The sequence below is a fragment of the Triticum aestivum genome, chromosome 6B (assembly GCF_018294505.1).
Source record: "Triticum aestivum cultivar Chinese Spring chromosome 6B, IWGSC CS RefSeq v2.1, whole genome shotgun sequence".
In the NCBI taxonomy this organism is placed as follows: domain Eukaryota; kingdom Viridiplantae; phylum Streptophyta; class Magnoliopsida; order Poales; family Poaceae; genus Triticum; species Triticum aestivum.
In genome coordinates this window covers 659,058,201-659,130,289 of record NC_057810.1, presented here as the reverse complement: position 1 = coordinate 659,130,289, position 72,089 = coordinate 659,058,201, and the positions used below count along the sequence as shown (strand labels likewise).

Here is a 72,089-nt window from a genome sequence, read left to right as displayed (position 1 = left end):
GATGAGATCGGGGACATGACGAGGAGTCTCGAAATGGTCGAAACGTAAAGATCGATATATTGGACGACTATATTCGGAGTTCGGAAAGGTTCCGAGTGATTCGGGTATTTTTCGGAGTACGGGAGAGTTACGGGAATTCGCCGGGGAGTATATGGGCCTTATTGGGCCATACGGGAATTGAGGAGAGAGGCCGAAAGGAAGGAGGCGCGCAGCCCCCCCTCTGGTCCGAATTGGACAAGGGGTGCAGCCCCTCTTTCCTTCCTCCTCTCCCCCTCTTTCCCCCTTCTCCTACTCCAACAAGGAAGGAGGGAGTCCTACTCCCGGTGGGAGTAGGACTCCCCTTCGCGCGCCTGTCCCTGGCCGGCCGCCTCCTCCCCTTGCTCCTTTATATACGGGGGCAGGGGGGCACCCCATGGAACACAAGTTGATCTACGGATCGTTCCTTAGCCGTGTGCGGTGCCCCCCTCCACCATATTCCACCTCGGTCATATCGTCGTGGAGTTTAGGCGAAGCCCTGCGCCGGTAGAGCATCATTATCGTCACCATGCCGTCGTGCTGACAGAACTCATCCCCGAAGCTTTGCTGGATCGGAGCCCGGGGATCGTCATCGAGCTGAACGTGTGCTGAACTCGGAGGTGCCGTACGTTCGGTGCTTGGATCAGTCGGATCGTGAAGACGTACGACTACATCAACCGCGTTGTGCTAATGCTTCCGCTTACGGTCTACGACGGTACGTGGACAATACTCTCCCCTCTCGTTGCTATGCCATCACCATGATCTTGCGTGTACGTAGGATTTTTTTTTGAAATTACTATGTTCCCCAACAGTGGTATCAGAGCCTAGGTTTTATGCGTTGATGTTATATGCACGAGTAGAACACAAGTGAGTTGTGGGCGATACAAGTCATACTGCTTACCAGCATGTCATACTTTGGTTCGGCGGTATTGTGAGATGAAGCGGCCCGGACCGACATTACGCGTACGCTTACGCGAGACTGATTTCGCCGTTACGAGCACTCGTGCTTAAAGGTGGCTGGCGGGTGTCTGACTCTCTCACTTTAGCTGAATCGAGTGTGGCTACGCCCGGTCCTTGCGAAGGTTAAAACAGCACTAACTTAACGAACTATCGTTGTGGTTTTGATGCGTAGGTAAGAACGGTTCTTGCTAAAGCCCGTAGCAGCCACGTAAAATTTGCAACAACAAAGTAGAGGACGTCTAACTTGTTTTTGTAGGGCATGTTGTGATGTGATATGGTCAAAGACGTGATGCTATATTTTATTGTATGAGATGATCATGTTTTGTAACCGAAGTTATCGGCAACTGGCAGGAGCCATATGGTTGTCGCTTTATTGTATGAAATGCAAACGCCCTGTAATTGCTTTACTTTATCACTAAGCGGTAGCGATAGTCGTAGAAGCAATAGATGGCGTAACGACAACGATGCTACGATGGAGATCAAGGTGTCGCGCCGGTGACGATGGTGATCACGACGGTGCTTCAAAGATGGAGATCACAAGCACAAGATGAAGATGGCCATATCATATCACTTATATTGATTGCATCTGATGTTTATCCTTTATGCATCTTATCTTGCTTTGATTGACGGTAGCATTTTAAGATGATCTCTCACTAATTATCAAGAAGTGTTCTCCCTGAGTATGCACCATTGCGAAAGTTCTTCGTGCTGAGACACCACGTGATGATCGGGTGTGATAGGCTCTACGTTCAAATACAACGGGTGCAAAACAGTTGCACACGCGGAATACTCGGGTTAAACTTGACGAGTCTAGCATATACAGATATGGCCTCGGAACACGGAGACCGAAAGGTCGAACGTGAATCATATAGTAGATATGATCAACATAGTGATGTTCACCATTGAAACTACTCCATCTCACGTGATGATCGGACATGGTTTAGTTGATTTGGATCACGTAATCACTTAGATGACTAGAGAGATGGCTGTCTAAGTGGGAGTTCTTAAGTAATATGATTAATTGAACTTAAATTTATCATTAACTTAGTCCTAGTAGTATTTTGCAAATTATGTTGTAGATCAATAGCTTGCGTTGTTGCTTTTCATATGTTTATTTTGATATGTTCCTAGAGAAAAATTGTGTTGAAAGATGTTAGTAGCAATGATGCGGATTGGATCCGTGATCTGAGGTTTATCCTCATTGCTGCACATAAGAATTATGTCCTTAATGCACCGCTAGGTGACAGACCTATTGAGGAGCAGATGCAGACGTTATGAATGTTTGGCTAGCTCAGTATGATGACTACTTGATAGTTTATTGCACCATGCTTAACGGCTTAGAATCGGGACTTCAAAGATGTTTTGAACGTCATGGACCATATGAGATGTTCCAGGAGTTGAAGTTAATATTTCAAGCAAATACCCAAGTTGAGAGATATGAAGTCTCCAACAAGTTCTATGGCTAAAAGATGGAGGAGAATCGCTCAACTAGTGAGCATGTGCTCAAATTGTCTGGGTACTACAATTGCTTGAATCAAGTGGGAGTTAATCTTCCAGATAAGATAGTGATTGACAGAGTTCTCTAGTCACCATAACCAAGTTAGTAGAACTTTGTGATGAACTACAGTATGCAAGGGATGACGAAAACAATTCCCGAGCTCTTCGTGATGTTGAAATCGACGAAGGTAGAAATCAAGAAAGAGCATCAAGTGTTGATGATTGACAAGACCACTAGTTTCAAGAAAAGGGCAAAGGGAAAGAAAGGGAACTTCAAGCAGAATGGCAAGCAAGTTGTCACTCCCGCGAAGAAGCCCAAAGCTGGACCAAAGCCTGAAACTGAGTGATTATACTGCAAAGGAAATGGTCACTAGAAGCGGAAATGCCTTGAATATTTGGTGGATAAGAAGGATGGCAAAATGAACAAGGGTATATTTGATATACATGTTATTGATGTGTACCTTACTAGTGTTTATAGTAACCCCTGAGTATTTGATACTTGTTCGGTTGCTAAGATTAGTAACTCAAAACAGGAGTTACAGAATAAACAGAAACTAGTTGAGGGTGAAGTGATGATGTGTGTTGGAAGTGGTTCCAAGATTGATATGATCATCATCGCACACTTCCTATACTTTCGAGATTAGTGTTGAACCTAAATAAATGTTATTTGGTGTTTGCGTTGAGCATGAATATGATTTGATCATGTTTATTGCAATACGGTTATTCATTTAAAATCAGAGAATAATTGTTGTTCTGTTTAAATGAATAAAACCTTTGGTGGTCATACACCCAATGAAAATAGTTTGTTGGATCTCGATCGTAGTGATACACATATTCATAATATTGATGCCAAAAGATGCAAAGTTAATAATGATAGTGCAACTTATTTGTGGCACTGTCGTTTGGGTCATATCGGTGTAAAGCGCATGAAGAAACTCCATAAAGATGGATTTTCGGAATCACTTAGTTATGAATCATTTGATGCTTGCGAACCGTGCCTTTTAGGCAAGATGACTAAAACTCCATTCTCCGGAACAATGGAACAAGCTACTGACTTATTGGAAATAATACATACCGATGTATGCGATCCAATGAGTGTTGATGCTCGTGGCAAGTATCGTTATTTTCTAACCTTCACAAGATGATTTGAGCAGATATGAGTATATCTACTTGATGAAACATAAGTCTGAAATAATTGAAAAGTTCAAAGAATTTCAGAGTGAAGTGGAAAAATCATCGTAACAAGAAAATAAAGTTTCTACGATCTGATCGCGGAGACGAATATTTGAGTTACGAGTTTGGTCTTCAATTAAAACAATATGGAATAGTTTCACAGCTCACGCCACCTGGAACACCACAACGTTATGGTGTGTTCGAACATCGTAACCGCACTTTATTGGATATGGAGCGATCTATGATGTCTCTTATCGGTTTTACCACTATCGTTCTGGGGTTGTGCATTAGAGACAGCTGCATTCACGTTTAAAAAGGGCACCATCTAAATCCGTTGAGATGACACCGTATGAACTATGGTTTAGCAGTAAACCTAAGCTGTCGTTTCTTAAAGTTTGGAGTTGCGATGCTTATATGAAAAAGGTTTTCAACCTGATAAGCTCGAACCCAAATCGGAGAAGTGTGTCTTCATAGAATACCCAAAGGAAACTGTTGGGTACACCTTCTATCACAGATCCGAAGGCAAAACATTCGTTGCTAAGAATGGATCCTTTCTATAGAAGGAGTTTCTCTTGAAAGAAGTGAGTGGGAGGAAAGTAGAACTTGATGAGGTAATTGTACATGCTCCCTCATTTGAAAGTAGTTCATCACAGAAATCTGTTCCTGTGACTACTACACCAATTAGTGAGGAAGTTAATGATGATGATCATGAAACTTCAGATTAAGTTACTACAGAATCTCGTAGGTCTTACAGAGTAAGATCCGCACCAGAGTGGTATGGTAATCCTGTTCTGGAAGTTATGTTACTAGACCATGACGAACCTACGAACTATGAAGAAGCGATGGTGAGCCCAGATTCCGCAACATGGCTTGAGGCCATGAGATCTGAGATAAGATCCATGTATGAAAACAAAGTATGGACTTTGATTGACTTGCCCAATGATCGGCGAGACATTGAGATTAAATGGATCTTCAAGAGGAAGACGGACGCTGATAGTGTTACTATCTACAAAGCTAGAATTGTCGCAAAAGGTTTTCGACAAGTTCAAGGTGTTGACTACGATGAGAGTTTTTCACTCGTATCTATGCTTAAGTCTATCTGAATCATGTTAGCAATTGCCGCATTTTATGAAATCTGGCAAATGGATAAACAAAACTGCATTCCTTAATGGTTTTCTTAAAGAAGAGTTGTATATGATGCAACCAGAAGGTTTTGTCAATCCTAAAGGTGCTAACAAATTGTGCAAGCTCCAGCGATCCATCTATGGACTGGTGCAAGCATCTCGGAGTTGGAATATATGCTTTGATGAGTTGATCAAAGCATATGGTTTTATACAGACTTTTGAAGAAGCCTGTATTTACAAGAAAGTGAGTGGGAGCTCTGTAGCATTTCTAATATTATATGTGGATGACATATTGTTAATTGGAAATGATATGGAAATTCTGGATAGCATGAAAGGATACTTGAATAAGAGTTTTTCAAAGCAAGACCTCGATGAAGCTGCTTACACATTGAGCATCAAGATCTATATAGATAGATCAAGACGCTTGATAAGATTTTTCAATGAGTACATACCTTGATAAATTTTTGAAATAGTTCAAAATGGAACAGTCAAAGAAGGAGTTCTTGCCTGTGTTACAGGGTGTGAAGTTGAGTAAGACTTAAGACCTGACCATTGCAGAAAATAGAAAGAGAATGAAAAGTCATTCCCTATGCCTCAGTCATAGGTTCTATAAAGTATGCTATGCTGTGAACCAGACCTATTGTATACCTTGCTCTGTGTTTGGCAAAGGAATAAAATTTTGATCTAATAAGTAGATCACTGGACATGGGTCAAGAATATCCTTAGTGAGGACTAAGGAGATGTTTCTCGATTATGGAGGTGATAAAAGAGCCCGTCGTTAAAGTTACAACGATGCAAGGTTTTACACCAATCCAGATGACTCTAAGTCTCAATCTGGATACATATTAAAAGTGGGAGCAATTAGCTAGAGTAGCTCCATGCAGAGCATTGTGGACATAGAATATTTGCGAAACACATACGGCTCTGAATATGACAGACCCGTTGACTAAGCTTCTCTCATGAGCAAAACATGATCATACCTTAGTACTCTTTTGGGTGTTAATCACATAGCGATGTGAACTAGATTATTGACTCTAGTAAACCCTTTGGGTGTTGATCACATGATGATGTGAACTATGGGTATTAATCACATGTAGATGTGAATATTGGTGTTAAATCACATAGCAATGTGAACTAGATTATTGACTCTAGTGCAAGTGGGAGACTGAAGGAAATATGCCCTAGAGGCAATAATAAAGTTATTATTTATTTCCTTATTCCATGATAAATGTTTATTATTCATGCTAGAATTGTATTAACCGGAAACATAATACATGTGTCAATACATATACAAACATAGTGTCACTAGTATGCCTCTACTTGACTAGCTCGTGAATCAAAGATGGTTAAGTTTCCTAGCCATGGACAAAAGAGTTGTCATTTGATTAACGGGATCACATCATTAGGAGAATGATGTGATTGACATGACCCATTCCGTTAGCCTAGCACTTGATCATTTAGTATGTTGCTATTGCTTTCTTCATGACTTATACATGTTCCTGTAACTATGAGATTATGCAACTCCCGTTTACCGGAGGAACACTTTGGGTGCTACCAAACGTCACAACGTAACCCGAAGGTACATGTTGGGTTGGCGTATTTCGAGATTAGGTTTTGTCACTCCGATTGTCGGAGAGGTATCTCTGGGCCCTCTCGGTAATGCACATCACTATAAGCCTTGCAAGCAATGTAGATAATGAGTTAGTTACAGAATGATGCATTACGTAACGAGTAAAGAGACTTGCCGGTAACGAGATTGAACTAGGTAATGGATACCGACGATCGAATCTCGGGCAAGTAACATACCGATGACAAAGGGAACAAAGTATGTTGTTATGCGGTTTGACCGATAAAGATCTTCATAGAATACGTAGGAGCCAATATGGGCATCCAGGTTCCGCTATTGGTTATTGACCAAGAATAGTTCTAGGTCATGTCTACATAGTTCTCGAACCCGTAGGGTCCGCACGCTTAAGGTTTCGATGACAGTTATATTATGAGTTTATGAGTTTTGATGTACCGAAGGAGTTCGGAGTCCCGGATGAGATCGGGGACATGACGAGGAGTCTCAAAATGGTCAAGACGTAAAGATCGATATATTGGACGACTATATTCGGAGTTCGGAAAGGTTCCGAGTGATTCGGGTATTTTTTGGAGTACCGGAGAGTTACGGGAATTTGCCGGGAGTATATGGGCCTTATTGGGCCATATGGGAATTGAGGAGAGAGGCCGAAAGGAAGGAGGCGCGCAGCCCCCCTCTGGTCCGAATTGGACAAGGGGTGCAGCCCCTCTTTCCTTCCTCCTCTCCCCCTCTTTTCCCCTTCTCCTACTCCAACAAGGAAGGAGGGAGTCCTACTCCCGGTGGGAGTAGGACTCCCCTTGGCACGCCTCTCCCTGGCCGGCCGCCTCGTCCCCTTGCTCCTTTATATACGGGGGCAGGGGGGCACCCCATGGAACACAAGTTGATCTACGGATCGTTCCTTAGCCGTGTGCGGTGCCCCCTCCACCATATTCCACCTCGGTCATATCGTCGCGGAGTTTAGGCGAAGCCCTGCGCCAGTAGAGCATCATCATCATCACCACGCCGTCGTGCTGACAGAACTCATCCCCGAAGCTTTGCTGGATCAGAGCCCGGGGATCGTCATTGAGCTGAACGTGTGCTGAACTCGGAGGTGCCGTACGTTCGGTGCTTGGATCGGTCGGATCGTGAAGACGTACGACTACATCAACCGCGTTGTGCTAACGCTTCCGCTTACGGTCTACGAGGGTACGTGGACAACACTCTCCCCTCTCGTTGCTATGCCATCACCATGATCTTGCGTGTATGTAGGAATTTTTTTTTTGAAATTACTACGTTCCCCAACAGGCACCACAAGATAAAAAAAATCTTGATTTCCACAATGCTCAAGCAGCAGCTAGGAAAGATGTGGAGATAGCTTTTGGGATTTTGCAAGCCTAGTTTACTATTGTGAGAGGACCGGCTAGATTTTGGGATCAAAAGATCCTTTGGTACATCATGAACGCTTGTGTGATCATGCATAACATGATCATCGAGAATGAGCGTGGGCAAGATTTAGAATATTCTCAGTATGAGTTGATGGGACATCTCGTGCGAGTGCGATTGAGGATTGTGGGGATGACCCGCTTTGTTGCCTCCTATCATGCCATTCGACGTGCCGAAATGCATGATGAGCTTCAAAAGGATCAATTCGAGGAGTGGTGGTCATGAAATGGGCAACAAACTAGTTTGATGTCGTATGTTTGTCGTATTGTTCATGAACTATTTGTTGTATTAAAGATAAACTATTTGTTTGAGCTGTAATAATAATTGAACTATTTATTGTTGATTTATTTTATGTGTGTTTGATCTTCTTGGTTCTATGTTTGAGTGGGAAATGTTATTTGTGTTGGACGCGCGTGTTAGAATTTAGTGCGCATGTTGGAGCGCTACCTGTGGCACGCAATATTATAGCGCTTGTGGTAAAGCAAAACACCAACCCAACACGCTAAAACGTTATTTCAGCGCTGCGAATTTTTGTAACACCTCACACTACCGCGTCTCTGTTGGTGATGCTCTAATAAGGAATTGTTGCAGCAAGTACCCCTGCCTTGCTACGGAGCAACACCACCAAGGAGCCTGCATGCACCTTGCAACACGCAAGTGTCACTATGAAAACCTACATAGTTTTCCATCCCTAACCAATAAATCCCCCCTCCCCCTATTTCAACAGGTGGGCTCCCTTCCCTAATTTCATCCAATCAAACAATGCACATATGCCCGTGCGTTGCAATGGAAGAAATATTTCTTTGCGAGAAGCAATGAAAGAGATAATCGATGTGTCCACAAAAAATGATCTTCATAGCGATGCGATAGAGAGAGGAATTGTGGTCTTCTCACGGGTCATGTTTGTCCCGTGAGATCTTGATAGTGGTGGGTTAGTCGGCGTGGCGGCAACCATCCAACTCGTGCCTTTTTTTCCTCCGGGCCCGCCTCTGTCTCGGGGTTTTGTCTGCCTCCCTATTTGATAGCTATGCGGCGATCTTCGGGGCACGGTTGTTTCGACCACTCTCTCTTACGATGGCGTAACCGTCTGGATTACTAATTGTAGCACATAAATCCCGTTTCATTAGCATATTTAGTGCATAATCAGACATCAATGTCCCTTCTTTATTAGGGTTTTATTCTCTTTGATTATTTCAGCGCTCACGTGCCCGTAATTTTTTTATTCAAGCCAAACCAACATATTCTCTTTTATTTGCCCAAGAAAATTTTTGTTGCCTCGGACGACCTAGTAGGGGAGTGCGGCTGAGGCCCAATACTGCCTGTGCGACGGAGCAATTTTTTTCTTGGACCAATTGCGTGGGGGCTACTATATGATGCTAGTTACGTAAAATAGTGCGTGCGACACACATCAGTTCGTGTATGGACCAACACACTAGTAGGCTACAGGGCGACCTGTGTTTCTAAACCCCGAAAAAAAATCCGAAAAAATGATGAGTTGAAGGATTAAAATTATGCCCTCGAAGACCTGACTACGTGTTGCTAGCCACTCGATGAAAAGAGTCCTACCAACCAATGGCTCAAACCTTTAAGATCATACTCCAATGTCAGATTGGAAACAATATTTTTTTATTTTAAAAAAATTGCTGAATATACTTGAAACATGATTTATTTATTTTTGAAAATCCCAAACATGTTTTTGAAATTCTTTACATTTTTACAAATAAACAACAAAATTTGTAACAGTTGAAATTCACAATTTTGTTTGAAAACATGAACCTCCTATAATAACATGAATATTTTTTGAATTTGTGATTTTTTTAAATGGAAACATATTTTGAACTTTCAGAATAAATTTTCAAAATGTGTTTCCTTAAACTCGTACATTATTATGAATTTGTGACATTTCACTAAAAAGGAATATTTTTTGTATTTGGAACATTTTTAAATTGCAATTTTTTTTTGTAAAATTTGGAACAACTTTGGAAAGCACAAAGAAAAAAATGGAAAATAATAACAAAGATTTAATGTTCTGGACATTTTTCAAAACGGAATATATTTTAAAATTACAAACCTTTTTAAAACATTCAATTTTTCTGATAATATGAACTTTTTTGAAAATTTTGAATTTACAAAAAAAAGGGAGAAAGAAAAATAAGCTTGAAAGGGAAAAAGACAAAATAAACAAGAAAGAAAAAGAGGAAGAAATGAAAAAATAGAAAATAGAAATACAATACAGAACAAAAAAAGGAAAACGGTCCAGCCCCGTTTTGGCTCCCTGTGCGAATTTGCAACTATTTAACGCTGTGTGCAATAAATATTGTTTTTTCCCACCTGCATGTACATGAAAATAATTAGGTGGCTTTGCTGGGCCACACTTCGGGTGGCCCATGTACGAAATTCTGGCTTTTTTTCTTTTCTAATAGACGAAGGGACAAATATTCAGTACCACCTCGAATAGAAAAAATCATGTAGATGGTGAACGGATGAAAAAGTTTGAAGAAACGCATTTTGTTTTATTGGTAGGTAGGTATAGATATATGTATAGGTAATAGAGATATAGATATAGATATAGATACAATGATATAGATATAGATATAGATATATAGACACAGAGGTATAGATATAGATCTGCTACGTAGGTGTAGCAGGTATAGATATAGATCTGCTACGTAAGCTATGTAGGTGTAGCATTCCTCCTATAAAAACCCATGCTCATGCTTTGTACGCTGCCCATGCACCTATCGACCCAACGCTTTACTGCTGGCGACAATGGGAATGCACGGCGGGACAAGCTGGCGCCGACGGACGCAAGAAGCCGTCGCCGTGGTGCTGGCTCTGGCAACACTAGGAGCTATTGCTGCCGCCGTAGAGCAACACCAACATGAGACGACCTCCAAGGTTGCCGGCGGCAATGCCGCGGACGTCTCATGGACGGAGGCGTCGGGCGTGAACGTCACCGCCATCTGCTCGTCCACGCCATACCCGGGCGCGTGCAGGACGGCGCTGTCCTCGTCGGCGTCACGGGCGGCCAAGGACCCGTTCGCGGCCTCCGTGCAGTTCGCCATGGCCCGGGCCGCGTCGGCGCGCGTGCTGGCGCGCAACCTCTCGTCCGCGCACCGGAGCAGGGCCGTGCTGCCGCCCTCGGGCATGGACGACTGCGCCGAGCTGCTGGACATCAGCCACGGCCAGCTCGGCGACGCGCTCGCCGCCGGCTCCGCGCACGATGCGACCACGTGGCTCAGCGCCGCGCTCACGAACCAGGGTACCTGCGCCGACAGCCTCGACGCCGTGCCGGCCTCCTCCGGGCGCGAGGGCGTGCGCCGGAGGGTCGGCGCACTCGCAGAGTTCATCGGCACGGCGCTCGCGCTGCACGCCATTCTCAAGGGCGGGAGCGCGACGCCGCCACCATCTGCCACGCCCACTCAGTCGTCGACGCCGTCGAACCGGGCATTCCCGTCCTGGGTCTCCGACCACGACAGGAAGCTCCTGGAGTCCGCGGCTGGCGGCATGACGCCGGACGCCGTGGTGGCACTGGACGGCAGCGGGACGCACCGTAGCATCGGCGAGGCGATCGCCGCGGTCACGGCAGCGGCAATGGCGCCGGTGGGCTCCTCCAAGGCGGGCGTCGGAGCAGCCAGGAAGGTGATCTACGTGAAGGCCGGGCGGTACAAGGAGACCGTGCGGATCTCGAGAAGGCAGAGGAACGTGATGCTGATGGGCAACGGCAAGGGGAAGACAGTCATCGTCGGCAACAGGAGCGCCGCCGACGGCTACACCACCTACGCCTCCGCCACCGTCGGTACGTAGCACGAAATGAAAGCCCATGCATGCACGCCGCATCGTGATATCAAGGACAACTGCTACAAAAGCGACATGTATTACTCCATCTTTTTCCCATCTTCAATTGGTAACAACTTTCTTCTTGTCCTAGTTATGTTCTTGAAGAAGAAATTATTACTTACCCTACAATCATGGCAGCATTCATGCAAAAGCTAAAGCCCCAAAATGGAGCAGCTGGCCACTACAGTTGCCTGTACCCGGTACCCCTCCAAATATAAAGGCACAAGCAACCCAAAAATGCCCATGCCAATGCTTGGATTTAGTCACTAGATCCATACACTTTTCATCACTTTATATCACCCATCTCATCGCAATATGTATATTTCACATGCCAATGTCACTCACATGCATCTTTTCCAGTACTCGCTAACGCGTTTAATGTGGTCGTCTGTGCATGGCAGCTGCCATGGGCTCGGGCTTCATAGCCAAGGGCCTGACCATCATCAACGACGCCGGGCCGCGCAAGGGCCAGGCGGTGGCGCTGCGGGTCGGCGGCGACCTCTCCGTCGTGTACCAGTGCGACATCGAGGCATACCAGGACACCCTCCACACGCACTCCAATCGCCAGTTCTACACCGAGGACAGCATCTCCGGCACGGTGGACTTCATCTTCGCAACTCTGCGGTGGTCATCCAAAACTGTGACATCCGTCCCAGGAAGCACCCGTTCGGCCAGAAGGACATGATCACCGCCCAGGGCCGGACCGACCGGAACCAGAACACCGGCATCTCCATCCACAAGTGTCGGATCGCCGCCGCCTCGGACCTAGGCGACACAAAGGTGTACCTGGGTCGTCCATGGAAGAAGTACTCGCGGACCGTCGTGATGGAGAGCTCTCTCGACCGTTCGATCGCCGCAGCCGGGTGGCTGGAGTGGTCGGGCCAGTTCGCGCTCAACACGTTGTACTACGGGGAGTATGGGAACGCTGGGCCTGGCGCGGGGACAAGCGGGCGGGTGAAGTGGGCCGGAGTGCACACGTCTCTGTCCACGGTGGACGCCACACGGTTCACGGTGAGGGATTTTATCTTGGGAGACTCGTGGTTGGGTGACACTGGAGTGAGCTACACTTCCGGGCTATGAATAAGATGGTGTCATGTTGTTTGTGCTCTGCCTGATTAACTTGGAACATGGAACCAGATCACATGATGTAAGGATTGGTAACAATAAGGTGTAAGCTGGTGAGCTGCTATGCTGCCATAGCTACCTGCTAATCTATGAGCTGCCAAGCTATTGTTGTGCATGTCCCATACTGAAATCTTATCGAGGCTTGTTATTCACTAAAAGAGTACGTTTAGAATCTTTTGCTCACTGCATAAACAATGATGAATGTAACCAACAATCAAGCTACAACTATGATAGAAAGAAGCGAGCAAGAAGGGCGCGTTCAGCTTAATTACGCTTGTATAATTACCCTCACTGCCCCAACTCCTAACAAACAGCTGCTCTTGCACGATCAGTTCATCAGTTTGGAACTGACTCTCCCGAGAACGAACATTCTTGGGCTAGAAAATAGCAATAAAATACACCTTCAGGAGCCGTTGTAAAAAAACTACATTTTCAGAGGATTTTAAAACATAGCCAGAGGATTTTAAAACATAGCCCGAACTGTAGGGATAATGCGTAACAGAAGACATGCAATAGCAATGTGTAGGAGTTGTTTTAGCAGAACCCCATATGCTACCCCCGTCCCCCGCGTCCCTCTCGGAGGCGACACGGGGAACCCTAGCCGCCCCCACCGCCGGCCCTCCTCCACCCTACCCTCCCCCTCGCCGCTGCCGGGGGCCACTACCGGGCAAAGCCCGGGCAGTGCCGGCGGCGGCAGGGCTTTTCCCATGGCATGGCTCTTCCTTCTTCGTCGTGGCGGCGCATTCGCTCCCGATGGGCTTGGTGGAGCGACGCTTCAAAGTTCCGGCAGCGGCTCACTCAGCGGCGGGATGGAGGGCCTGTCCCCGTCCGGTGGTGTCGCCTACACAGCGGCTGTGGCCTGGGGCTCTTGACCCTAGATTGGATCTGGGTGGTGCTCTGGCATGGCTCTGGCTGCCTGTCAGGCGTGGTGGCGGCGAGTCTCATGGCCTTTGGACACTGTGGAGGTGCCGGCGGCGGCGTGTGCTCGGCCCTGTGGTGCTGGTGGTGGCGGCGGCCCGTGCACGAGAGTTGGATTTCTTCGAACAGATCTGGGTGATTGTCTGCATCATTCTTTTCTTGAAGGCATCGCCGTAGAGAAGTTCAAGGTCACTCTCTGCTACCTACGAGGGAAACCCTAGATCGGATGATCGGATGACGGCGGCGCTTTGGTGTCGTTTCCCCCTTGGGGGCGTCATTCTTGGAGGTACACACGTGATCGAGGGACCAGAGAACGGATTCTTTGGTGGAGCGGTGCTTTATCTCACACATTGATGGCGGCGGATCTCGGCGGCATGACATTGTGGAGACTCGGCGTCCGATCCGCGGAGATGGACTCGCGCAGGAGGAGGGTGCTATCTGGCGTCATGGTGGCATCGATGGCAGAGATGAAGAAAATATGTCCTAGAGGCAATAATAAAGTTATTGTTTATATTTCCTTATATCATGATAAATGTTTATTATTCATGCATGCTAGAATTGTATTAACCGGAAACTTGATACATGTGTCGATACATAGATAATACACAATATCCCTAGTAAGCCTCTACTAGACTAGCTCATTAATCAAAGATGATTAAGTTTCCTAACCATAGACATGTGTTGTCATTTGATGAACGGGATCACATCATTAGGAGAATGATGTGATGGATAAGACCCATCCGTTAGCTTAGCATAATGATCGTTAAGTTTTATTGTTATTGCTTTCTTCATGACATATACATATTCCTTTGACTATGAGATTATGCAGCTCCCGGATACCGGAGGAATACCTTGTGTGCTATCAAACGTCACAACGCAACTGGGTGATTATAAAGATGCTCTACAGGTATCTCCGAAGGTGTTTGTTGGGTTTGCATAGATCAAGATTAGGATTTGTAACTCCGAGTATCGGAGAGGTATCTCTGGACCCTCTCGGTAATGCACATCATAATAAGCCTTGCAAGCAATGTTACTAATGAGTTAGTTGCGGAATGATGCATTACGGATGAGTAAAGTGATTAACGAGATTGAACTAGGTATGGACATACCGACGATCGAATCTCGCGCAAGTAACATACCAATGACAAAGGGAATAACGTATGTTGTCATTACGGTATGACCGATAAAGATCTTCATAGAATATGTAGGAACCAATATGAGCATCCAGGTTCCGCTATTGGTTATTGACCGGAGATGTGTCTCGGTCATGTCTACATAGTTCTCGAACCCGTAGGGTCCACACGCTTAACGTTCGATGACGATTTGTATTATATGAGTTATGTGATTTGGTGACCGAATGTTGTTCGGAGTCTCGGATGAGATCACGGACATGACGAGGAGTCTCGAAATGGTCGAGAGGTAAAGATTGATATATTAGATGATAGTATTCGGACACCAGAAGTGTTTCGGAATGTATCAGGTACATATCAGAGTACCGGGCGGGGGGGGGGGGGGGGAGGGGTTACCGGAACCCCCCGGGGGAAGATATGGGCCATAGGAGGGAGGCAAGCCAGCCCACAAGAGGTGGCGCGCCCCCCACAAGGGAGGAGTCCGAATTGAACAAGGGGAGGGGGCGGCGCCCCCCCCCCCTTTTCCTTCTCCTTCTCTCTCTCCTTCCCCCTTTCCCCCTCCGGTAAAAGGAAGGGGGGGCGAATCCTACGAGGAGCCCAAGTAGGACTCCTCCTACTTGGGGCGCGCCTAGGGCCGGCCTCCTCCTCCTCCCTCCTTTATATACGTGGGGAGGGGGGGCGCCTAGAACACATATCAATTGTTCCAAGCCGTGTGCGGCGCCCCCTCCACAATTTACACCTCCGGTCATATTCACGTAGTGCTTAGGCGAAGCCCTGCGCGGATAACTTCACAATCACCGTCACCACGCCGTCGCGCTGACGGAACTCTCCCTCGACACTTTGCTCGATCAAGAGTTCGAGGGACATCATCGAGCTGAACGTGTGCAGAAATCGGAGGTGCCGTACGTTCGGTGCTTGATCGGTTGGATCGAGAAGACGTTTGACTACATCAACCGCGTTAAGCTAACGCTTCCGCTTTTGGCCTACGAGGGTATGTGGACACACTCTCCCCCTCTCGTTGCTATGCATCTCCTACGTAGATCTTGCGTGAGCGTAGGAAATTTTCTTGAAATTGCATGCTACGTTTCCCATCAAGAGAGGCCTGGCAAAGTCGGTGCATTACTTTCTGCTCTGAAGATGGCGGCGACGACACAGAGAGTGCGTCGGACCAGCTTATGCCCCAAACCCAGTATGTGGCTTGGTTGGGGCCTCTGGCTTTAGATGTTAGGCATTTGTGCGATGTCTGTTTGGTGTTAGCCTCGGACTATCGGCACCCCTTCATCAGGTGGATAGGAGTAGTGACAGTTGTTGCTAGGATGGCGGCTTCAGACTACCTGATGTACTAATTTATAATGTCTTTGTGAATAATTAATAAAATAAATGGTTGCATGCATCGCCCAGATGCAGAGGCCGGGGTAATCTTCCATTTAAAAAAAAGATGTCCGACAAGAAATCTAAATGAGGGGGCTCACCTACCATTGGCTATGCATGACAAGTTGATTTACTAGACTTGTTACACATAAGTCGCCTGAAAAACGAATTTGGGTCAGTCAATTTTAAGCCATTAATTTCTTCTTGAAGATCCGTGCTTTATTTTTTTTACTGTTGTGTTTGCTATCATGTTTTGGGCCAAAATTTGACTGACCATTATTTTGGGTTAGTCGATTCCTTACTGGGTGGAAGCCCATTTCATGTTTTATGGGCCGTTGATGCTTCCTTTTTTTTCTAGTGATTTTATGCCTTTTTTCTTTTCTATTTCTTTTTCTTAGTATGTTTTTATGGGTATTTTTTTAGATGTTGGATGAGTGCAAAATGTATACACATAAATACAATATAAAATGCATATAAATTATATTAGAGTGTGGAAGCTGCACCATTATATGTTTATTTCTTACATAGTAGATAAGTGCAAAGATGTGTCCAAATTTTTTTTCGGTTTTTTATTTCCCATTTTCTTAAAATAAAAAACTTCATTATTGTTAATTTGTTATTATGTTTTAGTTTTCATTTTCTATCTTCTTTAAGGTTGATACCAATGTCAGTAAATCATTACTTCCTTCCACTAAAAAAACATTCCTTCTTAAGAAACATTTTTTCTTCTAAAATTACACCATTATATGCTCATTCTTGCATATATGACACTAATTCATCCTTATTAGAAAACTTCTTTTTTATTTGTGCTTTAGTTTGTTTCATTTTCTTTCTTCTTTATTGATAATACCAATGCCAATAAATTCATTTCTTGTTAGGAAACATTATTTCTTTTAAATCCGACTATTATATGCTTATACTTGCATATGAAAAAGCGTAATGTCTGTGTAAATTGTGTGGAAATATTATCATTGTTTGTTTTTATTTATTTCTTCTGAAAGGGTAATTCCAATGCCACAAACTTCATTCTTTCTTAGAAAACATCACTATTTTGTTTTTTCTTTTGTTTTTGTTTCATTTTCTTTCTTCTTTAAGGGTAATACCAATGCCATTAAATTATTTTCTTCTTAGGAAACTTCATTATTTCGAAATTCCACTATGTTATGCTTGCATATTATAAAAAAGTAATTCCTGTGTAAATTGTGTGCAAAGTTTGTTACTGGTCGTTATTTTTATTCTTTTCTTCTTGAAGGAAAATACCATTGTCGCTAATTCATTCTTCCTTAGAAACTCCATGATTATTATTGCTTCATTTTATTTATGATTTAAGGGTAATTCCAATGCCACCAAATTCACATCTTCTAAGGCGACTTCATTTTTTCTAAGATTCCACTATTATATGATTTTTCTTGCATATTATAAAAAGTGTAATTGGTTTTTAAATTGTATGAAAATTTGTCTTTTTATTAAAAAAATAATTATCATATTTCTTCTTAAAGGTTAATACCAATGCCACTAAGTCATTCTTCCTTTGAAAACTTCATTATTTTATTTTAGTTTTATTTGTCTTTTTCATTCTTTATTTTAAGGGTAATACAAATGCCACAATTTATTCCTTCATTGGAAATTCCATTTTTCTGAAATTCCACTATTATATGTTTATTCTTGCTTCTATGAAAAGCGCAATTTATTTGTAAATTATGTGCAATTTTTTGTCATTTTTTATTTTATTTTTTATTTCTTTAGAAGAAAGGTTAATTCCAATTCCACTAATTTAGTACTTCTTAGGAAAAAAAATTGGCGAAATTCCACTAGTTTATGCTTATTATTGCATATATTATAAAATATTACCAGTCATGTTTAAACTTTGTGGAAATTTTGTCAGTAGTAGTTTTAATTTTTTAATTTCCTTGTTTCTTAAAGAGTAATACCAAAGCCACTAATTCATTCTTTCTTGGAAAACTTTTTTTTTGTTCTTCTTTATTTTTTATTTATTCTTTAAGGTGACACTAGCACAAACATTAGAATTTCAGGCGGCTGATCATTTTTCTTCGTTTGGTTATTAGAAAACTATGATATTACTAAAATGTGAATTACCCTAACAATTGGCAAATTTTAATATGGTATTTTCTTCGTGAGTGGGCATTTCAATAATTTAAGTTTAAAATAATATATTGTGTGACATGAAATAAAAGCTCCAGCTCCCTATAGCAGACGCATGTACATTATAGTGTACGCACGCAGAGCAGAACCAATCTATTGTGCCTAGGCCAGAACAGTTAATTTGATTTATAAGAAGTTTTTGAAATTTTCCGGCTAGTTCAAAAACTCCACATATATGGCCAAATAATATTATATATTTCATCAATTTGGAGACATGGCCAGCTCATCTAGCCGGCTCAACTCGAACCATCATTCTAGTTAGGAAAACGTTTCCAGCCGGGACGCCGGCCGAAACGTTGCGCCGGTCTCACGCCAACCATCTGATCGTGATTAGATCCCACGCCTACACACACCATCTGCATACGTGCTTTTTCTGGCCCACCAACCGCTGCAGCCCTCAAACCTTATCCTCTTCTCCACATCGTCTTCTCCATTCGTTCTCTCCCTCACTGTGGTTCATCGTGCCCAATGCGTTCTCTTCCTCGTCTTCTCCATGGATGCTCTTTCTCCACCCTCTTCCCTGTCATGGCCAGCGAGCCGCCTCCCCGTCTTTCCTTCCCACTTCAGCCACGGCGGCACGCACGAACTCCCCCAGAGACGCCGTGAGTTCGTCCTGGTCACCCCCGGGACGCGCACGACGAGCATGCTGCTAGGAGAGGCACTGGATTGGGCCACGGCCATGCGAGGCGCGATGGTGTTCCCTCGGGATGCTACAATGGTGCACCCGAAGACTGTGCTACAACCAGCATTAGCCGGAGCTGGAGATGACGACCACAGGTGTTGCAACCGGCAACCGTCGATGTTGTAATGAGGTGTTGTCGGTACGATGGGCAGTCGAGGTTGCTGCAACCGGCACCTGAGAAAGCTACAACCGGCGAGAAAAAAAGCTTCAACCGGAGGGAAGACGAAAGCTGGGACCGGCACTACAGAAGCTGCAACCGGTGTTTGAGAAAGCTACAACCGTTGATGGAAAAAAGCTTCAAACGGTGACAAAAAAGGCTTCAACCGGAGGCGACATAAGCTACGAACAACACAAGAAAGCTGCAACCTGCTATGGCGAAGCTGCAACCGGCGTCTGAGAAAGCTTCAACCGGCACGGTGAGCTAAAGATGGTGCCAGAGGTGATGCCGGTGAGAAGCAGATGATACACAGTGGTGCTGCGACAAGTCGGCGAAGAAGCTACAACCGAACGGCGAGAAGCTACAACCCTTATCGTTGGCCGACCAGCAAGCACGAGCGGCCGCCGGCGAGCACGGCATCACGAGAGCCCGTTGAGCGCGGGGCGCGGGTGGCCGACAAGAGCGGCCCTGGAAGCCGAGGACGAGCGCAGGCGGCCGGCGAGCGCGGAGTCCGGCATGCGCGGACACAACTTCCCCAATGTTCGATCCTCCTCCTCGTGTTGACTTTTTTATGAGAATCACCGGGGGAGGAGTTCCTTCACCTGAATATATTACTCAAAATGGCCAAAATGCCAGAGGAGTGGCCTAGTTTATAAGGAAAACCGGATCGAAAACCTGAACAAATCGACCCGTTTATAAGGAAAACCGGGCCAAAAACCGTACAAGGCACGTCCAAGCTAATAGGCATAAGACCATCACCACGAGAGACGCAAGTAGATGTGGGGTGTCGTCGGGAGATCACAATACCAGGACTTTACAAACAGCCGAACGCATCGGTGAGCATACCAACCCCCATGGCACAACTCAGGAGCATCCACAATCAACAAGTGTCATCCCAGACACAAACCTTGACTGGGGCTCCGCCACAGAAAAACGGAACGATTAGCAACTTTGAAAGGCATCTTGCGCCAACCTTGAGCAAAGATGAGCCGAGACAACACCAAGAGCACGAAGCTCGCCGCAACACAATGGCAATCATGAGAGGTTCTTGAGCAACCATTACCAACCTGAGCTGCACGAGAACACCACCACCGTAGACGAAGAGCTCCAATCAACCGAGATCATCCATGGTGCGTCAAGGCTATTGGTGCAGCCGAAGGGCAATGAGCGACCGAGTCCACACCTGAACGAAGAGTCACAGGCGGACGAGGCTACAACACAACAGCGGCACCGCCGGCGAAGCCGAAGGGCATCAAGGAGCCGAGTCTACACCCGGATCGCTTCACCGTACACACCAGCGCAAGCCGGCTGCGCCACCAGCAGTCCACCACCATATCACACACCACCGCCGACCCTAGTCTGCCGCACAAACACACCACCAGATAGCCAAAGTACCGCCGCCGAACACCAAAGAACACCACCAACCAGCCACCATCGACCCCAAGCGGCCCCCAAGCGGCCGCACCACCACCACCACCATCTCTGCAGCAAGCAACACACGCACAACAACCAGTCGCAAAGGTTCTCACAAACAGATTAAAACCCTTGATCCTGCTACTGGTTCACCCAACCAAACTGGGTTCATTTCAGGCCGTTGCATCGCCGAAAACTTCGTCTACACTGCCGACCTCGTCGGCCACACCAGAAAGCCCCCCTGCAATGGTAATTAAATTAGACTTTAGCAAAGCCCTCGACTCGCTCTCTTGGGACTCCCTTTTATCCGTCCTACGTTGCCGTGGCTTCCCGTTAAAATTCACAGCTTGGATTCACGACCTCCTCTCCACCGGGAAAACCGCAGTTATGCTCAACGGGATACCAGGGAATTGGATTAATTGTAAGAACGACCTTAGGCAGGGAGACCCCATTTCACCTTACCTCTTCATCATCGTTGCAAATGATCCAGCAGGACTGCAACCTTTCACGCCTCAGCCACCCCCTATTCCCACATCTTCCGCCAACTATCCTACAATATGCCGATGACACAGTAATCATCGCCAAAGCATCCAATGAGGGCGCCCAACAACTAAAAAACATCCTACATAACTTCGCTTTGGCCACTGGCCTCACTATCAATTTCAATAAAACAACGTTCGTGCTCATGCACGCCCCCCTCTCTTGGCAGACTCCATTGCCTCCACCATGCAATGCCCAACATCAACCTTCCCTCAGATCTACCTACGCCTTCCCCTAGCACCCACACAACTACCCTCAAACGCCTTCCTACCTGTCATCGAGCGATGTCGAAAATTCTTCACGGGCTGGCGTGCAAAAATCCTCTCCAAAGGAGATAGGCTCATCCTACTCTCTGCAGTCCTAGACTCCATACTGGTTTATTTTATGTCTGTTTTCCTCATTCCCAAAAGCATTCTAAAAACCCTAGACTCGATTAGGCGTGCCTTCTTCTGGGCCACAGAGGAAACGTGTACCGGTGCTCAATGCTTAGTTGCCTGGAAAAATGCGTGCAAACCAAAAAACTGTGGTGATCTAGGCCTAAAAAACTTGCATAAGCCGAACAACTGTTTGCTAATGAAATTCACGATAAAAGCTCTACTCCCGGATAAAACACCTTGGCTAGACTGGATTGCCTTGCAACACCCCAATGCTCTTATCGCCCCACAAAACAGCCACTCCTTCATCGGCCGCACTATAAACCAGCAACTTCCAGCGCTCCATGCCATCTCCTTTGTTCTAACCCACTCTGGCACAAACACTTATTTCTGGCTAGACGCATGGATTCACCAGAAACCTCTTGCTACATTAAGGTGAGGTTACAGGTTGCATCAGACGGCGTAGGAAATTTTAATCCAACGCATGTGCGTCGACCGGCAGAAACTGGGCTGGTCGACCGGCGCCTAGCGTTGGCCTTCTAGTTAATGAGAGGTGACCCCACTTGTCAGATTTCTTGTTAAACTACTAGTTGCTGGGGTTTTCATTTATTAGTCCTGGAGTCTGTGTTATGTGCTAAAATTCCCTAAAAGTGTGTTTTTGGTCCAACTTACTCTGTTTCAGTTCCTAGATGCGTGGTTGGCAATCGACAACAACGTACATAGCAGGAGCTCCAATCACCCAGTGCTATCTCTGAACTTTCTTGTATGTATATGGTTTTGTTTTGTTGGTTCCTTTTCAAGAAAACTGTTTTGTTGGTTGCTATAGTGAGGTGGGAGATAGAAAATTCTTCCTTCTGAAAAGATGCCACCAGAAGTAAACGGGCCTTCTTTTGTAGGCAAGGCCTGAACCTTGGCCCTTGTTGACGACATGACTTTTTTTTTCGATCCCGAACTCACATGCACCTGAACGTTCCAAGATGTTATATTGTGACTGGCATGCAAGGACTTAAAATTTCAAAGCTCAAAGGCTAGGTTGAAACAATCAATGGAGAGAGATATCTGCCTCATCCCACATGCACAACCGTGCCTGATAAGTTGTGAAAATACAGGATACAAGTTCAAATATAGATGGCAACATCAATCTCAAAAGTTGTTGCGTGGCTAAGATAAAGCTCGCAAATGCCACAAAAGGATAGATATAAGCGTCATGACCGAAACATATCCAAGAACCTCAGTACATCCCGACTTGCGCTACAAGATCTGAATATTTTTTGGGCAGGAAGGATTCCACTCTCAGTGCAACCTTGCCATCTTCACCGCGAGAATATGATTTAATGCCTATTGCGCCGGGTAGCCTATCTGCACAAGTTACATGAAAAGAAAGTATAGTTAGGATGCCTCTTTGTGTGTAGGAATTCTAAAATGAGGGCCAAGCCGAATGTAAAAGTCCTGTGTTTTTCCTTTTGGAAGTGAAATCAGAGAAAAAAAATCCTTCAGTTTTCCTTTGCTCTATTCGTTTGAACCAAATAAATGAATAATGCTGCTAAAGGAAAATTTTCCTATTCTTATGTGCTTCCTCCACTTTCCTTACGAACCAAACAAGCCTGAATTGCCTTTTTTGTACTCTAAGAGCAGGGACAGAGTCAATAATACCATTATTAGCCAATTAGACCTCATTTCAGAGCACAAATTTCTATCAGCATCCTACATAAAAGTGACACTGCAAGAGAACAAACAACAAATCCGCCATACTTACTGCTATACAGAAACCTTTCACCAAGCCACCCCTGCAAAGGCCTTGACTTTCTTCTCGTGCTTTTTCTCACTGGTGCAGGAACGAGTGCTAACAAAAGTGCATGCATGAAAATAGAGAAGATCATCAGTTAATTCAGCATTCTTCGTAAGATGTGCATGCCGCAACGTGCGGAAGAAAAAATACCTCTGCTCAGGTTTTCCCTTCCACTCGGTTCTTGCCTCTTGCTTCTCCTTTGAACTTGCTTTTGCACCTCACCTTTGTTCGGGTACCGCTGACCCATTGTACCAACTGGCTGTTGCTGAAGACACAAAACTCAGCAACGCAAAAATTAGTTGGTGTTTACTACTAGGAGAGAGGTGCAGCAAGCAATATGTAAGACATTACTACTTTTTTAACGGATATGTAAGATATTACCAACGACGAAAATTTCAGCCTAGAAGCTTGCACAGAAGAATGTTTATGAAACAAAAGTACCTCGGAATGTGTAGGTTGCATGCAAGGTTGACTTTCTCGATCAAAATTTCCAGGAGGGATCACCGAAGCATTGCTTGCCTCGCCTGCAAAGAAACTTTACTTGAGGACTCCACATATGTAAGAAAAGTCATGAAATTTATTTATACCAAGTAATTTTAAAAGTAGCTAAAGTTGACAGAAAAATGGGCATCTAAGTTGGCGGACTTTCGAAGGATAAAAAATTGGCCTACTTTTTAAGGCTTGAATTTCACGGATAAATGCAAGTCATTAGAAACAATCTAAGGTGGATAAGACCCAATGATTTTTTACATTTATATATTAGTTTTAGTGGGGGAGGAAGATGTACATGGTTTATGTCCATGGCCCTAACTAGATTAATTTAATAGAATAACAAATATGATACACACTGCTAATTTAAGACATAAGAATATTTAAGCAACTTTTTAACTGAAGCAGAGCTGGAATGCAGATCAAATTTCAAGTAAAATTAGGAATTTTATGTATTTTTGATAACCTGCAGTATATAACGATGGATAAACCATGTCAATGTAACATCCGGCATATTTATCGGCATTCATTGGTTGTTTTCATCAACAGAACATAGAGAAGGTGTACCATATGTGTCAGACAAGATTGAGCTAGATGGTATTGTGGAAGAGAGTAGAGTTTCGACAGTTTTCTTTTTTTGACGTCCAACCATTTCATTAAGGAAATTGTATTTCTTATATTCAGAAATATCTGAAATAGATTGAAATGAAAAATAATTGAAAAGGTGTTAAATTGAGAAAAAGGAAAGATTGATTCCACTATGATGTGTGGGTGAGTGAGTGTATTGTACATGAAGGAAGCAACAAACAATACATTGCAGCAACAACCATAAATATTTTTCTACTGAAAGCCATCATGCCAAACGTTATTAGTTCCAAATAATGGTCACATCATGTAAGAGTAAATATTCAAAGTAAGACATCATATCAAATACTACCTCCATCCTGGTTTATTAGTCCCCCTCGTATTTTAAGTCAAACTTTGACCTTTGATTTAACTATCAAAAACTAAGTTATATACCACAGAAATAGTATCATTGAAAACCTCTTACAAATATGAATCCAACAATATAAGTTTTGTGACATACAACTTATATCTTGTTGGTCAAATCTACGGCCAAAATTTGACACAAAATACGAAGGGGACTAATAAACCCAAACGGAGGTAGTATGTGATAAGTCGTGTTAGTTGTACTATATTACTAGATGAAAACTATATGCATAATCGGAAAAGACAAGCTATGATGAGAGCAATGTAGAAGAGAGCCTTTAAAAATTTGAGGGTGAATGGGATAGGATGGGTGTAAATGCAAGACACTACACTAACAACTCAAAGTAATTGCGATGCAGCAAATGTTGTGAAGGTGAACGAAGAGAGCACAAAGTTTATATATGTGATTTAATCTTGTTTAGATTTTAATTCTTTAAATTCTGTAAAAGGATTTTTTTAACGCGTCGTCTCAACATGTTACTCCTTTGGTTTCTAATTACCTATAGACCATCATGCATACTGTTAACATCTCTAACAACGACAATCAATGTGTTAAAGCTTTAGCTTGGTTACATCAAAGAACATTCCGTTAATGGTTTGTTTTCATAGTACTATTTTCGATAATATTACACTACACATAAGAAACGTTGGTCCAAGTGGTGTACTTGAGATTCACTAAAATTAGGAGCGATACATATTCACTAAAATTTATCCACACAAATGCAGGTCACACCCTAGTTCAAATCAGATGAAACTAATTTATACCTTTTTTGGCAGTATATGTATATACATTGGTCAGTAACAAACAGCGAGCAGATTTCAGATTCCTCCAAAAGAAAATGGCAGCTTATTCATCTGGTTCTGTTAAAGAACTACATGAAGTGTGATTCAGCTCTCTTTGATTTAATTGTTTTTGATTTTTTTCTATTTGAACTGTGATTCAATTCGGTAGTAACTGAAAGCATAATACAATACTAGTTAGAGGTAATAAGACCTGCGGCTCCTTTTCCTCTCCTGGATGGCTGTGTCCTCGTCCTCATCTTCGCGTTCGGAACTTCTCTTTGCTTAAGTTCTTCTTTGGCTGTTTCATCTACTGGAATCTGAAAGTCCAAATTGAGAACACTTTCTTTAGAGTGAATATGAAACTTGCTTGTATATTTACATGTGAAGAGATAATGTCATATATGGTTACACGAGTGCTCAACGCATGGCAGTTTTGGCTATAGTTAAACAAATATAAGTGTCGAAGATTGTATATGACCGTTTAGGAGTATAAGAAAGAGCTTGAGAAATCAATAAGTAAGGGCTCGTTTGATTCATAGGATAAGTACCTCTGATTGACAAAGTGTCCGCAGGGTTGAAGGCTTGGAAAGGGAAGATGATCACAAGGCCAGGCAGGCTGCTGCTCGTCAACTCGGTGATAACCGCCATGGCCAGGCAGTTATCACAAGGCCAGGCAGTTATCACCGAGCTGAAAATCGTGAGGAAGTCCATACACCTCTGGGAACTTATTCAAAATGTTCAGCTTATGACAGAAAGCGACTGCATCAGATGGAACTTAACAAGTGATGGATCTTACTCGAACACTTCAGCTTAACATTTTCAGGTTCTCACCCGGATTCCACAACTGAGATTTGATCAAATTTGGCAAGCAAAGGCTGAGCCAAAGGTGAAATTCTATATGTGGCTGCTCCTGCAGAATTGCAATTGGATGTCGGACAGACTAAGATGCAAGGGCTGGCCCTGAAAATGCTAAACAGACGGATGAGTACGGGCTGATTACGGACCCCTTAACGTTAAATTTCTCTATCTCCCCCCCCCCCCCCCCCCCCTGATTTCGGCGGGGGGGGGGGGGTAGGCCCCGCCTCCCCCTTAATCTCCAACTAGAAGATGCCACCTAGAAGTAATCCGTAGGATCCGTAAAATTGATCCGTGAGTGTAGCATTACTGGGCTGGCCCCATGCTGAAAATCGCACGCAATGGTATCAGACCCTTGAGACAACAGCCCACATCACCCTCCGCTGCCCTTTTGCAAAAGATGTCTAGCAATGCTTTGCTGAATGCTGATACACATGCACCGATGGTGAGAATTGCGCATTCTGCAACATCAATCAACAGGTGGTGGAATCGATTAAAAGGAAGAGCATCGAACCAAGCTGGCAGGACACGGGTGACTACAGCAATGTACATAGCATGGCACATATGGAAGGAAAGAAACGCCAGAACTTTTGAGAACTAGAGCGCCACGGCTAGCAGGGTGGCAAACAAGGCCAAAGCTGATATTGGTTTGTTCCAAGGGGCCACTAGGATATAGTGTTGTAACCATTTACATATCAGTGTTGCGAGGTCCAACAGCTGTTCTTACTTCTTAGCTATTCTTTTCTTGCTGTAACGGACATTGTACTCTCTCTTCTTAATGCAAAGCAGGGCTCCTGCTAGTTCGTTACAAAAAAAATCATGCATTTGGTTCAAGGGAATTGGGCGAAGGAAAAATGGAGGCAATTTTCCCTTGAACCCAGTTTCAAAGGAAAATCGGTGGAATAATAACATCTACCTGGATCTCTTCTTCAAATTCCTATGCACTAAAAACGAGACTAAGAAAAGTAAGAATTTTATAGTGGTATAATAACACTCAAACTATAAAGTTCATGTGGTTTGACTTTAATTTGAGCAAGTTTATTTAGATTCAAGTGCTTTTCCAATGCGTGTGAACCAAACATCCAACTTGACAGAGTACCATTCCTCTGTATTGTAAGCCAAAGGGGCCCTAAAGGCATAACAAGTTGGATAGAGATTTATTTATTTATTTGCGTGAAACAAGTTGGATAGAGATTACCGCCCAGGAAACCTTCTTCTGCGACGTCTGCGCCATCGGTGGAGGAGGTAGGCGCGGGTTGGATTTGGACCGTGTTCGCCTCCCGGCAGGCTCGACGGCGGAGACGTCTGCCAGCGACCTGCCATCGCCGCTCGCTGTGGGTGGCTGAACGGCGGCCGGAGACCGAGAGGGCGGCGGCGCGAGCGCGTGGGAACCGGAGCGCGTCCGCTTAGCGACGGCGCCGGCGTCCGCCGTCTTCTCCATGGAAAGAGACCTCTCGACCCTCCGCTTGCCCATCTTCTCCACGAATGCGGCTGCGTCGAGCGCCGCCGAACGTGTGGCTTAGTGGCGACGAGAGGAAAAGGATGAGCTAGGCGTGGCGAGGAGAGGAGAAGGCGGCTCGCGGGGGTGAGGCCGTGAGAGAGAAAGAGAGAGCGCGTTGCAGGGTTGGACTCCAACTTCCAAGAACGGGGAGAGCGAGCGGGTTTTCCTCCTTTCCCGTGCAGAAATTGAAAGCACTAGATGACCAGTTGCGTCAATGACGCAAAGGCCGAGAGCAAGTCATGTATTGAAAGAGTATACATTAATATTATTCCGGCACATATTGAAGTGATAAACATTAGACAGAGTCATCGCTGCACGTTTGACCATGACGTAAAAAGCGAGAGCGAGCCAAGCATTCAAAGCATGTGTATGAGATTGATTTAAAATCAACTTAAAGATACTTATATTCCATTACATGAAAGATTGATGCTTAAAAGAAATAATCAGATCACTTGGTAATAGCATACATTGGCTTTAAAAGACAGGCTATATTAGCATAGATGGATGGTGCAAAGGCCGAGAGCAAGCCATGTATTGAAAGAGTGTACATTGAAGATGACTTTATCATCTAAGCAGCACTTAATGGTGGGTTTGTTTGGTGGACTGTCATTGCCCAAAGCACAAATACGTTCCATACCATCGTCCTCCCCAATAATACTTATTTATTTCCTGTAGAATGTCCTATGATTGTAAAGTTGTATCATCAAGACAATCTCCAACATATCTTATCTATGATTGGGTATGGTTCAGATCTAAAGAAAAACAACAGAGAAGCAACGCCTGCAGAAGAGTTCAGATAGTTACATAACACCTTAGTACCTTATTGGGCATTCCAATGTTGAGTACACTGCATTTGGAAGGCCAAGTTGTTGCATCATAGCTTCCAGAAGGTCCTTTGTTGGGATCCTGACTTTTTCCATTGCGGCTAACTGATGACAGTGAAGAAGATACAATGAGTTAGTGAAGTTTATGATTGTATATGTGTCTGTAGCAAATTCGAGTGAGATACACAATGTTCATGGTAACTGAATGGTATGTGTTGGCTTAGCTATTTCTTTGAGAATAGCAGGGCTTGAGCTTGACTAAACTGTAGAGTATACATGTTTTACTATTTGTCAGGCACCAAGAAAACAGGGGATTAACATGTGTGGGTAAGTATGCACATTGTTAGTAGAAAACAAATTTCAGTTTCTCGTTCTTGATGTTACAACATTTATGAGATCAGGTTATTGAAGCAAATATAAGGTACAATAATTCTTTTCTTTAAACATAAGGTACAATCACTCGTTTCTTTAAATGTAAATATCAGGTTATGAAAACAGGGGATCAACATGTATTCATTTTCTCACCTTGATGTTGTAGTGTTTATGAGATCAGGTTATGGGAAGCAAATATAGGGTACAATCATTTTTTTTAAATATAAGGTACAACCATTCTTTTCTTTAAATGTAAATATCAGGTTATGTAAACAGTGGATCAACATGTATAGAGGACAGTAGGCACCGAATAAGTATATAACACTGGCAATAGAAAAAGGAAAACCTAGGTTTTCCAGATTTTACTCGATCAATGATAGGTACAAGAAAGTAACTGATTTTAAATGTAAATTGCGACAGAAACAATCACACCTGTTTTTAGCAAATACAATAGTCAATTGATCAAGCAAATACACCTAGTGGACAATAGGCAAGTTTAAATGGCCTCGCATTAGCTAAAGGCCTTATTATAGGGCGAAGTTCATATGAACAGAATTCATAAGCTCCAACTTAAAGAACAGAATCAAGTGACTGCACTACAAATGGTTCAGTATGTGGAGGCTAAGCAGGGGTGGAGAGGCAATTTTTGCATTGTCTCTTCATAACAACTTTTGCATATGACACAACACTTGGCTTGTTGTGCATAACAACTTTTGCACTGTCTCTTCATCTCTCAACTGTCTGATTTTTTTATACACACTCTTTCAATACATGGCTTCCTGTCTGATTTTTTTATGCACAACTGCGAGGCTAAGCAGGGGTGGAGAGGCAAGGAAGTTGAGAGATGAAGAGACAGTGCAAAAGTTGTTACCTACCTAGTAGCAGCACCATCCCAACCATCAGTTGTTGGATGTGCAGTCAAACTGATTATTTGTGGATGATAAAGGACCTAGGGTCACATATTTTATTATATCCATCAATCCTTAGTTATGACAACAGTATAAAACCACAATTAAATTAGGTTATAGATATTAACAACACTGATCTAGCTTCTCTTAGGTACATACTTAATTACGAATGTAAAGCGACGAACCTGCGGGGTCGAGAGAGGCATCACCAGAGGAGGAAGACATCGCCAAAGGAGGAAGACTCTAGCGAGAAGTAGGACTACGATGGCACAACAACATACCCCATCATAATGAATAAGCTGCAAAGCATATCCTGCAATTCAAGTGAACACTATCAGGAAAAATACAAAAGCACCTTGACTAAGATCATGCTTTCACTAATATCATCAGAGCACCTTGACTGGGCATGTATTTCCTTTTTTAAGAAATAATTCTGCATTCTATTGTCGAATAAAATGTGTGGACAATCATCATCGCACTGGGAAAAATTAATCTATAATGGCCCCAACTGGCAGAAATAAGCATCACGGGTCAAAACTCGACGCACATTTATGAAGATCCCAGTCCTTACTACTTCATGTAATTAATTCTCCATATCTACTTCAACTCGTTCCTGCTATTATGTGCTAATTTAAGAAAAGGAGGCATCAAAATTGCGCAATTATAGGCCAAACTATCAAACCACTACTCGCAGATCGCGCCACAAGCCCCAAATTTGAAGTCGCGCCCATTCCAGATCACGCAATCAGCATCCCAAACCCAGAAAACAGAAAGTACAACGACGGCTACGATGGCAGCTCGACACTGCCCTTCTCAATCTGAGCGCCCCCCTGATGTCGTCTTTCTCAACCCAAGCGCCTCCCCCTCGTTTCTGGTGACCATCAGCTAAATTAGAAATGAGAACTCGGCGGACTGCAGCTTGTAGTCCTCTGACCATGACAAGAACAGGTGAGCTTATTTCCTTTTGCTTTCCTTTCTCCTTCCACAATGATCCAGGCGGAGATGGTAAGTGAAATTAGCTTACATCACACAATGAATTAGGTTACATCACACAAAACCATAACATTTATGCCGCACATAATACTATTTACTCAACGAATGCAACCTAACTACAAAAATGGGAAAGCTGGATGTTAAAGGTGATAACCAAAGGTAAGAATGTTGAGAGATAGAACCTCATAGGTACCAGACGGGCCGTAGAAAATAGGTTACGGAGAAACACAATGCAATGACTTTCTTATCTACATCCGGAGTTGTTCCTCTAATTATCTAGTAATTACTTTCCCTACAGGATGTTTAGTGTCTACTCTACCAGTGCTAATTGGCGAGCACACAAAAATACATCTACATCTACATGGTCCTCTCGTTAGTAATGGAAAGCAACCACTACATATGTCCATGATACAGCTCGCCAATGGTGTTCTTTGTACTCATAATTGAAGATGAATAGATTGCAAGTTTCTCACGCAAAAAAAGAATATATGAATATATTTATCATTATCATTATCTTTGTAAATCACTAAGCTCCCTAGGGTAGGAGCTCCCTCGTTCAATTGAGGGGTAGGATTTTGACCGGGTCATCACACTTGTTTCTGTGACATTACACTTGTTTGTGTGAATAAAAACTCCCTGAGAATATATACCCTCAAAAAAGGAACCCTGGGAATGGATGGCTGGGAGCGCTTCCACATGTGCTTTTCTTGTGTCACTTGCTGTTTGGGGAGAGCAAACTCTTGGCGGATAGGGCAAACTCCCCCTTCAAAACTTCACTGGCGAGCCCGTGGATTCACGTTTCCTCTTTCTACCGCTCCGGCGGTCTAGGGATGTGAATCCCGCTGCCTCTCATCCGGTTAGTAGTTTAGGTCATGGTGTTTTAGTCCTTGCAAGTCTAGCGTTCGGGCGGATGGTGGCTCTACTTCTTCGAAATTGTCTTTCAAGCTCCGATCCTGCTCGAGTTCATCCGTTTGGACATAGCCGACGAAGCTCAATTGTAAATTCCTGTCGTCTCCTAGGGCGGTGAGGTTGAAGTTTCTCGTCATGCAGCGAGATTAGGTGTCAGGTAACTGCGGCACTGGTCCTTAGGAACACGCGCACGAAACTTCCCGGCTATTATCGGCCAAGTCAAATCGGCTCCAGTAGGAGAGCGATGACAGCGGCACATCAGCAACATAGTGTATGCGGTGGTCTTGAAATCTCAATGTAATTTTTTTATTATGTTTGATATGCTTTGTATTTTCCGTGAATATTGATAATATATCTGGATCATTTTTGAAAAAATAATTGAGAGGTAAGATTTTGACCGCTGTCACATTTGTTTCTTTGAATAAAACCTTCCTGAGAATATAGACCCTAGAAAAAGGAAAACAGAAAAACTCCTTGGCAATAGATGGCCGAGACCTCGGAGTGCTCATACATGTGTTTTCCTGGTGGGCCACAACGTTCACGGGTGGATGGGTAGACGTGTTGTGGGCCACAACATTCACAGAGAGCAATGGCAGCCTCCCGCTGGTACAAGCCACGCGTGTCTGTTGTGTGTGAGTTTGGCTGTGCGCGTGTCCTCTTACCGGGTCAGCCACTCAGTGCAGACAGAGGAGATTGGCGATTTGGGCGGTGCTGTGTATGCCTCGGCTCCTTGCTGTGGTTGTAGGATCCTGCCGTCTTGATGTTCCGGCTGTCGGTGCTGCTTCCCGCGGCCGCTGCTTGGGTCGTTGCTTCGTCGTCCATGCGACCCGCGCCACTGCTGTTCTGGTCATCCTTCTTGTCCTCCTGTCTGCTCGATCTGCTGCTCTGCCCTGTGTGCGATCTGGTTTGTATTATTTCCTCTGGTATTGGATTTGTTGTTTGCTGCCTTGGCCTGGGTTCAGTATGGTGTTTCTCCAGCAACAATGTCATTGTATTGCGCTCTGGTTTTTGTAGAGATGCTGCTTTCCGTATTTCATTTGTTGTGGAGGGCGCCTTGCACTATGGAGGAGAATGGCAGATTGTTGTGGACTGATGCTTCCCTTTTAAGTTTAACTTACTGCTTCAATTACCAACTTTGACACGAAGATAGTGGATCGGTGCACCCACCGCATAGAGCTCAAGGAAGTGTGCCAATCCAGCAATACAGTAAGCAGCCAGACATCCACCATTTTCTTACCTGCTCTAAGCACACACTCAATTTATTTTCAGATGGAATGCATTCAGCATACATGGTGGAAGAGAGCTGCCCCAAGCCCTCACTACTGAACAACCATGCCCACAATAAGGACATGGAGTTGGGGTAATCAACTTCAACTTTACTAATATCAGCCACCTACATTACCATCATCTCATCGCTTGCTAGATCCAGTATACTGACAGACCATACAATTCTCCTTCCACTCACACCACATATCTTTACACGATGCAATAAAAGAGTATGGCAGTCTCATGCCTTGTTTTGAAATCGATCGAGTAAAAAATGGCACCCTGGTGCGTGCACTTGCCAGGAGGTGCATTCAGTATTTCCCTACTTGAGGTGATCACATATACTAAATTAAAATGCAATGATCACATCACAGACTATAATTTGTTTTTTTAATTTATGCACACTGTACACCTGCTTTCCCAAATCGGCTTTACAATATCACCATATATCCAACCTTAGGCACAACAGGCAACCTACAATTGGACTGATAGCTCAGTAAGAAAGAACATTTAGCACAGAGGAAGATGAAGTTTAAAAAAAGAACTTGCAGTGAACACAGGAAAAATCGATGCTCGAGTGACTATCAATATCATCTAAAAATATGCAATATAATAGTAAGAGGTTAAGCCAGTCAAGTGAAAGACGTTTGCAACTACACAACGACACATTAGCAAACTTGAGAGCAACATAATTACAATTAGTACGCTTTTCAGGCCAACAGATAAGAAACTACATGACTATCACAAAGTAGGAGTGAGTGGCTCCAAGAACAGGAATTAGACACACTGTACATCATCAATCATTAGGAGCTGGACCCAATAGAATCTTGTCTCCTGGTCTGCAAGCCAACAAAAAAATGCAGGAAGACTATCAGCACATATGCAGCAAGAACAACATTGTAAATAATGGGGCGACCTCACCTCAAGCAGATCGCGTTAGAATAGAAACAACACGGCAGTGGCGGTGGCACTTGTTGACCTTTATGTCGAGCCTTCGAGGCGGTCTAGAAGTCATGGCCGACGCGATTCGCCCTTGCAAGAAAATAGGGAGAGGCCATTACCAAACTCAATACATACTTTCATTTTCTATGTTACCTAGGAAATATTATTGTACATATGTTCCACTTGTAAAATTACCATCTGGGTGATTGGCGTGTATTTCGGCTTGACTACTGATTATTTTTTCTTTCCATATATTTCCAGTATGAACCTGGTGGCCAGCGGCAAGTGAAGGCAAGAAAGAAGGTGCCAAAGGATTTAATTAGACAAAGATGATTAGGCTGTAGTACACACCGAGTGCATCCATAAGAGTCTACATTAAAATGCTACAGAAGGTGAGACTGGGCATAGTCTTGATATAGTTTTGTTAAAAGATATTGTATTGTGTTTCTGGTTTGGATATACTTATGATTGTTTTCTTCTAACTGCATCATAATTTGTACTTATGTTGACTGTTTGGGATAAGATGATGGCTATGAATGTAAGCAATCGAGTTTTTACTTCCAAAAAATGCACACCAACAAAATCTGGAATGTCTTCTTATGTCTCATCTTTTCAGCTTTAGTTGTATGATTAGAATTTGGCTTCAAACCAACTATACTAAAAAGGGTTTTTTTCTTGTCCCCTCTTCAGTTGCTAAATTATCATTCATAAAGTTATAGTGCATATCTTGGAAAGGTTATAATAATTATGGTTACAGGGTTGACGATATAACTATGGATATTATACTGACTGATAGTCCACGGTTCATTTGAGCTCATTTTGGCGTGAATGTGGTGATGAAGGTTCGACCTACAGTTTTGGATTTCATTTGACTAATTTAGTGTAGCTTCCTTCATGACATATACCACATGCTAATATGAACTTTCGCATTGTATATAAATTTTCAGGAGAGGAAAAAGGGAAAAGATGCTACAGTTTTCCTTGCAGCTCAATTTTCACACCCTTCCCAGGTTAAATTCACTATTTTCTTGGGAAAAACGTTATGTTGCCTTTTCTCTGTACATACCTCATCAAAACTAAACCAACAGGCATCACATAGGTTTAGATGGCGCGTGTGAACATGGTTTAAGATATTATGTTTCTTGGAGAGAGCAAACTAACATTTTCCACCTCATAGTTTATTAACTAAAATATTGATCGAAGACACATTCTGATGCTTCAGCTTTATTTTTGCCTTCTTGTCATTGAATTAGGTAATGTAGTAAGAAAGCATACTGAATGACACTCGGAAGGAATTCTGATGTCAACTCGCAATTAGCAGAACTTAAAATGATCTATTTAGAAAAGTATCAGATTAAGAAACTAATATAGAACCATAGTTAAATAAAGACTTAGCAAAGAGGGAAGGTGAGAAAGAAATTACAATTGCTATTGGTGCAACATTACAAAATTTAGCTTGGGTACCTACCAGATTTCTTGACACAAATTCTAGCTAGCAAAGATGAAGACTGAATCCGCAGAAAATCCATGCTAAACCGAATAGAGACTCATGGATTTACATCAATTAAATTATTAGTAAAACATCGTACATGAACTTGCTTTAAATACATGAACCACTGCAACTGTAAAGGAAACATGAATGAATTAAATGAGCATAGTGGAAAAACTTGTAAAGAAAAACAACAGAGAACAGTTGACCTATAGAATAGTTTCCTACAAATATAATTGAGACGGAAACATGACATGTTTCCTACAAAAATAATTTAGACAGGAATGTACAACAGTAAACTTGATGATATGGCCAAACACATGAACTATAACAACTAAATGGTACAGGAGAAACATATATAAAAAGACACGACCGACAAATAAAATACAAAAATCATTGAAGAGAAAAGACTAATAATTTGCAGGTTACCTCTGATGTTGTCAAAAGAAGAGAAACAAGACGCTTACTCTCCCGGCAAGAAGTGACCCAAGTGCTTTGCCCCCGCTAAGGCCCAAAGCATAGTCTTGTTCGATCGCCTGAAGAAGGATGAATGTAGGGGCATAGTGGCCGTGGAAAACCTGCGCGTTCCTCTCGTCCCAGATAGACTTACTAACGAGCATGATCAAGGATGGCATCGCCCTGCTGTGCGCGCTGTGGATGGACGCCATGTCACACCACCAATCTTTGATGCTTCTGAATGCTTCCCAACCGGAAGTATCAACATCAAAGAGATGAAGCCAATCCTTCACCAGATCCCACACCCGCAACGTGTATCTACACTGGAAGAACAGATGCTCAACCGACTCCTGATGAATTACGGAGGGGCCCAAGCCATGCAAAAAACTTGAATTTCGGAGGGGCCCAAGCTTTCCGGATGACATTGTACATGGCGGAGCGAGTGATGGCCATGAAATGAACTTTGTAAGCCAAGGACGCGGAATAGATCCCAGTAATGGTATGCTTCCACAAGATGGTGTCCTGGACCCCCGCATGAAGCTGCACCCCGCGAAGGGAAATCTAGAGCTCCAAGAACTGGCGGATATGCTCGGCAGTGAGGACAGTCACCATGCCAACCTTCCAGAATTTCCTCTTGGAAGCCTCAAAAATAAGCGGGCAATGTCTTTGGGCTTCCGACCATCTAGCCACGGAGATCCCTAGAAAGGGGCGAGCGCCCCATCGCCAATGGTGATAGAAGTTAAAGCATAGAAGAAGATCTTGTCAGCCTCATCGCATGGATTTCCAGGCCATGTCCATGGGTATGAGCATTTGTATCTTGTGAGTGATTAAGAGAAGACAAATAGGATCATCAATGAATGACCAAAGTATCCCTGTATGTTGTGCTAATGACACTTCAAGCCTTGATGAAAACAATACATATATATCAGCAATGAAACAATTTGTCCCAGACTATGAAAAATTGTAACTCATATAACCAACAAATTAAGCAATAACTGGACCCACCCTCTAAAAATAGCTATTAACCCAACATCATACCTTGCCATGAGTTGATGCTATGTTGTGATAGCAAATAAAAATGACAGCTGCTGCTTCTAGTAATTCTACCAGTGTCCACACACATGAATGCAGAAAATGGGGAATCATAAACCTTGAAGAAAGGCTACCCAAAGAGACAAAACAGCAGTGGTTTGAATGTTATGCTCGAAGAACTGAATTGATTTAAATGAACATTCCCTAGCTCACCAGGAAGTGCACGAAGGAGCATCAGTGGTCAAGCTATGATCAGTAAATACAAAACACAAATACAAACATGATTGTCACTAAAAGAGATGAAAGGTGACACCTGGTACTTGTCCTTGATACAAAGAAGCAAGCCCTTGGCGCTATGTGGTCTCAAGTCTAGCCTGCACAAAATCATATGGAGCAAACAATTTATCAAGTGCATCATAGGAATCAGTTCACAAGTCCCAAACTAAGTGGGAAAGAAAATTAGCATCCCATACAGATAATTTGCAAATATGGTGATTGGTTGCAACTTGCAAGCATATAGGTGCAGTAAAGAAAGCTAAACTGCTTATAGGAAGGTCAGCAAATGAAAACGAAAGCTCAACCCATTGCATCAATACCTATCATGTTAGTGGAATCTGAAAATTTGGGCTCACATATTGTTTACCTTCGACCTTTGGAGATCTAAATTGAGGAGTAGAGCGACAAGGAAGCCTAAAGTAGCATACTTTTATTGTTGCTGCTGACCTCCCTCTCAGATGTCACTCCCCTCACCAACAAATAGACGTTCACCCACATGATAAAATTCCATGTTTTGTAGACCAAGCAATGCACATGTGAGCTCAAGGTCATTTTTCGGCAAGGACATGAAAGGCAATCCTTACCTAACTAAACACTCCTGCTTATGTGGCCTCAATAACACACGTCATATAGATTTAAGATGGTCTTATCCCAGCTAAATTGTCATTATGTCCATGCTGCAACTTTCTTTGCATTCAAACAATAAATCCTAGATGTGGGAACAGTAGAGAATATAGATAAACATGAGTATCCAGATCCAATGGCCAACCTATGAAGCAGGGCTGGTATGCCCTTTCCCCATGTCGTCGGCCTCCTTCCTCTCTCCCTTGCAGCTGCACCCCATCGCCCAGAAGAGGCAGATCAGCGCTGCCCTCGCTGCTCCCTGTACCTCGACCTCCACTGCAAAAAGCGCGGGGTGCGTTAGTGAAAGCAGCGGCGAGGGTTTGGGGAAGAAAAAAAAGGAAGAGAACAGAACAGAAATATCACCGCCTCCATCTCGAGCTTGTCTGCGGGTCTTCTTCCGTCCCCTCCGTCATAAGCACCTCCATTCCTTCCGCACCCCAACCTCATAGCCATGGAAGGGCTAGCGTGGGGGAGGAGCATCAGTGGGGGGATCATGGCCTCATGGGAGAGAGAGAGAGAGAGAGAGAGGAGGCGGCGGCGGCTGGAGGGAGGCGGAGGAACTTGGGAAGAGAAGGAGATCGTGTGTGCGCGCTAGGTTTTCATCTCCTAGGAAATTAATCTGTACCCAAAGGAGCAGCAAACTCCACCTTATTCCATCAGGCCCACATGAGACATGGCCCATCCGTCATCCACTTCTGAAGCCAGCACAAAAGTGACACATCAATTAATAAGATCTGATGGGTAAGAAACTGCCAGCAGTAAAAGTCATTGAACAGTAAAACAATCGAACGGTGTTGGTGGCTTACCGATCGCAAGTGCCCCGGCTGGGCGGGTAGCCCAGCAGGGTTTATATGTTAGATTGCATTGGTTCCCGCTCCCTGCATCTGCATGCACCGTCAGCTCAGCAAGGCTGCTGACCGCAGTGCGGCATTGGTGCACGAAGATATCGTATCGCCGGGCCTGCGCTCCCACGCTCCCATCCCATCTGCTACATCGTGATGTACTATGCTAGGTCTAGTATACTATACTGGCCCTAGCCCAAGTGTGTCCGCAGCTACGATGGGACAACGCATCGGGCATTGACCACAGGAGGGCACGCCAACATGTGCCTATGGATGCCTCTGGATGGACAGGAGAAAATCTTTGCACGCTGCAACAATGCCCAGCAAAAGATCGCCCTGTTTGGTTCATAAGTTTTATGACTTTTTCTAGTCCCAATTAAAAAGTCCCTAGTCCCTAAAAAGTCCCTTCCTGTTTGCTTCCAGAGACTAAAAAGTTCCTATTCCCTTCCTAGAGGTTATTAAATGACCATGTTGCCCCTAGTATATGGAAAAATAACAATCAAACAACGCCATGGGGTGGCGGGCCAATGAATGCATGGAGGGGCATTGTTGGAAAAGTCCCAAAAAAGACTCTCCTTGAGAGTCTTCTTCGTTTAGTCCCAAATGCCTAGTTTAGTCCCTAAAAAGTCCCTCCCGTTTGATAAAAAAGTCTCTAAGAGGGACTTTTTCTAGTCCCTACACAAAAGAGTCCCTGGAAACAAACACCCCCTGAGTTGGGTTGTTGGATCACTTAAGACTAAATGCAATGACCCAAACGAACATGAATTTTGTCCCTTTTTATCCATTTGGGTCGTCCGTCCGCCTAGCTGATATGAGGCGAACGCGCATGTACGGTGACTCCTCCCAATGCACATACGCTAAAGCGGACAAGCGCACAGCAGCACCATGGCTCCTTTGCAGCCGCCCCATCTCCTCTTCCTCAGGGTCGCTCCTCTACTCCTTGCCGAAAGGCACCTCTACTCCCCGTCGCGCCGTCCCTCTGCTCCCAGTCGTGTCGCCCCTCCCCTCCTTCTTGCCGGCGGGTACCTCCTCGTGCCGCCCCTCTGCTCCTCATCGTGGCGCCCACTGCTCCCAGCCGTGTCGCCCGTCCGCTCCTCCCCGCCGGCGGGCACCCCCTCGCGCCGCCGTAGGATCTTGCCGGCGCTGAAATCGAGGGCTCGCTCCGCCTCGAGTTCGGGTTTGCGGTCGCGGGGCAAATGATGGACCATGCCCTGGCGGCGTTCGAGATCGACGACGGGCGCTGGGTGGACGGGCAGAAGCGGCACACAGAGGAGCTGCAGAGCACGCTGCTGCAGGGGCAGGGCACGTCGGAGCTGGATCTTGCCGACGCTGAAGTCGGGGGCTCGCTCCGCCGCGGGCTCCAGCACCCCACAGTCCCCCTCCCCGAGCTCCAGCGCCAGCTGCTCCATCGCGGGCTCCAGCACCCCCCTCCCCCCCTGAGCTCCAGCGCCAGCTGCTCCGCCGCGGGCGCCGGCACCCCCCCAGCTCCAGCGCGGGAGGTGGCGGCCTGCGCTGGTGGCCTCTCTCCTCGTTGCGGCAGTTGTGGAGGTAGATGCCAACTCGTGTGCAGTTGCTCATACATGGGTCCAGGGGCGGACACGAGCGGGTGACAGCGGTGGACGAGAGCGTTCGCTTCTGTCCGCTTTGTACCCATCTGTTCGCACATTTGGGTCAAGTTTGGGTCGGGAGGACGATACACAGACAGCAGGCGGACACCCGCATCCGTTTGGGTCACTCCGTTGAGCCAAGTTTTATGTTCGGATGACTCAAACGGACAAAATGGGTCCTTACGTTGGAATTGCTCTAAGTGCCCGGGCTGCGGGCAATTTACTACTTACATCGCATGGCGCATATGGAAGGAAAGAAACGCTGCAACTTTTGAGAACTCGAGCACCACGGCTAGCAGGGTGGCAAACAAGGCCAAAGCTGATATTGGTTTGTTCCAAGAGGCCAATAGGATATACTCCCTCGGTCTAGGTGAGTAAGTCATTTTACGTTGTGCACCGTGACCAAGGAGGAGGGGAAAACAAGAAAACTTAATGTTCATTTGCTAATTAATAGCATTGCATGCAATGAACTAACCACTGCATGTCGTGTTTAGTAGTCTCAAGTCATTAAAATCATGCACACCTTACTTCTCTTATTGGTTGATATGTCAAGAAACAAGAAACGAGATAGAGTTTAATGCACCGCGCCTAAGTGTTTTGGGATTATTTGGTTTTCGTAAGATGACTTACACACCTAGACGGAGGGAGTAGTGTTGTAACCATTTGCATATGGGTGTAGTGAGGCCCAACAGCTGTTCTTACTTCTTAGCTATTACTAGTAGTATTTTATTACTGCTGCAACGGACATTCTACTATATTTCTTAATGCAAAGCAGAGCTCTGGCTAGTTCGTTAAAAAAATACTACTCATGCATTTGATCCAAGAATGGGGCCAAAATTTCTTTGAACCAAGTTTGTTCTTGTCACCGGCAGCCCGCGCAATTAAGTGAACCCAGTTGTAGTAAGAGAAATCGCATCTAAAAGAGTATTTAACCAAAAACTACCACAATTGATGGAAACATGACGAAAACTACCACTTTACGTTTTTGTGTGAAAAACTACCAAATTTGGACTAAACCGTGGCAAAAAACTACCAACTCGCGAAATCGCTCGCTTCGCCCGCGCTAACCCCGAATCTGACCGGTTGGGCCCGCGAATCAGTCACCACGCTGGCGAATGGACGGCCGCCGCGCGTTGACGGTTGTTAAAGGCCCGTCCGCTGTCGGAACGGCGCCTGTCGGTGCGGTGCGGGTCAAGATCTGATCCGTTCCCCTCTCGCTTCACTCTCTCCCTCCTCTCCCTCTCTGAACTAGGTGGCGGCCGCCATGTCCTCGTTGATTCCGGAGGGTGGCGGCGCTGGCGGCGGCGACGTTGGCGGCGGTGACACAAGTTTGGACGCTGCTACCTCGCCCGCGCCTCCACCGATGGCCAGCGGCTCAGTCGATAATTGGTTGGGGAGCACCAGTTTCTCGACTCAGGCCGGCTCACAGCAGCCGGAGGCACCGCTCTCCCAGTCATCGCCAATGGGTCGCAGGTATGCAAGTATCATCTGTTGGGCCTTTGGTTAGCTGCTTCAATCTGGCAAATTAGTAAGATGTGTTTGTTTCTGTTAGTTGGACACGTGTAGTAAACTGGAGTCAGTAAACTGTATAGTTCAGTCAATTTCAATTCAATTCATGAGCACTTATTTGTGCAGTTTGGCTGACCAGAAGTGGGAGATATGGTTTCATTTAGAAGGAAGAAACCCTGTGAAAAGGGGTATATTTGAGTCAGATATTTCTTTGCTTACTCTACAATCACTCATTGCTAGTGAAGGGTATGGGGACAGTGATTACATGTACTATGTGAAGGAGGAGGAAATTGGATCTGAAAGAGTAAAGTATTTAGGTAATGAAGCTAGTGTTCATGAAATGTTGGACTTTTTTCATCATGTCAAGCTAGTGAACATAAGGGTTGTGAGAAATGTTGAACCTGGAATTAGTACACAGGCTAATGAGAATTACATGAACACTCAAGAGAGCTGCTGTGTGAAAAAGGTTGTGGAGCAATCTGAGCTTCAGAATCAGATAGATGATAGAAAGGCTCAGCTTGAGAGGAGTAGGATTCAAAGAGAGGCAGATTTGACCCACTTTGAAGGAGACACTGAAGTGTCTGAATTTCTTTTTGAGGATTCAGTTCATTTAGATGGGAGTGCTGAAGCTGTTCAACCAATGGAAATAGTGTGTGCCTCTGAAGAGGATACAGAAATGCAAACTACTGCTATTGTCAAACATGTGAAGAATCATGGTCCAACTAGCAGATGTCACAATGAGGTAGAGAAAAAACTTTTTGAAGATTGGTTTCCTGAAGCAGATGAGTTTTGTTTTACTGGTGATGCAGGCATAAGTGATGAGGAAGAAGAAGACGATGTTGAACTACCATACCTCATGAAGAAGCCAAACACAAAGAGTAGTAAGAAAAAAATGAAGGAAAGGCTATATTTTGACCCCTCAATTCCCAATTCACATTTACTCTTGTGCAAGAACTTGTGTTTTGATAGTGTTTACCAGTTCAGAGAAGCATTAAGAGATTTTCATATAAGGACTTTGAGGTCTTTTCACTACCATAGGAACACTCCAACAAGAATTATTGTTTGGTGTTCATAGAGAGAGCATGGATGTGAATTTTACATGTGTGCCTCTAGGATAGCTCATGAAAGAACATTTTGCATTAAGAAGTGTAACATGGAGCACACTTGTCCAGCATCAGCAGAGAACACAAAGGTTACTACTAAGTGGCTTTCCAAAGCAGTTGAGCCTTCTCTTAGAGCAGATCCTAGAGCACCTGTGGATTCACTTATTAAAAATAACAAAGTCAAGTTTTCAGTTGATGTATCAAAGAGTGTGGCCTATAGGGCAAGGAGGAAGGCTATTAAGGTTGTACAAGGTGACCAGAAGGAGCAGTACTATAGACTGAGGGACTACCTACAAGCAGTTTTTGACACAAACCCTGGTAGCAGGTGTGTAGTTACAACATTTGAGGACCCAGAAAACCCTTCCCCAACTCCTAGATTTAAGTACATGTTCTACTGCTTGCATGCATCAAAGCAAGGATTTCTTAATGGTTGCAGGCCCTTTATAGGTAAATCTATAACTGCAATTTGTTCAAAATATCTTGTTGTAAATCTATGGTAGCTAATTTGGGTATGGATGCAGGGCTTGATGGTTGCTTCATCAAGCTAACCACTGGACAACAAATTCTTGCAGCCACAGGAAGAGATGGCAACAACAACATCTACCCCATAGCCTTTGGTGTGGTTGATAAGGAAGATTCAAATAGTTGGACATGGTTCCTAACCCAGCTAAGATGTTGCATTGGAAGTGGTAGCAAATTTGGAACCTACACCATTATTTCTGACAGGCAAAAGGTATGCACCCTATCTTAGGCACTAGTTCAGATATATATTGTTATTAGTAGCTTTATTTCCTTTTGTTCATGACCATGGTTATTAATTTACAATCAGGGTCTTCTTAAGGCTATAAATGAGGTGTTCCCTGATTCCCCTCAGAGATACTGCCTTAGGCACATATATGCAAATTTTCAGTCAGCTGGTTTCAGAGGAGCAGAACTAAAGAAGCTAGTAGATCAGGCTAGCTACTCATTCACCAAACATGGCCATGAATTAGCAATGGCAGAGCTTAAAGCAGAGTGTGAGGATGCCTGGAAGTGGCTTAAAAAAATTCCAAAGGAGACTTGGTGTAGGTCTGCAATGGATTACAATTGCAAAACTGATCTTGTTGTGAACAACCTTAATGAGGTTTTCAACAAAATGATCCTTGATGTTAGGGCCAAACCAATTAGGACTATGTTTGAAGGAATGTGGGGACCGATTCTCCGGGTATTAATTTCCAGAAAATGGCCCTTGTGCTCACCAGCCCCAGGATAACTGTTAGCTGATGAGGCACCAACTTGATACAGAATTTCCAAGCAAGATACAAAATATGTAGTACAAGACCATTCTGTCCTGTGAGTACAACAAATGGTTTCTAATGGTTGATGGCGGAAGCGGTTTGTGGATCATCAGTGTCTATGGGACTCCACTTCCCACAGGAACAGCTGACCAGGTTAACTCCTATCTTCGCAAGGCTGCTATCACCGTTGCTTAGGTTCCGGGGCTGTCGCCACGGTCGCTCCTCTCCGCGCAAGAAAATCTGGCCAAGACAATAGCCAGGGACAAGCAAGTGAGTACTTTGAATGTACTCGCAAACATTATGAACATAGGTATAATATAACAATGATGTGCTGAAAATATCTTATGCTCATGTCGTTAGTCACAAAAGATAATAAAAATACTGATGCACGCAAGCATTGTTATTTATGGGTATGCAATAACATAGAAATATTAAAATTATGAAATAAATAACAAACATGCCATAGCCGGGCGTCTTAGCGACACCGCATAAAGGGCTTTAAAAGGAATGCCACAGTCGGGCGTCTTAGCGACACCGCATAAAGGGCTTTAGAAGAAATGTCGCAGTCGGACGTCTTTGCGACACCACATAAAGGGCTTTAAAAGAAATGCCACAGTCGGGCGTCTTAGCGACACCGCATAAAGGGCTTTAAAAGAAATGCCACAGTCGGGCGTCTTAGCGACACCACATAAAGGGCTTTAAAAGAAATGCCATAGTCAGGCGTCTTAGCGACACCACATAAAGGGCTTTAAAAGAAAACACAGTGAATATCCAGGAGGTAGAACCATCCCAGGGATATTCGATAATACCAATGATATCATGGGTTAGTCCACAACAAAGATATTAATCATAAATATCACAAGTCACAAGTTGTGTTTCTAGTTCTCGTTTAACAGTTTCACCTCCGAAGACCGACACTAAGACCGACACTTGACCCATCCCAGACTGTAGTCCTTAACCACGGACACGGCTATTCGAATAGGTTTAATCTCTGCAGAGGGTGTACTCTTTACCCACGAGTGACGGATTCCTTTAGTCCATCGGGACTATTCCGTCCACGGCCTTTTAGTTGGGAACACACCAAACTTGCACACACCAGCTTAACTCACATGTGTCTGGAATCACCCACGACACCTGTCAAGCAAAACTCTAAGTGGGGAGGCTACAACCTCGATGTAACATGGGATCACAAAATTTATACCGCGCGCAAACTGGGGAGCTACCCCCTTCGGCTACAACCGAAACACCCATGCTCCCGGACCCGGTGGCATGACTACCGGATGCCTCCAGTATCTTCCACCATGGCTTCTCTGTACGGTGTGTGCTAGGAAAGGGGTTGACAACTTACTGAACCGTACCCTACTTGTTGTAGAGACGAGTGGTAGTACGAAGCAAGTATGGGGGGTTACTGGCACAAGACTCGATCTACGGTCGACTCAGGAGGTTGAAATATTTCCTGCATGATTAGCATAACAATACATATACTTTAACCAACAGATAGAGACACCACGCGACATACCCCCTCATGCCATACCGGACATGACCGTCTCAACGGAGAACTAGAAACAGGACCGTGTCTACCTAAGACAGAGGCCTTCTCGGCTTTCCTCCCGGTATGCATGAAAGGCATATGACGGTGATTTCCATCACAACCATATCAACTCCATTTGCATGAAATTCACTAACATGCACTCATGAGTAGGAACACATCCTCACATAAAATGAAGTATGCTCATGTCGGGGTGTTGTTGTCACCGTGTCAAGAAACACACACAAAAATTACACCAGGGTTCAGAATGCTTGCCTTCAGGTCATGAGAAAGCAGGGTGCATTCCAAAACATCTTGAAATCTTCAAAAAATCCTATTAAAAGAATATATATAAATTAACACACAAAATCAAAACAGCACAAAAACTTGTTTTGAAATTTTTTCAAATAAATCTTAAAATAAACTAGACAATATTTTTGAGAGGTAGGAAAAAGAATTAATTTATTTGGAGTTGTATTTAATAAGATATAGCCGGTCAAAGTTTGGTCAAAATCTGCTATTTAAATAAAAACAGAAAAGAAAACGTTTCGAATATGCACGTACACGTCGAAGGCGTATTTTGGAAATGCGCTTCCACTTAACCCACGTGGACTGGGGCGGGGTCACTGACAGTGGGTCCAGGGGGGCCACTGGTCAGGTTTGACCAGTCCATCCCTCCCTCTTCTTCCTTCGCCCGAACGGAGGCGCGGCGACAGCGATCAACGCCGGTGAATGGCTGCTCCCCGCGGGCTCCAGAGAGTTGAGATGGATCCGCAAGACCGGGGCGGTCCTCCCGGTGGCCGTTGGGTCGGCGGGGTGGAGGGAGTCGCCGACGGTGAGCTTCGCGGCGGAGGAGGCCTCAGGAGCAAAGTGATTTTGTGGCTGTGGTGGTTCCCGATCAAAATTGAGTAGGGGAAAGGGTTCACGGGAGGAAAAGAGGGCTTCTAGTGGAGAGAGTGGAGAGGGGGAGGCCCTGATGGTGCCGGAGTGGCTGGGGTAGTGGCGGCGGCAGGAGTTGCCGGAGACGGGGAAGAGAACCTCCCCGGGTCGATTGCGAGCTAGTGAAGCGCCATTGAGGTGGCCTGAGGTTGCCTGTGTGCGGGAACGGGCTCGGGGCTCCCTTAAATAGGCAAGTCGAGGCAGTTCGGCGGCGGCCGCGGATAAGGTCGCCGGCGACCATCTTCTGTAGCTGCAGGGCATCGTGGCGAGGCTTGGGATGGCCGCAGGAGCTAGCGGACGAGCGGCTACTACTCCAAGGGCGAGCTGGCGAGCGGAGATGGCTTGGGCGGCGCTGGCTAGTGCAGGAGCTGTCGGGCGGCGGTGGCGGCTAGCTGCTGGCCTACCGGAGACGTGGCGAGAGCTGCGGGGCTCGTGGGGTGCAGCAGGGGACACGGTGTGCTGGCTGCGGTCGGTCACGGACTGGAGTGAGTGCGGGGCGTGACGCGGCGGCTCGGGCGCACATGCGTGCCAAACGCACACTCTGGGCGCGCCCAAAGCACGCACGGGGTGTGCTCGATGAAATGCTATGGCAAGCAAGGGGGTTCCAAACCACAAGGGGGGTAGCAGAGTGGGGTTATAGGCTAGGGCAAATCCATGGGACATGCTGGATAGGTTAGGGGCTCAAGTTCACAATGTAAACTTGAAATCATGCCAAATCTGGCTATGCACTCAGGGTGTTTGACAAAATGCCAAAGGCACCTAGGCAGTTCTTGGAGTGGCCAAATCTCCCAGAGTGGGGTCTCTATGGATGAATGAGAGGGTGGTGAGGTTAGTTTGCCAAAAGGAGAAACTTGCTAGTGCAAGTTTTGCAAAACTACAATCCTGGACAGGGAGTAAATGGCATCATTACATGGACCAAAAGTGTTCCAAAGAGTGCATGCTCCTGGACTTAGGGGTTTTGCAGGGTTGACTATAAGCATGAGAAAACACAAGGTCACTTGAGCAAGAAAGAATGGGGTTGCAGTAGAAAACACAAGTCTGGTCCAGAATAAAAAAGAGGTTGATGCACTTAATTTCTCCATAGAACATCACTAGGTTTTTGCATAAAGTTGGATGGAATGCTACCCCTGACATCCCATAATTTGGTGGAGGCACTAGAGGAATATTTAATTAGGCTATAGTGCAAAAGTGCCCAATGGACCAGATTTGAAAAACAGGTGCAAAACTCATAATATGCAATGAAATAAATATATTAATGCACAAAAGTGATTTAGAGACATCACATGACATCTCCAAATTTTGGTTGGATTTTTAGCTAAATATATCAAAAGGTTGCAGTTCAAAAAGAGCTCCAAAACTAAAAGAAAGCCATTTTAATGATTAAAGCTCAGGGTGAAATAACTTAATAAATAATTCTACTAATTAAGAAAATGAGAGGGCATAGAAGTTCAATATGCTTGGAAGGATCCACTTGGGTAGATACTCATTAATATAAAAAGAAAGGTTCTGAAATCATCAGAAATATTCTTGCAGGCAAAAAATTTAAACTGTTGGCAAAAAATTTATTATCAAAAATTTAGTTAAATTTTTGGGGTGTTACAAGGAATTAGGACTAAGAAGATGATCAAAAGGCAGAAGACTAGGGAAAAACAGAGAACACCAGGTGGATGATCACACCCAACTATTCAGAGAAATTAGAGGAGAATAAGAAGTATGCCAAATTTTGTGATGCATACAAGGCATGTCCTGACATTTGGCAAGTGTCTAGTAAGGAAAATCAGTACTGTGTGAACCTAGCTAGTAAATCATGTGACTGCAGGAGGTGGGACATGACAGGTGTGACATGCAGTCATGCAATAGCAGCAATGAGCAAGATTCACATGCACCCAGAGGACTATGTGCATGAATTTTTCAAAAAAGCACTATATATTGAAGCATACAAAGACATTGTGTACCCTGTCCCTGGTCCTGAATTCTAGCCTGACACCCATACTCCTGATATTGAGCCCCCAGTGTTCAAAGAAAAAGCAGGCAAGAAACAGACAGCTAGGAGAAAGGGGCAGTTTGAGGTGCCTGCTCCAAAGGACACAAGCAGGATGGGAACAATTACATGCAGCAATTGTGGTCTACAAGGCCACAGATATACAAATTGTGGGAAATCTCTAAAACCTAGTCTTGAGATGAGAAAGAGCTTACACCAGGTCATTCAAAAATGATGCATTCTTTGTTTAATTATTTTAGTTCTGGTCTATTTACTAACTGATTTAATTTTGTCATGCAGGAGAATAGAGAAAATTTTAGGGGTTCCTCTACTGCTACACATCCACCTCCACAACCACCACCTCAACACCAAACTTCACAGATGCCAGCATCATCTGCTCCACCTCCTAAAGCAATGAGGAACAGAAAAACAGCAGCAAATAAGAGAGGTTCAACATCAACAGTTTCAGCAGGAGCAGCCAGGTCTTCACCAGCACCTGCAACAGGATCTGCATCAACAAGAGCTCCAAGAACAAGAGAATCAGCATCTACAAGAACATTCAATGCACCAAGAACATCCACTGGAGAACCAGGGATATTGGCAGGCAAGAGGAAGAGGAAACCTCCTAGCAAGTTTGCATCCTATTTCAATGCTAGTGGAAACTATTGAGTGTATGGTACTTATTTGTGTATGGTACTAAGTTTGTGTTCTGCTACTAAATGTGTGTTGTGCTACTAAGTTTGTGTTTAAATTCAGACATGTGAACTTGTGGACAATGTTGAATGTATGGTACTTATTTGTGCCAAATACCAATGGGCTAAGTGCTACTGATTTGTTTTGATTTATTTTTTTGTTTTACTTTGCCATTTGTACAGTTTAGGTGCATGTTTTAATTGTTTTAATTTGTTTTTTGCTTTAATTTGCCATTTCTACAGTTCAGAAGTTACTGCCAAATTCATTGTAGGAAAAAATCTGCACAAAAAAAGTCTGGCCTGGGGCTCAAACCCAGGACCAGTTGGTTGTAACTATGCGTTTAATACCAATGGGCTAGTGCTAGTGATTTGTTTGACTAGCATCGGCCAAACTTATTATATGTTGTTAGTCACGTCGTCTTTTCAGCGTGCGTAGCAGCCGGCAACGTGGTGAGCGTGCGTTGATTAAAACCAATTGAGGGAGTCTCGGACTAGGGGGTGTCCGGATAGCCGAACTATCATCATCGGCCGGACTCCAAGACTATGAAGATACAAGATTGAAGACTTCGTCCCGTGTCCGGATGGGACTTTCCTTGGTGTGGAAGGCAAGCTTGGCGATACAGATATGTAGATCTCCTACCTTTGTAACCGACTCTGTGTAACCCTAGCCCTCTCCGGTGTCTATATAAACCGGATGGCCTTAGTCCATAGGACGAACAACAATCATACCATAGGCTAGCTTCTAGGGTTTAGCCTCCTTGATCTCGGGGTAGATCTACTCTTGTAACCCACATCATCAATATTAATCAAGCAGGACGTAGGGTTTTACCTCCATCAAGAGGGCCTGAACCTGGGTAAAAACATCGTGTCCCTCATCTCCTGTTACCATCCGCCTAGATGCACAGTTCGGGACCCCCTACCCGAGATCCGCCGGTTTTGACACCGACATTGGTGCTTTCATTGAGAGTTCCTCTGTGTCGTCACCGATAGGCTCGATGGCTTCTTCGATCATCAACGATGATGCAGTCCAGGGTGAGACCTTCCTCCCCGGACAGATCTTCGTATTCGGCGGCTTCGCACTGTGGGCCAATTCGCTTGGCCAGCTGGAGCAGATCGAAGGCTACGCCCCTGGCCATCAGGTCAGATTTGGAAGTTTGAACTTCACGGCTGACATCCGCGGGGACTTGATCCTCAACGGATTCGAGCCACAGCCGAGCGTGCCGTACTGTCACGATGGGCATGATTTAGCTCTGCAGCCGGACAGTACCCTGGCGGCCGCACTCGAACCCGCTCCGATCTTCGACTCGGAGCTGGCTGCGCAGACCAAGGATGGATGGCTAGACACCACCTCGGGGGCTGCAACCTCTACGGCGATAGAGCCGAACACCGATCTTGTCCCCCATGAAGCTTGTGACTCCGAGGTGCCGGACTCCGGACCTCCCACGCCCCCTCCAGTCGAATCCAATTGGGCGCCGATCATGGAGTTCACCGCGGCGGACATCTTTCAACACTCACCTTTTGGCGACATCTTGAGTTTGCTAAAGTACCTCTCGTTATCAGGAGAGGCCTGGCCGGACTGCGGCCAGGACGGTTGGGATGCGGACAACGAAGAAATTCAGAGCCCACCCACCACCCACTTGGTAGCCACTGTCGACGACCTAACCGACATGCTAGATTATGACTCTAAGGACATCGACGGTATGGACGACGATGCCGGAGACGACCAAGAACCAGCGCCCACCGGGCACTGGAAAGCCACCTCTTCATACGACATATACATGGTGGATATCCCAAAGGATGGGAACGGCGAAGGAATAGCAGAGGATGACCCCTCCAAGAAACAGCCCAAGCGCCGGCGTCAGCGGCGCCGCTCTAAATCCCGCCATAGCAAGAATGAGGATTCCGGCACCGGAGACAATAATACACCGGATAGCGCCGAAGACAACCCACTCCAGCAAGATCCAGCACAGGAGGAGGGGGACGCCAACCCTCATGAGAGAGCGGCCGAAGAAGAGGTAGAGGACTATATGCCTCCCTCCGGAGACGAGGCAAGCCTCGACGACGACGAATTCGTCGTGCCTGAGGATCCCGTCGAATAGGAGCGTTTCAAATGCAGGCTTATGTCCATGGCAAACAGCCTCAAGAAAAAGCAGCAGCAGCTTAGAGCTGATCAAGATCTGCTAGCCGACAGATGGACCGAAGTCCTCGCGGCCGAAGAACATGAACTCGAACGCCCCTCCAAAAGCTACCCCAAACGTAAGCTGCTCCCCCGATTAGAGGTGGAGGCATATGATCCCGCTTCACCAGGAGACAATACGGCTGATCGACCACCCCGTGGTCGCGACAGAGAGGCCTCAAGGCCCTTCACTAGACCCGTACCCTGGCATCGCTCGAAAAGCACAAGGCCACAGGGGAACACTCCGGACCTGCGAGACATATTGGAGGATAAGGCAAGACAATAAAGATCGATCTATGGATCATGTGGGCGCCCCACGATACGTGACGATCACCGTCACCCCGGACACAGTAAGTCCGGCCGGGCCGAACAAAACAGACAAAGCTCTTTTGAGCTCCGTCGCGATATCGCCTAGTACAGAGGCGCCGCACACCCACTGTGCTTCACAGATGAGGTAATGGATCATCAAATCCCAGAAGGGTTTAAACCCGTCAATATTGAATCTTATGATGGCACAACAGATCCCGCGGTCTGGATCGAGGACTATCTCCTCCACATCCACATGGCCCGCGGAGACGATCTCCACGCCATCAAATATCTCCCACTCAAACTTAAAGGACCAGCCCGACACTGGCTTAACAGCTTGCCAGCAGAGTCAATCGGGAGTTGGGAGGACCTGGAAGCCGCATTCCTCGATAACTTCCAAGGCACGTACATGCGACCACCAGATGCAGATGACCTAAGCCACATAATTCAGCAGCCAGACGAATCGGCCAGACAATTCTGGACACGGTTCTTAACCAAGAAAAACCAAATCATCGACTATCCGGATGCCGAGGCCCTCGCGGCCTTCAAGCATAATATCCGCGACGAGTGGCTTGCCCGGCACCTGGGACAGGAAAAGCCGAAATCCATGGCAGCCCTTACATCACTCATGACCCGCTTCTGTGCGGGTGAGGACAGCTGGCTAGCACGCAGCAACAACCTCAACAAAAATTCTGGCAGTCCGGATATCAAGGATCGTAGTGGCAGGTCGCGTCGCAACAAAAATAAACGCCACATTAACGGCGATAACAGTGAGGATACGGCAGTCAATGCTGGATTCAGAGGCTCTAAACCCGGTCAACGGAAAAAGCCATTCAAAAGAACAACTCAGGGTCCGTCCAATTTGGACCGAATTCTCGACCGCTTGTGCTAGATACATGGCACCCCTGAAAAGCCAGCTAACCACACCAATAGGGACTGTTGGGTGTTCAAGCAGGCAGGCAAGTTAATTGCCGAAAACAGCGACAAGGGGCTACATAGCGACGACGAGGAAGAGACCCGACTGCCGAACAATAGAGGACAGAAGGGTTTCTCCCCACAGGTGCGGACGGTGAACATGATACATGCCACGCACATACCCAAAAGGGAGCGGAAGCGTGCACTCAGGGATGTATACGCGATGGAGCCAGTTGCCCCGAAGTTCAATCCATGGTCCTCTTGCCCGATCACCTTTGACCGAAGGGACCACCCCACCAGCATTCGCCATGGTGGGTTCGCCGCATTGGTTCTAGACCCAATCGTCGATGGATTTCATCTCACCAGAGTCCTGATGGACGGCGGTAGCAGCCTAAACCTGCTTTATCAGGACACGATGCGCAAAATGGGCAGAGACCCCTCAAGGATTAAACCTACCAAGACGACCTTTAAAGGCGTCATACCAGGTGTAGAAGCCAATTGTACAGGCTCAGTTACACTGGAAGTGGTCTTTGGATCCCCGGATAACTTCCGAAGCGAGGAGTTAATCTTCGACATAGTCCCGTTCCGCAGCGGCTATCATGCCTTGCTCGGACGTACCGCGTTCGCAAAGTTCAACGCGGTGCCGCACTACGCATACCTCAAGCTCAAGATGCCAGGCCCTAGAGGAGTCATCACGGTCAAGGGAAACACTGAACGCTCCCTCCGAACGGAGGAACATATAGCGGCTCTCGCGGCAGAAGTACAAAGCAGCCTTTTAAGGAAATTCTCGAGTCCGACTGCCAAGCGGCCGGACACAGCTAAGCGTGCCCGGAGTAACCTACAACACGACTACCTGGCACGTTCCGAGCACGCGTAGCAGTGCGGCCCCAACCCCAGCCCCTGTAAAACATCAAGACAGACCCTTCGCGTACTCCATTACGCTCTGAAGATACCATGGGCATGGGGCAAGGGGCTCGACCACGATAAGCTCAAACTGTGGCTCAACCGCACCAGGGGCTCTCAAGTGTGTCGTTTCTTTTTCTTTTCCTTTTATTTTTTACCTACAGGACTCCGTTCGTCAGAGGCCCTGTCCGGCAGCAGACATGCCGAACCAACGATACAACAGCCAGGGAAGGAGAAAGGCTACAACGAAAATCCAGGTGGTCTCCATTATGAGCATTAAATCTATTTTATGCATTATTCCGTAGCCTACCGCTGGAGGGGGACATGTTAAACAGTCCCATCCCTTGCTTACCGCACCACTTGTATCGTCCTGCACTTACAACAGTTTTTATTGAATAAAGCAATGCAACACATTTTTGCTTCTAATTGCATTTCTTTCTTACACATATGTTCATCTATGACATGTTGCATCCGTACGTTTTGGTACGGCTAAATACACCAGGGGCTTATGTTTCCCGCGTTATGGTGTGATAAGTCCGAACACTTTCACAAGTGCGGCACCCCGAACTTATAGCATTATATGCGTCGGCTCCGAATCATGTTCTTGGGTCAATAGTTGGGTTTGCCCGGCTCCCATGTTTTGGTACCTTATGTTCCGTTTTATCGGCTAAGGTAGCACTGGGAGAACCACTGCGATTGCGCCCCAGTTGAGCTGGGTTAACGCCTCAGTGGAGAAAGCTAAAACTGACTGTCATGATGAGGCGAGAGCTGGTCGCTGTTCGAGAGGTTCTTTGCAAGTCCCTAAAGACTTATGCCGCTTCGAGCGAGGAGCCGGATTCTGTCCGGCCAAGGCGTGGATAGCGCCCCAAATTCGGCCTTCCGAAAACTAGGGGCTTCGCCGAAATTTAAAATTATAGAATTCTATGGCTAAGTGAGAGTGTTCAAGCATTATAAGTCCAGATGCCTTGTTCGTTGTGTTGAGCGCCTCCCTAGATGGACCCAAAATGGGAACAAGAGCGCTCGAGTTTATCCCGAACACCCCAACACTCGTGGCATGGGGGCTGAAGCCGACGACTTGCCATCTCTCAGATTTGATAAACAGCCGCATAGAAGGTAATATTTTAAATTAACAAGCGTTGCTTAGCGCATATGAACCAAGTTTTTAGCGCACAAGATAACAAAATGCGAGTCTACTCAAATATTACATCTTTGGAGCACTCACCCGCAATAGTGCGGGTGCCCTTCAGCACACTCCTATAATACATCTCGGGCGTGCGATGCTCCTTGCCCTCTGGTGGGGGGTCCGTCACAAGCTTCTGGGCATCCATCTTGCCCCAATGCACCTTTGCGCGGGCAAGGGCCCGACGCGCACCTTCAATACAGGCGGAGTGCTTGATGACTTCAACCCACGGGCACGCATCCACCAGCCGCCGCACCAGGCCGAAGTAGCTCCCAGGCATGGCCTCCTTAGGCCACAGCCGAACTATGAGGCCCTTCATGGCCTGTTCGGCCGCCTTGTGGAGCTCGACCAGCTGCTTCAGCTGGTCGCTAAGGGGCACCGGATGATCGGCCTCAGCATACTGAGACCAGAAGACCTTCTCCGTCGAGCTCCCCTCCTTGGCCCGGTAGAATGCGGCAGCATCGGACACGCTGCGAGGAAGATCTGCCAACGCTCCTGGAGAGCTTCGAATTCGGGTAAGCGACAGGTAATTAACACTCACATGCTTACTTTGCATGAAAAATGCCTTACCCGCTGCTATTTTCTTTACCGCCTCGATCTCCTGGAGGGCCTTGTAGGCTTCGGTCTTAGCGGCTTTGGCACTCTCAAGAGCCGTTGCAAGCTCAGACTCTCGAGTCTTCGAGTCACGCTCCAGGCTCTCATGTTTCCTCATGAGATCCTGGAGCTCTTGCTGTACCTCCACCACCCGCGCCTCCTGTTTCTCTCGCTCGGTGCGCTCCACAGCCGCATTGCGTTCGGCCGCGGCCACCGCCTCCTTTAGGGTCGCCACCTCGTTAGTGGCCCCTGCAATACCCCAGTTATCCTTGTCATTTTTCTTGCAACCAAATCCTTTTCTGTAAGGTACAATTTTCATAAGGTATTACTCACCTTCTTTTTCCTCGAGCTGCTTCTTGGCATGGCCGAGCTCGTTCTCGGACCGCTCGAGGTTTTCCTTCAAAGTTTTGACCTCCGCAGTCAGTGCGGCAGAGGTCAGCAGCACAGCCTGCAATCCCATATTGACATATTTTCATGACTCCTGCGTTTATCTTTCTAAAGATCCCCAGTCCGGCTTTTCTTTCCGACCACCGAACCGAGCATCAGGGGCTACTGTCTATGCGGTACCATTTTACATATATTGAAATTCTTACCTCAAAGCCTGTTAGAAGGCTGCTGCAAGCTTCGGTCAGCCCGTTCTTGGCGAGCTGAACTTTCTGAATCACCGCACTCATAACAGTGCGATGTTCCTCTTCAATAGAGGCGCTATTGAGCGCCTCTAGCAAATTATCCGGCACCTCCGGTTGGACGGAGGCAGCCGGCATCACGGTCTTGCCCTTCTTACGAAGGGGTCACCCGCCGGACTCCGGAGCCACTATGGGTTCCGGGGCTGAGTCCGGTGCAAAGTCCGGGAGGTTGTCCTGTGACACCTCTGGGGCCCTCTCCTCCTGGTGGGTCCCTTCCTGGGATCCCACCTCGGCATCGTCCGCATCAGGGGGGTGGAGGCAGTCGGGAGAGAATCCATATCCGACGCCCCTAAGGACCTGCTCGACGAAGTGGGGAGATCATCCTTAGGCGGACTGCAGGGTTGTATGCGGCATTAGAAAGACATAATGTGGCGGAAAACGAAAACCTTGAAGTTATTCGGGAGTCCGGATACTTACGATCTCTACAGAGGCTTGGCCCTTGGAGGCCAGTCCTCGTCGTCGTCACTGGCGTTGGCGGAATAGTCCGGGGGAAGAGTTTTTCCCCTCTTGGACCCTTCGGCCTCCCTTGTTGGGGAGGCCTTCCTTTTCTTCCCTCCCCCCGCTGGGGGAGAGGCTTTCTTCCTTGGTGGGAGGAGTCGGCCTCGGATTCATCGTCCGATAGCACCTGAAAACGGGAACTCCTCCGAGTCCCCGTGGCCTTCTTCTTGGCCTTCTTCTCCGACACCACGTGGGGTGCCAGAGCCAGCAGCCCCGTTAGGCGGGCGTCAGCTGGGTCCTCTGGCAATGGGGCCGGACAGATAGCCTTTGCAGCCTTCTTCAGCCAGTCCTGTCAAAGGAAAGGGATTTTAGATCCCGCATAGAGTCAAACTATGAATAACAAGCGTCCCGTAAAGGACAATATCACTTACCTCATCAGCTGGACGCTGTGAGCTGAATCCGCGATCTTCGGTAGCGGATGCGGGAGCCTCGGCGCCCTTGAACAACACCTTCCAGACCTCTTCGTACGTAGTGTCGAAGAGCCCATTCAAAGTCTGGTGCTGCGCCGGATCGAACTCCCACATGTTGAAGCCCCGTCGTTGGCACGGTTGAATCCGGCGGATGAGCATGACCCCAGATCCGGCTGCTCTCTTTCCAGGAGGTGAGCCGTGTGGGGATGTCGGATCTGAATTCGGGGGCCGTTGCCCATTCGGGATCACGCGGCTCGGTGATGTAGAACCACCCCGATTGCCACCCCTTGATGGTTTCCACAAAGGTGCCCTCCGGCCACATAACGTGGGACATCCTGCCCACCATGGCGCCTCCACACTCCGCTTGGCTGCCCTTCACAACCTTCGGCTTGACACTGAAGGTCTTGAGCCACAAGCCGAAGTGGGGCTGGATGCAGAGGAAGGCCTCGCACACGACGATAAACGCCGAGATGTTGAGAATAAAATTCGGGGCCAGATCATGGAAATCTAGGCCGTAGTAGAACATGAGCCGCCGAACAAAGGGATGAAGCGGGAAGCCCAGTCTGTGGAGGAAATGGGGAAGGAATACTACCCTCTCATGGGGCCTAGGGGTGGGGATGAGCTCTCCCTCGTCAGGGAGCCGATGCGCGATGTCGCTGGACAAGTATCCGGCGCTGCGCAGCTTCTGGATATGCCCCTCCGTGACGGAGGAGGCCATCCACTTGCCTCCCGCTCCGGACATATTTGGAGAAGGTTGAGGTGAGATGTGCGGGCTTGAGCGCTAGAGCTCGAGTTCGCAGAGATGGATAAGCCAAGGAGGAGGAAGGCGCAGGTGAAAAGGTTGGATCTTTATCCCCTTATATGGGAGGACGGAAACATGCGTCCCCACTGGCCTGATAAAACTCGCTTATCTCCCAAGCGCCGCAATCAATGGTGCGGTTGGGTTACCAACGTCCGTATTGATGGGAATCCCGGAATAAGGGGAACACGATCTCTGCTTCGACAAGACGTGCCAAGGAAACCACCTCGCTAAACGCGCTGAGATGGAACAATAAAAACAATTTGAAGGCTTGGTAGTGGTGTGACGTTACGCCACAAAATACGTCAGCAGATTGAACTTGTGTAATATTATTCTCTCTATGGTTGTATGTGGAATTTATTTTGCAGAGCCGGACACTATCCTGGTGTTCACAATCTTCTATAAATTATTCGGAGAAGGAACCCGCCTTGCAATGCCGAAGACAACATGCGCGCCGGACTCGTCGTCATTGAAGCCTAGTTCAGGGGCTACTGAGGGAGTCCCAGACTAGGGGGTGTCCGGATAGCCGAACTATCATCATCGGCCGGACTCCAAGACTATGAAGATACAAGATTGAAGACTTCGTCCCGTGTCCGGATGGGACTTTCCTTGGCGTGGAAGGCAAGCTTGGCGATACGGATATGTAGATCTCCTACCTTTGTAACCGACTTTGTGTAACCCTAGCCCTCTCCAGTGTCTATATAAACCGGATGGCCTTAGTCGATAGGACGAACAACAATCATACCATAGGCTAGCTTCTAGGGTTTAGCCTCCTTGATCTCGGGGTAGATCTACTCTTGTAACCCACATCATCAATATTAATCAAGCAGGACGTAGGGTTTTACCTCCATCAAGAGGGCCTGAACCTGGGTAAAAACATCGTGTCCCTCGTCTCCTATTACCATCCGCCTGGACGCACAGTTCGGGACCCCCTACCCGAGATCCGCCGGTTTTGACACCGACACCAATCATTTCGGATTCTACGACTTTATTACGTGTCCACCCACCACGCCCTCTGCTCACTCGCCCACTCGCCGCTCGCACCACCCACTCCACTTCCCCCTCTCTCCTGTTGAAATCGCCACCGACAACCACCGCCACCGCCGTCGCCATGGACTGGCAGCTGGCCATCGAAGCTCTCGCCGTCAACAACAAGGAGATCCGGGCGCAGTACAGGGAGATCGCGTGCTGGTTCCCCAGTATCATGATGCTCAGGAACCACGCCCGTGGCCTTATGAAGGTGACGACAGCTGCTAAAAAGCAGCGCGCCTTCCCTGCCGGCCGCACCATCCCGCCGCCAACCATTCTGCTGTGGGCGATGCGCGAGGTGTAGTGCTCCCACGACCCCAGGCAGCGCGCCAGATGGTGGATGTACCGCTCATCCACCATGCCGCCGGCCGCGGCGGACCATGTCACTGACGCCGTCCTCGATCTCCCAGCCCCAATCAACAAAGCCTACTAGGAGAGGCGCAATCCATGGGTCCTTGGGCCCTCTGACGACTCTGACGACGAGTCCACTGACGACGAGTCCAGTGACGAGACCTCTGACGACTCTGACGACGAGGTGGATGAGGTAGTCGTCCTCTCCGACGACGAGCCTAAACTGCAGATGCTGGCTCCCATCTCGATGCCATGGAGGGGGATAGGAACCGCCCAATCCACGTGGATGCGCTGCCGGAGGTCGCCGATCTCCCAGATGGCATCGTCGTGAAGCAAGAACAAGATGGCGGCGAGGAAGATGTGCTGGAGCCGGCGCCGGGCAAGAAGAAGAGGGAGGCCGTGACTGCGGTGCGCCGCTCCCAGCGCCTGAAGATGCTGAAGAAGGAGGAGTGAACTGCTGCACTAATATTCAGTTTCGTCAGTCCTGAACTTTCCTAAGTTCAGTAAGTTCCTAGGTTCAGTTTCGTCAGGCACTATCTACTACTAGTTGATCTTTATGTCAGTCACTATCTACTACTAGTTGATCTTTATGTCAAGCACTATCTACTAGTAGTTGCTATCTATGTCAGACTATGAACGGCAGTACTATCTATCTATGTGAGACTATCTATATATGTTACTTGCTACTTGCTACATATGTTAAGTTATTTGTCAGACTATCTGAGCTAATTGCTATATATGTTACTTGCTACTTCCAACTATGTCACTACTGTCAGTTATCCACACATGATATATGCAGAGTAAAACAACCTCATCATAGATAAAACATTCTTACTTACTTAACTTAGCATGAGTATTTAGCATAGTAGGTCTTAACATAATAGTCATTACATCATAGATAAAACCAAATAGTTCTTAAACCATAGCAATACCTCCCTCCCTCATACCATTCTGAAAGCACATGAAACTTTCCCAAAATATACACCTAACATGCATGACATTCCAAGGCCAGCTATATATATAGGCCTACTAATTACTTAACCCACAAACCAACCACTTCACTCATTCATAATTGCCTTGATCCTCTCCAGCTTATCTTTGCTGTCATGCCCAGCATTGAGCAGATCAGCAATCAGATACTCCAGCTTCTTCTTCTCTTGCTTAAGTAGGTCCTGATACGTCTCCGTCGTATCTACTTTTCCAAACACTTTTGCCCTTGTTTTGGACTCTAACTTGTATGATTTGAATGGAACTAACCCGGACTGACGTTGTTTTCAGCAGAATTGCCATGATGTTGTTTTATGTGCAGAAAACAAAAGTTCTCGGAATGACCTGAAACCCCACGAAATATCTTAGAATAAATAATAAAAAATCCTCGCCAAAGATGAAGACCAGGGGGCCCACACCCTGTCCACGAGGGTGGGGGCGCCCCCCCTCCTGGGCGCGCCCCCTACCTCGTGGGCCCCCTAGAGACCCTCCGACGCCAACTCCAACTCCATATATTGGCTTTCGGGGAGAAAAAATCAGAGAGAATAAATCATCGCATTTTACGATACGGAGCCGCCGCCAAGCCCTAATCTCTCTCGGGAGGGCTGATCTGGAGTCCGTTCGGGGCTCCGAAGAGGGGGATTCGTCGCTGTCGTCATCATCAACCATCCTCCATCACCAATTTCATGATGCTCACCGCCGTGTGTGAGTAATTCCATCGTAGGCTTGCTGGACGGTGATGGGTTGTATGAGATTTATCATGTAATCGAGTTAGTTTTGTTAGGGTTTGATCCCTAGTATCCACTATGTTATGAGATTGATGTTGCTATGACTTTGCTATGCTTAATGCTTGTCACTAGGGCCCGAGTGCCATGATTTCAGATCTGAACCTATTATGTTTTCATGAATATATGTGAGTTCTTGATCCTATCTTGCAAGTCTACAGTCACCTACTATGTTTTATGATCCGGCAACCCCGAAGTGACAATAATCGGGACCACTCCCGGTGATGACCATAGTTTGAGGAGTTCATGTATTCACTATGTGCTAATGCTTTGTTCCGGTTCCCTTTTAAAAGGAGGCCTTAATATCCCTTAGTTTCCAATAGGACCCCACTGCCACGGGAGGGTAGGACAAAAGATGGCATGCAAGTTCTTTTCCATAAGCACGTATGACTATATTCGGAATACATGCCTACATTACATTGATGAATTGGAGCTAGTTCTGTGTCACCCTATGTTATGACTATTACATGACGAACCGCATCCAGCATAATTATCCATCACTAATCCGGTGCCTATGAGTTTTCCATATACTGGTTCTCACTTATTTACTTTTCTGTTGCTACTGTTACAATCACTACAAAATACCAAAAACATTACTTTTGTTGTCCTTACTTTTGTTACCGTTACCACCACTATCATATTACTTTGCTACTAAACACTTTGCTGCAGATACTAAGTTTCCAGGTGTGGTTTAATTGACAACTCAACTGCTAATACTTGAGAATATTCTTTGGCTCCCCTTGTGTCGAATCAATAAATTTGGGTTGAATACTCTATCCTCGAAAACTGTTGCGAGGGTAGAGTATTCAACCCAAATTTGTTTATTCGACACAAGGGGAGCCAAAGAATATTCTCAAGTATTAGCAGCTGAGTTGTCAATTCAACCACACCTGGAAACTTAGTATCTGCAGCAAAGTGTTTAGTAGCAAAGTAATATGATAATGGTGGTAACGGTAACAAAAGTAAAGACATCAAAAGTAATGTTTTTGGTATTTTGTAGTGATTGTAACAGTAGCAACGGAAAAGTAAATAAGCGAGAACCAGTATATGGAAAGCTTGTAGGCACCGGATTAGTGATGGATAATTATGCCGGATGCGGTTCGTCATGTAACAGTCATAACATAGGGTGACACAGAACCTGCTCCAATTCATCAATGTAATGTAGGCATGTATTCTGTATATTGTCATACGTGCTTATGGAAAAGAACTTGCATGCCATCTTTTGTCCTACCCTCCCATGGCAGTGGGGTCCTATTGGAAACTAAGGGATATTAAGGCCTCCTTTTAATAGAGAACCGGAACAAAGCATTAGCACATAGTGAATACATGAAGTCCTCAAACTATGGTCATCACCGGGAGTGGTCCCGATTATTGTCACTTTGGGGTTGCCGGATCATAACACATAGTAGGTGACTATAGACTTGCAAGATAGGATCAAGAACTCACATATATTCATGAAAACATAATAGGTTCAGATCTGAAATCATGGCACTCGGGCCCTAGTGACAAGCATTAAGCATAGCAAAGTCATAGCAACATCAATCTCATGACATAGTGGATACTAGGGATCAAACCCTAACAAAACTAACTCGGTTACATGATAAATCTCATACAACCCATCACCGTCCAGCAAGCCTATGATGGAATTACTCATGCACGGCGGTGAGCATCATGAAATTGGTGATGGAGGATGGTTGATGATGACGACGGCGACGAATCCCCCTCTCCGGAGCCCCGAATGGACTCCAGATCAGCCCTCCCGAGAGAGATTAGGGCTTGGCGGCGGCTCCGTATCGTAAAATGTGATGATTTCTTCTCTCTAATATTTTTCTCCCCGAAAGCCAATATATGGAGTTGGAGTTGGCGTCGGAGGGCCACCAGGGGGCCCACGAGGTAGGGGGACATGCCCAGGGGGGCGCCCCCCACCTCGTGGACAGGGTGTGGGCCCCCTGGTCTTCATCTTTGGCGAGGATTTTTATTGTTTTTTCTAAGGTGTTCCGTGGAGTTTCAGGTCATTCCGAGAACTTTTATTTTCTGCACATAAAACAACACCATGGCAATTGTGCTGAAAACAGCGTCAGTCCGGGTTAGTTCCATTCAAATCATACAAGTTAGAGTCCAAAACAAGGGCAAAAGTGTTTGTAAAAGTAGATACGACGGAGACGTATCAACTCCCCCAAGCTTAAACCCTTGCTTGTCCTCAAGCAATTCAGTTGACAAACTGAAAGAGAAAAAGAAAAACTTTTACAAACTCTGTTTGCTCTTGTTGTTGTAAACATGAAAAGCCAGCATTGAAGTTTCAGCAAATATTACGAACTAATCATACTCACAATAACACGTAGGTCTCACAATTACTCATATCAATAGCATAATCAGCTAACGAGCCATAATAATTAAACTCGAATGACAACACTTTTCAAAATAATCATAACATGATATAACAAAATGGTATCTCGCTAGCCCTTTCTGAGACCGCAAAACATAAATGCAGAGCAACTTCAAAGATCAAGGACTGACTAAACATTGTAATTCATGGTAAAAGAGATCCAGTCAAGTCATACCCAATATAAACCAATTATAATGAATGCAAACGACAGTGTGCTCTCCAGCGGGTGCTTTTAATAAGAAGGGTGATGACTCAACATAAAAGTAAATAGGTAGGCCCTTCGTAGAGGGAAGTAGGGATTTGTAGAGGTGCCAGAGCTCAGTTTTGAAATAGAGATAAATTATATTTTGAGCGGCATACTTTCATTGTCAACATAACAACTAATATACGACGATATCTTCCATGCAAAACAGATTATAGGCGGTTCCCAAACAAAACGGTAAAGTTTATACCCCCCCCCTCCTCCACAAGCATCAATCCATGGCTTGCTCGAAACAACGAGTGCCTCCAACATTCAACGGGTCCGAGGGGGAGTTTTGTTTGCAGTTATTTTGATTTAGTTTGCATAAAGCATGGGACTGGGCATCCCGGTTACCAGCCATTTTCTCGTGAATGAGGAGCGGAGTCCACTCCTCTTGAGAATAACCCGCCTAACACGGAAGATAAGGGCAGCTCTAGTTGACATATGAGCTATTCGAGCATGCAAAACAGAATGTTTATTTGAAGGTTTAGAGTTTGGCACATACAAATTTACTTGGAACGGCAGGTAAATACCGCATATAGGTAGGTATAGTGGACTCATATGGAATAACTTTGGGGTTTAAGGAGTTTGGATGCACACGCAGTATTCCCTGCTTAGTACAGGTGAAGGCTAGCCAAAGACTGGGAAGTGACCAACTGAGAGAGCGACAACAGTCGTAAACATGCATTAAAATTAATTTACACCGAATATAAGCATGAGTAACATAAATATCATGAAGGCTATGGTGATTTGATTCAACTACATGCGTGAACATGTGCCAAGTCGAGTCACTCAATTCATTTAAAGGAGGATACCATCCCATCATACCACATCATAATCATTCTAATAGCATGTTGGCACGCGAGGTAAACCATTATAACTCATAGCTAATCAAGCATGGCACAAGCAACTATAATCGCTAAATGTCATTGCAAATATGTTTACTTCATAATAGCTAACTCAGGAACGATGAATCATCATATTTACAAAAACAAGAGAGGTCGAGTTCATACCAGCTTTTCCATCCCAATAAGTCCATCATATATCATCATTATTGCCTTTCACTTGCACGACCAAACGGTGTGTATAATAAGAAGAGTGCACGTGCATTGGACTAAGCTGGAATCTGCAAGCATTCAACTCAAGTCAGAAGATAAGTAATATGGGCTCTAAGTTAAATAAACAATCATGCATGTAGGGTTTTGTTTTTAATTACTACAACAAAGAAATAAACTACTACTATTTTTTTTTGGTTTTTTTCTTAAGGTTTATTAAACACACAAGAAGAAAGCAGGAAAAAGAAAATAAACTAGCATGGATATTACAGTGAAAGAGTATGAGCACCGACATCTAGCAATGAGTGTGTGTGAACATGAATGTAATGTCGGTGGGAAATACGTACTCCCCCAAGCTTAGGCTTTTGGACTAAGTTGGTCTATTGCCAGGGATAGCCTGGCGGATACCCGTAGGTGAAGCTGGGGTCGTACTGTGATGCAGTGGCTATCGCCGCCTGAGCTGTAGCGTGGCGTCGAGCAGCCTCCGCTCTCCTCTCGTACTCATCTGCCTCCTATCTGGTAATAATATATCTTCCTTTTGTCTGTGAATCAAAGAAGGTAGGAGCAGGAAGAGCAATATGGACTACACGATGTTTGTTAAAGATTAGTCGATACTGGGGAGGTGGTTCAGTCCTCTCAACAAACTGGTGGGAAACCATACAATCAAAATCTAAATAAGAAGGGGGTAACTCCATATCACCCTCACGAATGTCTATCTCAAGAAAATTAGCTAAGCGGTTTGCATAAATTCCTCCAAAGAAATCTCCGTTATGCCTATTCTGATGCAACCTGCGAGCTACAATGGCTCGCATATGATAAGATTGGTCTCCTAACACAGCACTCCTGAGAATGCTGAGATCAGGGACACACATATGATATGCTTCATCCTTAGCATTTATACGTCTACCTATGAAGAGAGCAAAATAATGTATAGCAGGAAAGTAAACGCTCCCCATAGTGGCTTGTGTTATATCTCTAGATTCCCCCACAGTTATTTTAGCAAGAAAGTCTCTATATTCAGATTTAGGGGGATCCGTGACATTACCCCAAGATGGAAGTTTGCAAGCAGAAGTGAAATCCTCTAAGTCCATGGTATAAGATTTGTCATATAGGTCAAACATGACTGAAGGAGATTTACGCGAAGATGAAAACTCAAACCCCCTCACAAATGAACTTGTGAGATCATGATACTGGGGGCATTTGTCAGCTTCAAAGTCCTCAAGATCGGAGTTACTCAAATATGTGCTAAATTCTTCTTTGATTCCCACTTGATTCATAAAATTTTCCGAAGGCCATTCACACGGCCTCACAGGAGCGTATCTTGGTGGTTCCTCGTCAGCATCACATATTGCAAGCCTGGGTCCTTACTTCCTTGAAGAACCACATTGGAACATCCTCCTAAACATATTGTTTCCTCTAAAAAATTTCTGAAATTTTTAGTAACTTCAAATAAAAGTGAACCAACTTCAATAAGATTGATAGCAACAACTCCCACACGTGCCTAGAGCCTATATAAAGCATTAGAACTACTTGGAACCATATAAATTTGACATGCAAGCTCAAGAACATGGTCACCTATGCAGCACAAATTTGCAATGAATAAAGCACTAGAACAAAAACTAATTGGACCAATGGAGGAGTCACATACCAAGGAACAATCTCCCCAAGCAGTTTTGCGAGAGGTGCTTTGAGCAAGGAGATCGAAAATCACAGCAACGGGGGCTGGAACTCGTGCTTGAGTTGGTTTTTCCTGTTTGTGTGAGGCAGGGGAAGAAGATGGGTGCAGGGATAAGTGGAGGAGGGCCACCGTGGGCCCACGAGGCACGGGGGCGCGCCCAGGGGGGTAGGGCGTGATACGTCTCCAACGTATCTATAATTTTTGATTGCTCCATGCTACTCTATCTACTGTTTTAGGCAATATTGGGCTTTATTATCCACTTTTATATTATTTTTGGGACTAACCTATTAATCGGAGGCCCAGCCCAGATTCGCTGTTTTATGCCTATTTCAGTGTTTCGAGGAAAAGGAATATCAGACGAAGTCAAAACGGAACGAAATCAACTGGAGAAGTTATTTTTGGAAGGAAAGCAACCCAGGGAACTTGGAGTGCACGCCAGGGGAGATACGGGCTGCCCACGAGGGTGTTCCCCCCGGGCACGCCCCCTACCTCGTGGGGCCCCTGTAGCTCCACCGACGTACCCCCTGCACCCATATATACCTACATATCGTAAAACTTCCAGAACAGAAGATAGGCCGGGAGTTCCGCCGCTGCAAGCCTATGTAGCCACCAAAAACCTCTCGGGAGCCCGTTCCGGCGCCCTGTCGGAGGGGGATCCCATCACCGGTGACCATCTTCATCATCCCGGCGCTATCCATGACGAGGAGGGAGTAGTTCACCCTCGGGGCTGAGGGTATGTACTAGTAGCTATGTGTTTGATCTCTCCATCTCTCTCTCTCTCTCTCTCTCTCTCTCGTGTTCTCTCTCGTGTTCCCTCTATGGCCGAATCTTGATGTATCCCGAGCTTTGCTATTGTAGTTGGATCTTATGATGTTTCTCCCCCTCTACTCTCTTGTGATGAATTGAGTTTCCCCTTTGAAGTTATCTTATCGGATTGAGTCTTTATGAGAACACTTGATGTATGTCTTTGATGTATGTTTTGGTGATCAACTTGCGGGTTTCGTGACATTGGGAACCAATGCATATGGGTTGGCACACGTTCTTGACTCTCCGGTAGAAACTTTGGGGCACTCTTTGAAGTACTTTTATGTTGGTTGGATGAATCTGAGATTGTGTGATGCATATCGTATAATCATGCCCACGAATACTTGAGCTGACAATGGAGTATCTAGGTGACATTAGGGTTTTGGTTGATTTGTGTCTTAAGGTGTTATTCTAGTACGAACTCTTTTATAGATCGATCCGAAAGAATAACTTTGAGGTGGTTTCGTACCCTACCATAATCTCTACGTTTGTTCTCCGCTATTAGTGGCTTCAGAGTGACTCTTTGTTGCATGTTGAGGGCTTGTTATATGATCTATCTATGTTATTATTGTTGAGAGAACTTGCACTAGTGGAAGTATGAACCCTAGGCCTTGTTTCCTATCATTGCAATACCGTTTACGCTCACTTTTACCACTTGTTACCTTGCTGTTTTTATATTTTCATATTACAAATACCTATATTTACCATCCATATTGCACTTGTATCACCATCTCTTCGCCGAACTAGTGCACCTATACAATTTACCATTGTATTGGGTGTGTTGGGGACACAAGAGACTCTTTGTTATTTGGTTGCAGGGTTGCTTGAGAGAGACCATCTTCATCCTACGCCTCCTACGGATTGATAAACCTTAGGTCATCCACTTGAGGGAAATTTGCTACTGTCCTACAAACCTGTGCACTTGCAGGCCCAACAACGTCTACAAGAAGAAGGTTGTGTAGTAGACATCAGGGCGCGCCCTCCACCCTCGTGGCCAGGTGGCAGCTCCCCCCGTGGTAATGTTTCCACACTAAATCCTCAATATTCCCCAAAAATCATATTAAATTGGCATGGCATTCTGAGGACTTTTATTTTCGGGATATTTTTATATTGCACGGATAAATCGGGAGACAGACAGAAAAATACTATTTTACTTTATTTCTACTAAATAACAGAAAATATAAAGAGGGTACAGAAGGTTGTGCTTCTAGTTTCATCCATCTCGTGATCATCAAAATGAACCCACTAACAAGGTTGATCAAGTCTTGTTAACAAACTCATTCCGAATAATCACGGAACCGGAGAAATTTTGAATGACACTAAGTTACCTCAATGGGGATATGAAAATCCCCAACAATAAGAATATCATACTTTTTCTTGACAGTAGGGAGAGGAAATTCAAAACCTCCAAATATAATTGATGGAATTTTTCCAACAGAGTTGATACTATAAACTTGAGGTTGTTTCCTCGGAAAATGTACCGTGTGCTCATTGCCATTAACATGAAAAGTGTCATTGCCTTTGGTGCAATCAATAACAGCCTCTACAGTATTAAGGAAAGGTCTTCCAAGAATAATAGACATACTATCATCCTCGGGAATATCAAGAATAACAAAGTCCGCTAAAATAGTAATGTCTGCAACCACAACAGGCACATCCTCACAAATACTAACAGGTATAGTAGTTGATTTATCAGCCATTTGCAAAGATATTTCAGTAGGTGTCAACTTATTCAAGTCAAGTCTACGATATAAAGAGAGAGGCATAACACTGACACCGGCTCCAAGATCACATAAAGCAGTTTTAACATAATTTCTCTTAATGGAGCATGGTATAGTAGGTACTCCGGGATCTCCAAGTTTCTTTGGTATTCCACCCTTAAAAGTATAATTAGCAAGCATGGTGGAAATTTTAGCTTCAGGTATCTTTCTTTTATTAGTAATGATATCCTTCATATACTTAGCATAAGGATTAATTTTGAGCACATCAGTTAATCGCATACGCAAAAAGATGGGTCTAATCATTTCAGCAAAGCGCTCAAAATCCTCATCATCCTTCTTCTTGGATGGTTTCAGAGGAAAAGGCATGAGTTTCTGAACCCACGGTTCCCTTTCTTTACCATGTTCCCTAGCAACAAAGTCTCTTTTATCATAACGTTGATTCTTTTATTGTGGGTTATCAAGATCATCAGCGGGTTCAACTTCTACATCATTATCATTACTAGGTTGAGCATCAACGTGAACATTATCATTAACATTATCACTAGGTTCATGTTCATCACCTGATTGTGTTTCAGCATCAGACATAGAGATATCATTTGGATTCTCAGGTTGTTTAGCAATAGGTTCACTAGAAGTTTGCAAAGTCCTATCATTTTTCTTTTTCTTCCTTTTAGAAGAGCTAGGTACATCAATATTATTTCTCTGAGAATCTTGCTCGATTCTCTTAGGGTGGCCTTCAGGATACAAAGGTTCCTGAGTCGTTCTACCAGTTCTAGTAGCCACTCTAACAGCATAATCATTTTTCTTACTATTCATTTCATCAAGCGCTTCTTTCTGAGCTTTAAGTACTTGTTCTACTTGAGTGGTAACCATAGAAGCATGTTTGCTAACAAGTTTAAGTTCACCTCTAATATCAACCATATAATCACCCAAGTGTTTAATCATAAAGGTATTCTGTTTTAATTGTCTACCAAAATAAGCATTAAAGTCATCTTGCTTAAACATGAAGTCATCAAACTCATCCAAGCACTGACTAGCAATTTTAGTAGGAGGGACTTCAGCTTTATCATATCTATAGAGAGAATTTACCTTCACTACCTGTGTCGGGATATCGGGAGGTTCTTCAGTGAATAAGTAATTTAGATCATATACTTCTTCAACAGGCGGTAAATTAAGACCATGTATTTCTTCAATAGGAGGTAAATTCTTAACATCTTCAGCTTTAATACCTTTTTCTTTCATAGAATTCTTTGCCTCTTGCATATCTTCGGGACTGAGAAATAGAAAACCTCTCTTCTTCAGAGTTGGTTTAAGAATAGGCTCAGTAATCGGCTCTGGAACTAGCTCAGGAGTTGGCTTAGGAGGTGCCCAATTATTTTCATTTGCCAACATATTATTCAATAGAATTTTAGCTTCATCCGGTGTTCTTTCCCTGAAAAGAGAACCAACACAACTATCCAGGAAATCTCTGGAAGCATCAGTTAGTCCATTATAAAAGATATCAAATATTTCAGGTTTCTTAAGAGGATGATCAGGCAAAGCATTAAGTAACTTGAGAAGCCTCCCCCAAGCTTGTGGGAGACTCTCTTCTTCAATTTGCACAAAGTTGTATATTTCCCTCAAGGCAGCTTGTTTCTTATGAGCAGGGAAATATTTAGCAAAGAAGTAATAAATCATATCCTGGGGACTTTGCACACAACCAGGATCAAGAGAATTAAACCATATGTTAGCATCATCCTTTAATGAGAACGAAAATATTTTGAGTAAATAAAGGTAGCGCGATCTCTCATTATTAGTAAACAGGGCAACTATATCATTTAACTTAGTAAGATGTGCCACAACAGTTTCAGATTCATAGCCATAAAAAGGATCAGATTCAACCAAAGTAATTATATCTAGATCAACAGAAAAATCATAATAATCCTTATCAGGAACACAGATAGGTGAAGTAGCAAAAGCAGGGTCGGGTCTCATTCTATCTTTAAAAGATTCTTTACTCCATTTAACTAGCAACCTCTTAAGTTCATATCTATCCTGGCAAGCAAGAATAGCGGCAGAAGATTCTGCATCAAAAAGATAACCCTCAGGGATAGAAGGCATATTTTCATCATCACTATCATCATCGTATTCAGGTGCAATAATTTCTCTTTCTCTAGACCTAGCAATTTGCTCATCAAGTAATTCACCAAGGGGCATAGTAGTATCGAGCATAGAAGTGGTTTCATCATAAGTATCGTGCATAGCAGAAGTGGCATCATCAATAACATGCGACATATCAGAATGAATAGCAGTAACAGGTTTACGTGTCGCAAGCTTACTTATAACAGAAGGAGAATCTAGTGCAAGGCTAGATGGTAGTTCCTTACCTCCCCTCGTAGTTGAGGGCAGAATAGTAGTTCGATCGTCTTTCAAGTTCTTCATAGTGTCCAGCAGATATAAATCCCAAGTAACTCAAAGAATAGAGCTATGCTCCCGGCAACGGTGCCAGAAAAAGGTCTTGATAACCCACAAGTATAGGGGATCGCAACAGTTTTTGAGGGTAGAGTATTCCACCCAAATTTGTTGATTCGACACAAGGGGAGCCAAAGGATATTCTCAAGTATTAGCAGCTGAGTTGTCAATTCAACCATACCCGGAAACTTAGTATCTGCAGCAAAGTGTTTAGTAGCAAAGTAATATGATAGTGGTGGTAACCATAACAAAAGTAAAGACAACAAAAGTAATGTTTTTGGTATTTTGTAGTGATTGTAACAGTAGCAACGGAAAAGTAAATAAGCAAGAACCAGTATATGGAAAGCTCGTAGGCACCGGATTAGTGATGGATAATTATGCCGGATGCGGTTCGTCATGTAACAGTCATAACATAGGGTGACACAGAACTAGCTCCAATTCATAAATGTAATGTAGGCATGTATTCCATATATAGTCATACGTGCTTATGGAAAAGAACTTGCATGACAGCTTTTGTCCTACCCTCCCGTGGCAGCGGAGTCCTATTGGAAACTAAGGGATATTAAGGCCTCCTTTTAATAGAGAACCGGAACAAAGCATTAGCACATAGTGAATACATGAACTCCTAAAACTATGGTCATCACTGGGAGTGGTCCCGATTATTGTCACTTC

At 45.2% G+C, this 72,089-nt stretch overlaps 2 protein-coding genes and 1 pseudogene across 2 annotated transcripts; 2 read left to right on the top strand and 1 right to left on the bottom strand.

Moving 5' to 3' along the window:
- The first annotated feature begins 10,491 nt into the window (after positions 1-10,491).
- On the top strand, positions 10,492-12,852 carry LOC123138722 (pectinesterase-like; annotated as a pseudogene).
- Positions 12,853-22,478: 9,626 nt separating this feature from the next.
- Positions 22,479-28,081, bottom strand: LOC543166 (uncharacterized). Its single transcript, XM_044558630.1, has 6 exons — positions 27,591-28,081; positions 25,749-25,854; positions 23,717-23,799; positions 23,426-23,540; positions 23,243-23,329; positions 22,479-22,845 (listed from the first exon to the last, which is right to left on the bottom strand). The coding sequence occupies exons 1-6, from the start codon at positions 27,864-27,866 to the stop codon at positions 22,718-22,720; spliced, it is 795 nt and encodes a 264-aa protein (XP_044414565.1). The 5' UTR covers positions 27,867-28,081; the 3' UTR covers positions 22,479-22,717.
- A 2,851-nt stretch (positions 28,082-30,932) lies between these two features.
- On the top strand, positions 30,933-44,338 carry LOC123139541 (uncharacterized). Its single transcript, XM_044559326.1, has 4 exons — positions 30,933-30,945; positions 35,055-35,117; positions 43,567-43,778; positions 43,875-44,338. Exons 1-4 carry the CDS (start codon positions 30,933-30,935, stop codon positions 44,295-44,297), a joined length of 711 nt encoding a protein of 236 aa, XP_044415261.1. The 3' UTR covers positions 44,298-44,338.
- Positions 44,339-72,089: the final 27,751 nt, after the last annotated feature.

Bases quoted from the DNA above. Each gene is read 5' to 3' on its own strand.
- LOC543166 (XM_044558630.1), bottom strand. From the start codon at position 27,866: ATGGGCAAGCGGAGGGTCGAGAGGTCTCTTTCCATGGAGAAGACGGCG. The intron at 23,541-23,716 runs GTACTTTTGTTT...TTGTGTCTTCAG, and splicing joins TGCAACCTACACATTCCGAG to CAACAGCCAGTTGGTACAAT. The intron at 22,846-23,242 runs GTAAGTATGGCG...TAACTTGTGCAG, and splicing joins TGAAAGGTTTCTGTATAGCA to ATAGGCTACCCGGCGCAATA.
- LOC123139541 (XM_044559326.1), top strand. The intron at 35,118-43,566 runs GTTAAATTCACT...GTATGGATGCAG, and splicing joins AATTTTCACACCCTTCCCAG to GGCTTGATGGTTGCTTCATC. The intron at 43,779-43,874 runs GTATGCACCCTA...ATTTACAATCAG, and splicing joins TTATTTCTGACAGGCAAAAG to GGTCTTCTTAAGGCTATAAA.